Below are 55,174 nucleotides of genomic sequence, written 5' to 3'. Positions count from 1 at the left end.
GGGTAATTTCTTTTCTATCACATCTTCGAATGATTTAGCATGGGCATGTACTCTTGTAGATATAGTTTACTAGTTTAGGCATGCAAATTTCAACTGAACACATTTGTAGGTATAGTTGATACATGCAGAGTGAGTTGAAGGGAATTTTGTGGTTCAGCTTAATTACTCTGTACATAGAGGTGGTAAATGGATAGTTCAAATTGAGTTTTGTGCAAGTTGTATTATATTGTGCTTAGTTTTTTTTTCTTCTTCAGTGCAACGTATGATCTACATTTTGTTCTATTTCTAGTATTATACTCGTACTTGATATTCACCTTAAACTATTTATTTTCTTTACTTATACATTGGGATTTTTTTATTTTTTTGAAACGTTATATATTGGGATTTAGTTAATACATTACCTCCGTTTTTTTAGTTGACACGTTTGACTTTAACAACATATTTCCCTTTAACCGTATTTTGTGATATATATGTAATGAAAAATAGTCATGTGGAATTTTGTTAGATTTATCATGATATATATTTTGAAAATATTAACTTTTTATAATTTTTGTTTATTGGTTGAATTTGTGCATTGGAAAACGTGTCAACTAAAAAGAAACGGAGGAAGTACATTTCACTATTTATTTTAAGATATCGACTTATTATAATATTTTAACACAATGAGAATTAAAGGATTATGTATTATATAATTGTGGCATTATGATTTATGAAACATAAAATCCTATACGTAACATTTTTTCAAGACCAACTTTAAATAATGGATGAAAGGTAATGTGAGTATTTATAAGAAAGGAAAGTAAAAGCCTATGAGCACCCTTAGGGCATTCGATATAAGAACTAAAAGTGAAAAGTTTAAACTACTCAATATTAAATACATATCGATGCGTGATATTATCCTATGTTTGAACTTGATGTTAGTCCTAGTAGTATTAAGTAATTAACTAATTATCTAACACTTTTGGACACTTATTAACAAGATCCTTTATTGATTTTATGTAAACACATCATGTGGTTGATCCCATATTAAAATTTGTGTTTAAGCAAATTAAAATATAAGATTAAGAGTGCCTTGATTGAGTAGATTAACAATAAACAAAGTCCGTTTTAAAAGACCAGTAATATGGGTCTAGTTCAATTAGTCTAAGGTGCACCCTTAGATAGGTGCAACAACGTAAAAAAAAAATCAACACTACGCTCTACAAAATGAACATTTAGTAAAAAAAATATGAACATGAAAAAAATGAGCATTAAATAATAAAAAATGATCACGTATAAAAAAAATGAACAATTTGATACTTATAATGCTTATGTTTCATACTCATATTATTTTTTATTTCTTCAAATTTTTATGGTCATAATTAAATGCATTATATTCATAACACTATTTTATATGTTCATATATAATTTCAAATATTCATAATGTAAATATGTGTTCTTTATGAAATGTTAATTAAATCGGTTTATGCATATGTTGTTTTTCTTGAATGTTTATGTTAATATTTTTTTAAGTATATGTTCACCTGTTAAAAGCTTATATTCACTTTAAAACCAATGCTTTTGTTCATATTTTGAAAACGTTATGTTCACTTTCTGATTTGCATAAGTTCATATTTTTTATGCTTATGTTCACTTTCTGAAAAGCTAATGTTCACATTTAAGGGAACCTATGCATATGTCTATATTTTGCATGATTATGTTCATTGATAAAAAAAATGCACAAAATAAGATAAAATTCAATTCATTAGAATTAAACAAATCATATACTACATCCGTTAACATTTAGTTGCAACTTTGGAATATTTTTTGTCTCTCAAATAATACCCCAAAATTGCAACTCAATGTTAACGGAGGTAGTATAACCTAATCAATTGAAGTTAATCACAAAGTCACCACATAAGAAATCGAAAATCACAAATTTTTATGCCTATGTTCACTTTCTGAAAAGCTAATGTTCATATTTTTTATGCCTGTTCATTTTCTGAAAAGCTAATATTCATATTGTGCTGTTGTTACACCTATTTCTAGGTGCATAAGTGCACACCTAAGAATATGCAGGTCTAGTTCAATCCCAACATTCATAGCGGCCATACATAGTAGCAAATTAGCTATCCTAAAAACAATTCCTTCGCCAAGGACAATGAAATAAATACATCAACACAATCAGAATTTTTGATAATAAGACTAAAGAAACATCGCAATTGTAATATATAAGAGCTTACAATTGCATATATGAAACAAAAATGAAAAGATTGTTTGGAAACTACACCACAATCTAAAAGAAAGTGCAACGAACAATCTACAATAAAAGCTGATAAGAGAACATTTAACTGATCCTTTTTTTTTTGAAGAAAACATTTAACTGATTCTCTTCTAGCTTTTATAGCACAAAATTTCCGCAACAATAATTTATATGCTCCCCAGTACAATTGCTTTTCGGGAAGATATTAAGGGATCCGAGCCATATCTCTTATGGGAGCTTCTTGTTATAATGACGCAGTTGGATCAAGACATCACTGTTACCCCAAAAAAAAGATGTAAATAAATTATCAGTACAAAAACAAATTACTTAATTATGAACGAAAGTTAACAAGGCCACCCAAGTTTAACAACTTACTTCTGCCTCAGCAGGTTTCGTTTCCTCTGTCTTGGTGTTTTCTTCACCTACAGAACAACAGTAAAGTATCATATTGGTTGTCATGCACAAATTGTACCCATTCAATTATATATACGTATATTGCCAAGGTGTGCCCTTACTCCACCCTCTAGTATTGTAGGCAACTAGCCATATCGCTTAAAAACATGTACTTGTTAAGTGTCAAGCAAGAATTCTAATCTATGTGACTAGATGCAAAGGGATTTACACTTGGCCTTCCCCACTTAAGGGTCACGAGTTCTTGGAGAACTACGTTACTTATAACAGCTGAGTTTTGGATGTTAAAAAGGCAAGTATGAAAGACTAAACGTTTACTAATAAAACATTATACCTCCTTCTTCAGGTATATCAGAAGTCCATAGAGTGAGATTGTCTCTCAATAGCTGCATGATTAGGGTGCTATCCTTGTATGACTCCTCACTCAATGTGTCCAATTCTGCAATGGCTTCATCGAAGGCTTGCTTGGCCAAATGGCACGCCCTGCAATACCATACAGTAAAATGGTGAATATAAGCATAATGTATTCAGCAAGTAAGAAACCGTAAGAATATAAAATTTAAGGTAATCACCTTTCTGGAGAGTTCATAATTTCATAGTAGAAGACAGAGAAGTTCAAAGCAAGACCCAGACGAATGGGATGGGTAGAAGGCAGATCTGTATTTGCTGTGGCAGAAGCCGCCTAAACAAAACATTTGCACAATAAAGCACAAAAAGTATTAATAAACTAGCAATGAGAAAAAATAACTGTTTTTTTTTTGGGGCCAAGTATGTAGATGGAGAAAAAATAACATGCCTCATAGCCCTTAAGTGACTGCTCTGCAGCATCCTTCCTTTCCTGATCGGACTTGAACTCAGCAAGATAGCGGAAGTAGTCACCTTTCCTGTAATTTTACACCATAACACAAGTAAGCAGCATTATAGGCAAATACTCCACAAAAACTACATGGTTGTTAGTTAGACAAAGGAGTAATGCCAAAGATATTTCATTTCCTAGCAAGTGCCAATAATTCTACAGCCCTCGGATAGTTCCAGTTACTCTAATTGGTAAGAAGTACAGGTGCTATCATCAGACAAAAACTGAATAAATGTTTGTTTCTCAAAAAGTGTATGTCACTAAGCAATCATTAATATGACTCCTTAAGAACATGGAATGGGTTTGGTGGAATTTGAGTTTAATATCTACAGTAACTAGAGAGCTGCCAAATTGCTACTATCAATTATGTAAACAACATAAAAAATTTCAAATATTTGTGTGAAAGTTCTCTATCCAATACATTTTACAAGACACTTCATTTAAACAAAATCCAGAACGAATTTCATTCAGTTTAGGGGCAACCAGAGTTCAAAGTGTAAGCAATTTAGCCAGTAGAGATCATCATTGAATGTGAAAACTTAAAATCATTTTGATAGGGCACTATGACTTACATCTTGTAGTAGAATACAGTGGCTTCTCCACTGCCGGAATGAGGAACCAGATGTGCATCTATGATAGCCAAGATGTCCTGGCATATTTTAGTTAGCTCATCTTCAACCTTCTGACGATAACCCTTGATGAGCTTGACATTGTTCTCATTTCCTTTTGATTCTTCCTTCTGCTCAATTGAAGACATTATACGCCAAGAAGCCCTCCGAGCACCAATGACATTCTTGTAACCCACAGAAAGGAGATTCCTTTCTTCCACAGTCAACTCAACATCTAACTTTGCTACTGATTTCATGCACTCAACCATTTCTGCACATACCAAAAGAGTCGTAGTAAGAAAATCTACTAATAACTCATGGCAGGATTCAGGAACACACACACAATTAATAAAACGATCTTGACACCATTTCTCATGTAAACCTAACATTCTGAAAAGATAAAAGCATTATATTGGCCTCAATATGTTTGAGGTGAAGACGTCTATTAAGTTGTCGATATAAAATATATTTCACAGCAAAACTAAGGTCATAGTAAGGTGTCAAGTTCAGCACAAAGGATGAAAGAGAGAAAGGAAAGAAAACCATCTATTTGTTAGAAAAAAGTTATGCCCTAGCTCATTAATCATTCTCTCTCCTCAACCTTTTCAACCAAAATACAATTCCTCTGTTTATCTAGTTCCATAGTCACCACACTGCTTACCTCCTGTTATCACAGTGTCCTTCCATCATTCCCAACACTCATTTTGTGAATGTGTCAGTGGCTTTAATACCATCATAGGGAATCTGAGCATAGACCTCCACCTTTGGTGTTTTAATTGGGTCAAAAAGAAAATACTACCAGTTCAACTATAGATTTGGGTTAGATGGAAGGATTTTGCTAAAAAAAACTCCTAGGCCAGTCTAGATAAGCCATTATGATGGTTGTAATTTAGGCAGTTATAATCTTGTAAATTTATAACTGTTACACTTTAAGGAGTGTGGAGCTGGTAAAATCCGGGAATAATTAGGATGTGGTGGAGCAACAGAACGTATGGCTCAGTCCTAAGCTTGTTTTTGGGTACGTGAGCTGTCAGGTCAGGGTAGGCTGGGTGGTAGATTTGGGCATCTAAAAGTTGCATTGAAGAGTGGCCGTCTGAATAGATGGAGATGGGTGGTCAAAAGTGGAAGAGATTAGTCGCAGTAATGACTAATGAGTCCTGAAAGAAGACGAGGTAATAGAAAATCCTTCCTAGGGGACAGGGATGTTAAATTGTTAATCAGATACATCCATTTGAAGTTGATCCCATTCAAGAAGAAAAGGGCAATGAATTTGTGAGCAATTAGAATTACAATCCCACAAATAAAATCATAGGGAATAATTCCCTTTCCATTTCTTATAGTTTCTTAACCAATTTCCCTTAAAATACTGTCTTTGTAAACAGAATCAATTAATACAAGGGGTAAAACTGCCAAGAGTTGCCCTAGCACCAAAAAATTTGAATCCCCTTTGGGGTGAGTAGAACTGAAGGAATATTTAATTCCAGCTTTCCATGAAGACAAAAAAACAATAGAAACAATTTTAATCACCTTCCTAACTTTGGCTACAATTGGAACTCATGAGACAAAACAAGGAGACCAAACAAGGTGTTAGGTGTGTGGGGGCAGTGAGGGGACTCACCCTTCACTTTCTAATAATTTTAAGGGAAGAAAAAGGGAGAAGAGCAAAGGAAATTTCTTTTAATAATTAATAAATTGTCCTAAACACATGCTGGGGCCAAAAAAAAAAAGACTTGCTTTGAGACTCAATCAAACTGGCTTGCATGATACTCTGTTCTTTTTCACCATTTTCAAAAAAGAATCTGAAAAAACTCAATTTTCACCATTTTCAAATCAATTCAAACACTACAAAATAATCTGTTCTTTTTCTTCCTGTATCCAGAGAGGGTGTTCAAAGCTTCAAACTAACGGAGATGGAAATCAAAACAAGAGGAACGATCCAAATCATCCAATGTAAACAAGAAAGATATTGACAAGCTACTGACTATTCCAATTTCCTACGATCATTGCGACAAAGGACAATAAAAACAGGCAGCAATAAATATATCCCAATGATATGTAGTCATGTAGAACAGTCAAACCAAGTTGCATGCTATTTGCGATTAGATACCAATTTTTTTTTTTAGATGAATAGAAATTAACTGGCTTGCATGATACAACACAATATAACATAAATGCAATAAATATATTAAACTACATGAGCATAATACAAGAAATATACAAATAAAACCTAACTTGACTAATAACATGGGTAATCCATGTTATTGCAGCAAGCAATGCCAAATCTATCAGGATCCATGCTATTTTCATAGACAATCCATGCTTCTCTAAGGTAATGGCTGCATATAACAATGTATATGAGTATATCCTCGAATCCAACATTCAAATGTAAAATCATATCCCCTTCAAGCACATTCTAATCGATTGATCATCTCAATTCAAATTAGGTTTTACCAAGGAAAAAAAAAAAAAAAAAAAAACTTTCATCACAAAATTACATCAGCAGGACAATAAAAACCTACTCGCATAATCACAATATACAGTTGTACAGATCAAAAGAGAAATTTTCCAGTAATTTTCTTAATTTATACGATTATCACAACAAAATTCACACAAATTACCCGCAATTCAAACGATTTAATTCCCCTATTAAATTAAGTACAAATATTCGAGAAAAACAAATATCACAAACAAATCGACAAAATAAAACACAGATCAATCATCAAACATCGCAAAAACAACGGATCTACACAAAAATAAATTCAAATATTAAAAAAAAACGAATTTTTAATAAATTAAAAAGAAATACAAAAAAAAACAAAAATGAGGGTATACCTTCATAGCGTTCAGCCTGTTCAGCAAGCTTAGCAAGATAAACCTGAGTCTCTCTTTCCTTTTCGGTCGACATTGTTGAAGAAATTCAAGAAAAAAACCCAGAAAATCGAAACGTTTCGAAACTGTGAAAAAAAGAGGAGAGAGAAATGAAGGAAGAGGGAGAGAGAAATAGGAGAATTATATGGTGTTAAAAATAATTGTAGAGGATCGAGCAAGTCAAAGGGAAGACTGAATCTCAACCGTTGGATTTCATTCTTTTCAAAGAGTAGCGCCAAAATCGGAGGATTCAGGAGAATTTGGTTGATTTATTCAATTTTTTTTCTTAAATAAGACAATTTTTTTGAGATTAAAATTGTGGTGGAGTTAAAATAGTATGGAGGATTATCTTTTTACTAAATATAGTAGGAGTATTTTATGCCTAATGTTCTTGTTAATTAAGCTTTGCGTAATTAAACAATGAGTACTACAAGTATATACCAAAAAGATAATTGGATTGAATATTCTACGAGTACTCTATAAGTATGAAATCCAGCATGTGTCATGTAAAGATTTATGGAATACGAGGTGCTAATGTCGTCTTTTTAGTTTTTTTCATATACCGTTTCTTCCTTTTTATTTCTTTCGACGGAAGTAATATTTTGGAACTCGAGAGACGTTTTAGGAATTTCCCAATATGGATATGAGCGTCGATGACATTACCTTTGTCTTAAATAGCCTGTTTTCTTCAAATTATTTTCAGTTCAGTTCTTAATTTCCCTCTCTCATAAAATATCCATTTCAGTTCAGCTTCAATAAATTCAGTTCAGTTTAGTTCAGCTCAGTTCAGTCAATCAGAACATGCCCTTACTTGTTCCATTCGGATATATGACCTTAATTATCATTAGTTATGAATAAAAATTATTATTATGTAAATATACATCAACACAAAGTTAGCACACAAGAATTCATATGATATGGTGTAGTATTTTATTCTTAATTACTCCATACTGAGTATTGAAATTTGAGGTTAAAATGGTTTCTTGTAAGAAGTTAGATATAACAACTAATTTGAGAATGAGGAAGATATGGCCATATAGGAGAACCAAGTTGTAAAATCTTCAGTTGCTTGTCCAAGGTTTATTACTTAAGTCAAGTTAATTCTAGTTGAAAAGTATATTGTCCAATTAACTTAGCTTATTTATACTTGGTTTTGACTAAAGTTTGTGTATAAATTCAAACGGTTGGTTAGGTACCACTATCAGTCTATCACCCTCAAACAATTATCCATTGGTTTGATAAATTTGAAATTTGAATGGCTTCATAATAATCTAAAACAAATTTTCATTCAAAATCATTAAAAGATAGGCATAATACTATTATATTGACATCAACCTTTTGTTTAGTCTTCATTAGTTGAATGCAACAAACATTTTAAATTACGTATGAAGCATAGCGTGTACTGTAATTATCAGAATAATTAAAGTATTAGACCAACTAATAACCGTGTGAAAACAAATGTTAAAAATAAAAAGTTAATTAGGGTCAAGAACGAGCTTGCGATTGGATTATATAGGGTTAGTGTCGTGCTTGGTTCAAGTTCAAATCACTAATTGTCTGATGTAGCTCAAATGGTCAGAGCTACCATTCAATAATCGTATCCCAAATATGGTCAGACTTTGTAAAGGTAGATGCAATGAAGCTTTGACCAGCGTCTTCTTAGATTTGGACCAAGTACTTTGCGTACTTAATGCGGAGTTTAATTAATATGTATTGAATTGCGACAATTCACCATGATAGGGGATGTAGCTCAAATGGTAGAGCGCTCGCTTTGCATGCGAGAGGCACGGGGTTCGATCCCCCGCATCTCCATTTTTTTCCTCTACAAATAATTTGCAATGAGTACATGCCTACATGGTTCATGCTTGGAATCATTTGGATACTTTTTTGCTTAGTTGATGTTTAGGGGACCATTTGCACGATAGTACAAAGTAAACTAGAAGAGGATCTAGATCAGAAGATGGGATCCATGAAGGAGCCTATCATCTAATATAATAGTCTTGTAATCGAAGGTCTAGAGCTGGTAAAGTTGAGCCCATATATCATATGAATTGAATGCTTATATTCAACTTGAAACTATGTAGATAAAAAGGGGAAATACGAATTTATGTTCTTGATGAACAAAATATCGTTTATTTAGATATCATTTTGGTAAATAAATCAATAATTTTTTATTTTTTTTTATTAAACTTGGGTCCATAAATGATGATTTATTTATGAATATGCCATGCTAATTGTTATTTTTTTGTTTGATTTATTTACAGAATTGCCACTTGATATTAAACTGGGGCTTCTTTGAAAAAAAAAACTCAAACCCTCTTAATTTGATTGATCATATCATGTTGACCGTCTTAATTTGATTGATCATATCATGTAGTTTTCCCACATTTTGGTATTAAATATAGTAAAAATTGAAATTAAACTTAACAACGATTGATAATCTTTAAAAGGTCAAAATCAACTAATTAGGGCAGCCTCAAAAATGTTCTTCTCGATGGCCCTTGGTCTATTTTGAACTAGTAGCTATAATAATACTGGCAATGTACTAAGAAAGTGCAACTCTTTTAGCTCTTTATTTGAACTAGTAGCTATTATAATACTGGCAATGGGTTTTTTTTTTTTTTAATTTTTGAAAAAAAAAGAAACGAAAAATTAAGCATTAAAGACTCTCTTTACAATGGAAATTCTTAATGTATTATAAATAAATCCCAAATGTATGAATGGCCATATCGGCATAAAACGTACTCCGTACTAAAGAACATTAGTTGATATACTAGCTAGGCCATCGGCCCTTGGATAACAGAAGTTAACAACAACCAAGTACCAATCTTTTATTTGTTTTTTTGACAAACCAAGTACCAACCTTATGTCCTACATGAAACTTGCTTGGGAACCTTTGTAAACACCCAAACCACTACATACACAGCATAAAGGTGCACAATATAAAACCTAGCCTCCTTCTCTCTTCTCTCACCTACATTCCAGCTTCCATTATTAATTTTAAAGGGAGGGAATCTATCGGATTTCACCGGTAAAAAGCCCTAATTTTTTTTCTTTCTTATGTTATAATAATGTCTCGCTCCCTCGAAAGAAAAGGGTTTATCTTGTTCGAAAAAGACAAGGTTTTTCGAATTCCATCGAAAGATAAAGTTTATTGCGCTTAATATATGGTCTTCAGTTGTGCGAGGCTGCAATTGATTATTGCTTGAATTCGGTACAAAATCAGAACAAGAATTTGTTTTTTTCATAAAATTATGAAGCGGCGATGGATCCACTCAAAATGTTGTATAAGTCAACAAATCGAGAGTGTACCGAATTGTTATATCTATGCATTTGAATTCTTAGCCCTCCCTCAATAAATTCAATTTTAAGGCCCTTTTTGGTTGGGAGGAAAAGAAAAGAAAGGAAAGCAAAAGTATAGCTTAGATTCCTATGTTTGGTTTTAAAAATTATATGGGATTTGATAGGAAATGAAGGGAAATGATCGAAAAGAAAGCTTAACTTCCTTCCCAAAATCTTTCCTTTCTTTTCCTCCCAAAATTGAAGGAATTTGGGAGGAAAGAAAGAAATTAAATCTATTAAACTTAAAATTAGTTTTTCCTTCACTTTCCTTAGCTTCATTGACTAATGTTATACCAAACAATAGATTCCTCTCAATTTTCTTCTTATACTAATATCAAAGCAATTAATCATTGGATAATATAGTTTCTTTCCTTTCCCTTCTATTCCTTTCTTTTCCCTTTCTTTCCTTTACTAATATCGAACCAAATAAAGCCTAACTATAAATTGTAGATAAACTTATAAGAAGTACTTCGTATACTATATATTATGACCTTACCACTATTGGAACGGGTTTATTCATCGAACTACCATGTGGGAAGTTGATATCTTTGATTGTGTAGATTTCTAATACTGGACAAGAGATCATACCGGCCCTAAACAAGCTCCCTAATCTGTTATTCAGAACAAGATAGAGACTAAATCTTCAATTAGTACGTACCATTTTTTAGAAAACTTATTTATTCAACACAAAGTTTTATATGCGGATGGCCGCACTGTGCGGCCAGCCACATTTTTTTATATTTTCTCTCTCTCTCCTCTACCTTCCTCCATTTTCTCTTCCTAACTTTCTCTCTCTAACCATCAATTGCTAAGCTAGGTCTTACGCCGCCGTCAGGTTCGTCGTCTCCGTCCAGATCTTCTCGAAGTTCCAAGCCAGATCGTCGTCACCGTCTTCGTTTCGTCGTCGTCGAAGCTCCTCGAAACTTCAAACCAACCCAAACATTCGTCGTCGTCTTCATATTTGCCGGTGAAATCAGCCAAAGACCTCCACCTCCGTCGTTGTCCTGTTAATTGATTGCTGGTGGAGTCGAGCAATTGCAAAATCTTAGTTAATTGCTCTTATCTACTGTAAATTCATTCATTCTACTGTATTTCGTTTTGTTGAAGAATTTTGATGCTCATTCTTCCAGAATTTTCATTTTTTCGCTGCTTTTCGTATTAGATGTTTGAATTTGAGTCCTAGAGGAAAGTGGCGTGTTAGGGGCTCGATGTATTTGGCGATGGCGTAGGGGCTCGATCCTCCCTTTTCATTCAGACCAACGATTGCTTCCTTTATCATCTGCAACATTTCTTATATTTATGCAAATTTTATTTAAATTGATACATGAAAGTTTCGTTATTTTGGTTTGATTTGGATGAAATTGTGGTCCCTGTTTTGTTGTTCTGGATGTTTACTTCAAGGGTTACTAGGTCGGGGTTACTTAAGCAGTTACTAAGGGTTACTAGGTCGATTAGGGGTTACTTGGGGTTACTAGGTTAGGGGTTACTAGGTCGGTTAAGGGTTACTTGGGGTTACTAGGTTAGGGGTTACTAAGTCGGTTAGGGGTTACTTGGGGTTACTAGGTTAGGGGTTATTTGGGGTTACTAGGTTAGGGGTTACTAGGTCGGGGGTTACTTGGGGTTACCAGGTCAATCAGGGGTTACTTGGTCAGGGGTTACTTTGTCTGGGGAGTTACTAGAGGGGTTACTTAAATGGGGTTACTTGAGGGGTTACTAGAAGGGTTACTGATATGACACCTTGCCGTACCGTGCGGCCAGCCGCACCAGAAACGCGCTGTTTATTCTAAACTTTTTTGTTTTTGATAGATACTACATACAAGTGCATAATTGATTGATTGCTTATCTCGTACAAACTCTTTGATTTCAACCAAAATCAATATACTCCACGGATAGTTTTCATATTGCTACAATAAAATTGTGGCTGTTGTACAAACAAATCACAACCGTTTATTTACATTGACTAATGTGAACCGTTGATATAGGGTCTGTTCACTCCAGTTTAATTTCAGTTCAGTTCAGTTCTGCTTAGCTCACTTCAGTTCAATTTAGTTTAGTTCTGTTTAGTTTTGCTCCAATAAGTTCAGTTCAGTAAATGTAAACATGCTCATATTTTATTTTATTTTATTTATTTTATTTTTTTAATATGACCAAAAAAAGATTTAAAAAACTACTCCGTACCACGTTCTTATCCGTTTCTTCATTATTTAGTTTATATTTTTTTTCCCTTTACTTCTTTTCAATCTTTGCTTGTGATACATGCATATTGATTATATTATATATAATGAGTCGCTTTTTTTGACGAATATAATGATTCACTATTGGCTCCAAGACCAACCATTATTGTCTTCTTAACTGTCATTTTTCTTGAATCCACCCTTTGCTTTACTCCGTATGTCATTAGCTTTTTATGGATTGAATTTCAGAATAAATAGTTGGGAGTTTGGAAATTGATTTCAGATAAAAACAGTTAGATATTGGCAATTTGGCATGCAGTTGCCAAGTTCCATTTGTTTCAAGTTAAAATTATATGCTATTGTGGAGCCACTGGTCTGTTTTTCTATGTGCTTTTTGCACATAGTGCTATATGACATTAGATCATATTAATTTTTGCCTCTAAATCTGGCATTCGAACAGATTTGCTTGAATTTTTTGCAATATGCATCCAATTTAAAACGAAGAAAAAAGATTAAAGATGGAGAAGTAAAGGAAAAAAAATACCGAGAAAGAAGAAACAAATATATAAAATTGATAAGAACGCGATAGTTTTTTTTTTTTTTTAATTTTGTTTGTTCAAATTTTTTTAAAAATAAAATAAAAAATAAACTATATCAACGGTTTACATTAGTCAATAAAAATAAACGATTATGATTTGATTTAATACAGTTCAATGAACTTTCAAAAGTGATCCTCCACGTAATTACTTACGAAGTACAAGATAAGTAATTGTGTTTTCCATCCTTTAATATTTAATAACTTGACAAAAGTCACAGGCTCATGTCTATCACGAAACATAAAAAATGACATCTTCCCATTCGTCTTCTTTTATAGATTACATAAATTAGAATCAATTAATGACAACTGAAAACTGATTATTGTATGGAAATTTTATCAACAACTGTCATTTGAACATTCACTTTTGAGAACAATTACTTATAAAGGTTTTTTTTTCTTTTTTTTTTTTGAATTTTTTTGAAAAAACTACTACGCACAAAAACACAAAAAGTTTACGTAACATTATCACTTTTGGTTTTTCGACAATAACTTCGGTTGGTGAGAATTTATTTATACAATTTCAATCAATAACGTTATAGACAATAGTGGAATTCAGTGCACGAACACAATTATAGGTAAAATATCTTTAATTTCTCAATTGAATATCAAAATAGGGTTATGTCAAAAAGTTGGATTTAGGGTTTTACAAAAGGAAAAACTGCCACCATTAATCCCAACGTTGCCTCTTCCCCCAATATTAATCCCAATTCGTTTATTCCCTATCACTCCCAACTTTATACCATATTGATTTTTAATCATCCCCATATGACCTGCAACCGGTTAATCTGATTAACAGTTGTGAATTAGATTTTTTTGCACACGTGTCAATATGTAATAGGTTGAAAAAAAAGAGAAAATAAAAAAAGAGAAAATGTAAAAAAAAAAAAATTAAATTTCCTAAAACTAATCCAGCACCTGCCCCACCTCCACCACCACTGACGCACATCCTCCCCACATGCATCCCAGCGCAGCCAGGCACCACACGCACTCCCTTCCTAGCCCACCACTATCGGAAAACCCATCACAGCTCTAAACTACCGTTTCCCCACCAAGAGAACAACCCCCTCCCCAAAATCGACCACCAAAAATGGCCACAAATGGCCAAAATCGGCCGATGTTGGGATTGAGTGGTTGATTTCAACCCTAAACCGGTCGATTTTGTGGCTGATTGTCGCCGGTTTGCCAATGGTTACAGGGCGTAATTCAACGGGGAAAGGAGCGGAATTCGGAGGGGAAAGGAAGATGTAGGCGAAATCGGCGGTGGAACTGGGGATTTCTCCCTGTTAGCGTCGCTGCTGGAGGTGGCAGGGCTGCCACGTGCTGCTGGGTTGGGTTTTTTTTTTTTTTTTTTGTTAATTTTTTAATTTTGTTTTTTTTTTTTAAATTTTGTTGACGACTTATCACGTGTGGACACGTGTCTAGGTAACCTACTACATCAAGTTACATGATCGGTTGGGGCAACAAAAATTTATAGGGTATAAAGTTGGGAGTGATAAGGAATACGGAGTAAACGAAAGTTGGGATTAATATTGGCGGACGAGGCAAAGTTGGGATTTTTTGTGACAATTTTTCCTCTACGAAATTCTGATATTTAAAATTTTGTACTACCCAATCTAAGATTAATGGAGAGACATTAGCTGTTCATATCGGTTTTTTGGACAAATTTTTTTATAAATTAGGTCTGTTGTGGTAGTATTTCAATTTTTTTTTTTTTAATTGTTAGTTGTTCTCAAAAGTGGTCATTTAAATGGTAGTTGCTAACAAAATTTCCTTATTTATATACGTGATTATTCTTTGATGACATAAATATTTTTTTATGGGTTTTTCTAAGTTATGCCCCCAAACTTCTTTGGTTTCTAAGCTGTGCCCATGCTTTTTCCAACGTCTAAGCAGTGCCCTCAATCTACTAATTTTTATTAACAATAACCTTTCTTTTTTATTTTCTGATTTTAAATTTTTTTAAAGTGTTAAACAAATTAGAACGGGACACGTGTCAAATTAATAACACCGCGACACCATTGTTGATAAAAAAAAACTTTCGTTAATGAATATGGCTGTCAAAGGGTATTGTTGATAGAATATCGTGAGATAGAGAGCACAACTTATAACTTTGAAAAAGCATGGGTACAGCTTATAAATCGAAGAACTTAGGGGGCATAGCTTAGAAAAACCCTATTTATTTTCAATGTTTTTTTTTGGATGACTTTTGAATTATTTTCAAAATTGAAACTTACAAGTATTTCCTAAATCCTATATTCCTAGTATTAAATTTTGAACGTTGACTAATCTCCTTAATCTCTAGCATGATATTGTTTACATGATTTTTAAACACGGCCTTTCGATATCGCATGCAGTCCTAATTGAATAATAAATAAAAACATCATGCATTATCAATTCTATCGATATTTTCCTCTATACAAATTTCTATATATAGAATAACAAACCATTAAAATTGAAGCACCAAATTAAACCAAGTAAAAACAACATGAAAGTCCTAAACATATTTCTATTTTTATTCTTTGTTTCCCAAGTAAATTCTGCTTCAAGTTCACCCATACACAACTTCCTTGCATGCCTTCAATCTAACTCGAGTACATCGAATAATTCGATCTCAAAAGTCATCTACACTAGTACAAACTCTTCGTTCTTAAATGTTCTTTATAGCTACATACGAGATAGTAGTTTTAACACGTCTACTACTCCAAAACCTCTAGCAATAGTCACGGCCTTGGACGTGTCCCATGTCCAAGCAACCGTGACATGTGCTAGAACAAGTAAGATTGAAATCAGGATTAGAAGTGGAGGGCATGATTACGAAGGCCTCTCATACGTCTCAAATAATCCCTTTGTAATCCTTGACATGTTCAATCTTCGATCCATCGATATTGACATACCAAGTGAGACTGCTACTGTTGAAGCCGGAGCAACTCTTGGTGAACTTTACTATAACATTGCTCGAAAGAGTAAGGTCCATGCTTTCCCTGCAGGAGTGTGCTTTACTGTTGGCGCCGGAGGCCACTTTAGTGGGGGTGGCTATGGGAACTTGCTAAGGCAATATGGCTTGTCCATCGATAACATTATTGATGCACAAGTTGTCGATGCAAATGGTAGGATCCTTAACCGCGAAACTATGGGTGAAGATCTTTTTTGGGCTATAAGGGGTGGTGGAGGTGCTAGTTTTTGTGTCATAGTATCATGGAAAATCAAACTAGTACGCGTTCCAGAGATTGTAACGGTTTTTAATGTACAAAAGACCTTAGAACAAAGTGCTACGGATATAGTCTTGCAATGGCAACGAGTGGCTTCTACCATCGATAGGAAGCTCTTCATAAGAGTTCAACCACAAGTAATGCAACAAGGAAGCAAAAAGACGGTCCAAGTTTCATTCATTGGTTTATACCTAGGACGTGCCAACAAGCTTCTTCCTTTGATGGACACGAGCTTTTCGAGTTTGGGCTTAAAAAAACAGGATTGCTCTGAAATGCCATGGATAGAAACAACTTTATTTTGGAATGGTAATCCAACAGGTACTCCACTTGAGGTGTTACTAGACAGGACACCTACACCGCCCCATTCCTTTAGTAAACACAAGTCCGATTATGTGAAAACGCCTATTCCAAGGGCAGGGCTAGAGACTATATGGAAAAAGATGATCGAGGTGGAGTCTAATAACATTATGCTGCTACAATGGAATCCTTATGGTGGGAGGATGAGCGAGATCCCTGAGGATGCAGCGGCCTTCCCACATCGAGCAGGGAACCTTTTTAAGATGCAATACATCACAATATGGCAAGATGATAGTGTTGAGGCTCTAAATAAGAATATCGAACTTACTAGAGATCTTCATGCTACATTCACCCCTTTTGTGTCTAAGAATCCAAGAGAAGCATTCTTAAATTATAGGGACATTGATGTTGGCACTAACAAGGATGGGAGCTTAGTTTTTGCTAAGGACTATTTTAAGGACAATGTGAAGAGATTGTTGCAAGTTAAGGCCAAGGTTGATCCGAGCAATTTCTTCAGGTCTGAACAAAGTATACCAGTATTTCCTAAGACACTATCAAATTGATCGATGATTCGATGCTCATGAAAGGGTGCTCCAATGTATATGGATTGGACAAATTGTTGGATTACATTGTTTGATTTTCTAAGTATTGTATTGTATCAATAATTAGTGTGCTTTTGTACAAAACTTATACCAATAAAATCGAATAAATGGTGTGTATAAGGCCAATTACAAATTGTAGCATGGTTCCTATGCAGGTCATATCTCATATGTATTGATTAAGTCATAAATCGAGGTATTACTGCAAAAGATATGTCTTATTTCAATTGATAACATAACAGTAAACCCATCACTAAAATATGAATTTTTGACTTACAGATGGAGATGCTATACTATATGATTCGAGTTTTGACATCTCACGACTTCGTATTATGGGCTGATATAATGATATCCTTGTGCCTTTTGTGGCTAATAGAGGTGACAACATGTCGTTTAGATTGCGTATATTTAGGTGACAAATCCTTTTGTTTGACTCATATTGTGTCTATTGTCGATTCATTCATAAATCACTTTGCGGCACAAAAATTTTGGGCTGGGCCAATGCCCCAGCTTCCCCGGACTACAATACATCTCAAGTGATACCATAAATTGCACAATACTACTGGAATGGCTAATAGATATACGTAGTATATGAATACAAGAAAATGACAGTAGCTCTCAAAAAATCGGACTTAAGGACACAGTTTGGGTTGCTGAAGCAGCAGGGTAATTGACTCATATTATGCCTATATTTACAGCATGGAGTGCCATGTACCTTTAATACAAACACAGACTGATAAACCACAACACTTGTATGGTTGGCGACCGACGAGGATGTGAACTGATAATCCTTTCTGATTCTACGTATATAAATATAATGTGCTGTAAAACAAATACAAATATAAGGGTAACAAAAGGCTGAGAGATATCATGTCCGCTTGACAAACATTTCAAAGCATTGTGAGACCATTTCGAATAAGATAGGATAACTGTAAATCTGTGGTTTTTATAATTCAGCTTGACTTCTCTGAGCAATTAAGACTAGGATGATTAGATGATTAGAAAGATATAGCTTCACTCTTCCAATCATACTGACATCACCTGTTACATATCGGCTGCTATGCTCTCTTCAGATAGACAATAATTCACCGTTACAACGATCAATACCAAAAAAATATAATCAATGAGAAATATAAGATACAGGAACGGAAACAAAAACTTGTGGGACGAGGGAGTAAAAAAATAAAAAAAGAATGAATTGCTACAAATGCCAGGCCAAAAAAATTTTGCAGCTTTTTTTTTTCTGCAATGAATATATTCTCCTAATCTACAACTTCAACCTGCCCATAGTCAAGGATGAAGACAACCAAATTCGTCTAATACTCAATAGCCCAAGCAGCTTCTGTACTATATTCATGTGAATTCTGCTCTGCAATAAGCAAAGAGTAGATCCGTGCGTCAGTTATGCTGCTGAAGAATATTGCTATATACTCCGTAGCTCGAAAAAAAAGATCTTATAGTTTCTGAGAAGACATGTAGTAAATAAGAAAGAAAATGAACATAGAATTGATTTCTTCATCTGTACACATATGATAAATGAGTAATTAACTGTAGCACATTTACTAATAACATCCTTTTCCAGCAAATCAGTCACAGCTTAGCACAAAGCCAGAAAAATTAACAGTTGTCACCAGTATCAATAGTTATACGTTGCAACTTTGGCATATCAGCAATCAGTATAAGTATATAAGAGTTGTAATGCCATACTAAATAGTGAATACTTGAACATCAGGAATGTTTTTATAGAACTCATCTAAAAATAATGCCGAGAAATTAATAAGCACAAGTTTAAAATGGCTAAAAAAAATCTCTTAAACCAGTAGAGTCCATGCACTTGCATTGTAAATTAAATCATTGCACAAAGCATAAACAGTTCAGATAAATTACCAGAGTTGACAACATAGAGGCCCCTTGCAGTGGAAATCTGGATGATAAAGCGATTATTTTCTCAAGAATGGCTTCTGGCATACAAGAAGCCTTTGATCACTTCCATTTTGTGGATCGATCACCCTGGCCTCCCAGCGAATCTGGGTGGCATGTGTCCGTGCCATTTCTATGGCTCCAACATTATCAGAAAGAATAACCCAAGCCTAGTAAAGAAATACAAGGTTTTTGTCAAACTTCATGCCATGTGTGTAGCAAAACTCATAAGCAACAACACAATGTACAAACATCAGCTCATACAAACTACTGCATAGATATGACTACACGTGAACAGAAATAACAGAGAAAATGTATTAACAATTCCTAAAACTCTGTTTCCCACCCATACCTCAACAACAGGAGAAGGGAAATTGAGAAACCTCTCCATCCTCACTTACCCCACTCTTCATAGTGTATAAAAGTATATATACAAACAAATAGAAAAGAATGTAACAAATTCATTTCCAGATAAACAAAGCAATAACAGAAAGGCATACCTCTGGCCGTAAAATTCTATCCATTTCCAGAAACAAGTCCATCATACTACATTTCTCTGAGCTGAGGAGAGTAAGAAGCCCACTGCCATGCAGCATGTCATAGGTTCGAGGATAAGTTGGGAAAGGCTCACACCTAGAAAAATCGATTAACATGATGAGCACCCAAATTAAAAATAAATTACTATGTTAATGTCATCTGTTGCAATATAATACTAAACAAACAGCCACATTCTACTCCAATGAAGCAGGCTCATATACATATACTTCAACATAAGAGCTAATATCCTTTCACAAGGGAATTCAAAAACTTTACAAAACAAAAGTAAAGCAAACATTAACAAATTTCTTTCATACTGAGATAGGTAACGTATAACCCCAAAACTTTCATCCAATCACAGCTTCAAAAATCAAGCAACCTTTAGTCAGATATGAAAACTAATACTCTGTTATTTATACATTCTCCAATAGTTGTTTTCAAAGTAGCTTTTTCAAGGTCATAGATGGAGCCCATTTTATTTTTGCACTAGTATTAGTAGTATACACACAAACTGTATACATGTAGAGTCTTCTTAAATTAATTTCAATGTGTAATTCCCAGAACACCAAAATAGAAAACTGTTCCTATATGTAGCTACATGTATTAAAGGTCAAAGGTGAGTGTTGAAAACAATGAAAAGCAACTGAAACATCTATTAGATAGCAAAGGGAGTTGGGCACTTGGAGTTGAACATAATTAATTACAAGACTCTACTCTCCAGAGGGATACACTACTTCCATTTTGTATATACAGCAGACAACACTATGTTATTCAAGGTCCAATATTGACCATTTACTACTCAGCATATATTCATATAACTTACAGAAACTACTACAGAGTACGTACTTAGACTTGTATTTAAAGTACAATCATAACAACATATTTTGAGATCAGTCAATGGTCAAAGTCTGACCCGTAAATAGTTTTGATAATGATAAATTGGTCCACAAGGTGTTAAGAGATTATGATTGTAGACATAAAGCCTTACCAGTCATGCAGAACACCAGCAAAGCCTTGATCAAGTATAAGGGGGAGTGTATTGCGACTCCCTATGGGAACTACGTTCATGACCCATGCTGATTTCTTCCCATCCAAAAGTGCAGCGTTGAAACCCCCATAAAAAGCGTTCATGTCCATTACGTTGCGTACCATGTTATATGGAGGTAATGGATCTTCATCACCAGGGCGTTTTGGATGGTCTGAGAATATCAAGGGGGTAAGCAACGACCAATAGTTTCTAAGGGCCGACTTCCAATATTCCCTCTCTTCATAAAACTCTCCATATTGAACACCTGCAGGAGGGGGGAGGGGGGGTCAGCAAAACAGTATTTCAGTATGCCTGATCACTAACATGTTTCAACTTAGGGCAAGAATCTAATTAAAGCAATACTTTCCATGTACTTGTAGTTCTTCCAAGGTCAACCGAGAACCATTGGACCTGTTACGAATGGGAGCCCATCTTTTACTGCGTGCTCCACTGATGCATTTGACAAGGGGGCGGTAATATGATTGACTTTCATGATCATCCTGGCAAAGAGGCAGCCCCTGTTTCCTATAGATCCAAGAAAAGAAGAATGAGCAATTTTTTAGTATGGTGTCAACGAAACCATGAAATCATCACAACATGAGCATAGTGGTGTGAAATTAACGTGATCTGACGTAAACAACTTAATAATAAATCCACATCAACCAAAAGTAAACATTAATAAGTTTCAATTTAGCTTCTCCTTACCTAGCTTCATAACAATGTGCATCAGCAGTTTTCTGCCAGATTAAAGTATCATCTTGCTGGTCCAGAAGACTCCAGCAAATCCTTTGAGTGAAATCTTCAACTGGAGTCAACATATTGCCTTTCTTTGTTGCTAACAAGCTTCCTTGTGGTTTGGTTGTAGGAGAGGTTAAAACAAAGTAACCTCCAGGCTTGAGCAACCGGTCCACTTCTATAATGAACATTCCATCTGTTCACAACCATTGTTAGGATGGAAAAATGAACAATAGTTGTGCAAAGACAATCAAATTCAAGCTTTCCAACAATAATCTTATCATCAGATAACAGTCTACCTTACAGTATTCACTCTTAAGTCACCATGGGATTGGCACTGATTAAAATTTCCACCAGGCTAAAATTACATCAATCAAACATGGAATACACAATTGGGCTTCCATACCCTTATAATAGTAATGACAAAGAAGCTAAACCAGAAAAATATTAATCTAAATCAGTTTGAGATGTTATAATAGGTGTCATTATTTTGCCCAAAGTAAAAACCATTATCATAGCAAGTTCCACATTTCCGCCATCCATCAAATAGACATACCATTATTAGCCACTGCTATCTTAGTTACCAATCTTAAGGTCCTCAGAATTGACTTCTACAATTCTCAACACTAAACTTCTTGCCATCACAACAGATCTGTAATGGGAAGCCTCATCCAGTTTGATAAATCCACATGACTAAAAAAATATTTGAAGCAGATAGCAGGTTGTATCCTAATCTACGAGACCAACTGATACAGCTTATAGTGAAATTTCTAATAAAAAATCTCATATCTTCTGAATTGAGGTCAGTGAGATAATTAATATATCAATCAATCAAAGCCTTAATCTCATAAGTGGGGTCGGTGAGACAATATAAAAAAAAAAACAGGAACGTCAAAACCCATCCATTAATAACAGTGAACTTTCCCTATCTACAGCTACTACACAGGCAAAACCATTTTTCACAACTTCAATCTGAATATTTTTATATACTCCTGAGTGTAAGGTGCACCCAAGGGTATTTGACTATTTTCTGCTCATTTAATAATTTTTTGCTCATTTAATGATAGATCGTACAGATAAACTGATACAAAATAATCAGACATCTGTTATGCTTTTGAAAATAAATACGTAGTATTTGGTATAGTCCTGTTTAAAAATCTTTAGTACATAAACTTTTGAAATTAGACAATCATACAAAGCAGAAAGAAAATGCCTCAAAAAGGCATATCAGCCTCTCGCCCCCACACCCAAACAAAAACGGGAAAAATCGGTTTTGAATTAATTTTCCAAAAAGAGTTATTATTTTCTTTAAATTTCAGCAACCAGTTACATCAAAAATAGAACATACCATCAAGGTTATGTTTCTCCATTCTCCCACAGAAAATAAAAGTATATTCTTTTCCAGTTGAGGAATGCAATTCTGTTGGCTATAAAAGAAAGAAAATATATATTTGGTATAGTCCTGTTATGTTTTTATTCCCATATGACTATGGCATAGAAAAGAAGCCAAATTAACAGTCCAAAAATACAGAGAAAAAGTTCAAATCCAAGCAGTAATCAATTGAACAACGTCATTCATTACCTTTTCCATCCCAATCAATACCGCATTGAGCACAGTGAACCATGTCAAATGACAATGATGGATATGGAAGTTGCCTAGAGCTGAAATTGCCAAGCATTGCTGGAAGACCTCTCTCAAGGGCCAACTGAACTTGACTTCCAGTCACTTCATATGCAGCAATACAAATAGGCATCAATTTTAAAGAAACTAAATGGGCCCCAAAGCTTCCAAAGCCACAGCCAATATCAAGCACAGTTTGCACCTGTAATTGAGAAGAGAGAAAAACTTATAAGGTGCCTGAAAGAAGTTAGTCCCTTCAATTCAAAAGGCTGTTGCAAATAAAAACATGTCATTTCAAGCACATCTCATCAGAAGTAATTCAGTGGAAGGCTTACACCAGCTTGAAGGAAGTCTGAGTCACTACCAAGCCCTATAGACTCTGCAAGTTGGCGAGCATAATCTTTCACGCCATCAAAGATCAACCCATCATCATTGTGAAAAGCAATTTGGTTTTCTTCCAGTAACATCATCCTAGTGAATTAAGTTGAGAAATATAAGTTCACTACAAACTAGTGAGCCAATCCACTTATACCTAACACAATGTAGCACTATAAAGATAAATTCATACCTTTTAGTCATGCTTCCAGAAGAAAGGAAATCATCTTTGGTGATCTTCACATTTCCACTCCAAATCACATCTCGGCCAGCAGGCCATCGCAAGGGAATCTTATACTCCTTCGGAGGCCTAACCAAGCACCGGTCTTCATTCCGAAACAGCTCACAATGTCTATCAAACTCCTCACCATCCTTAAACCCGGCCTTCAAATTCGCGCTCAAATTGTAACAAGGTACATAATTCTCCTTCTCCTTCCCACAAAGGGAAAGCTCCTTTTGCCTAGGATTACTCCCCGACGCAAGAAACCTCAAATCAAAATAATCAACTACTGCTTGCTCCTTCAACTTCCTATAATTGGTGTAAACATTGGGAAATCGAGGAGGTCCTATCGAATCGTATTCTCTCAATGACGATGATGAAGAGCCTATAATAACAACTAATGCAAGAATACTAATAAGGCACAAAAGGAACCAATTATGTCGAATTCTATGACCAAAAATGAGCGACAATTTATTAAACCAAGAGCTTCTCATGTCCAATTTCTACCTCTTCCCCTTCAAAAATTCATCTGAAAACACCAACAATTCCCCAGAAAACTAAACTAAAATTCCTAATTATACTCAAATTATCCCAAATCTCCCAGAATTTCGAAAAGCATAACCTCTCAAATCAAACACCAACAATTCCACCTACAATGAATAAAAAATTCCACAAACACAGATCTCAATCAAAATTACGCAATTAATCATACAATAATCAAACTCGTAGAAATCAATTAATCTCCAAAACAACATTAAATTCCACATTTAAAAAATCAAAATCTAACCTGAAAATCAGCGGAATTCCAGATCACAGTCTTCCTTCTTCTTCACTTAATCACTCAAACAAACATTACAACCTCAAACACCGCCTAGGGTTCACGAAAATGTGATCTCCAACTTTTAGGATCGAACAAATGAATCCTCCAAAAAATCGAAAAAAGTGATCAAATGCTACGAAAAAACTCAATGTACGAAAAAAATATCAGAGACAAAAATACAAGAAAGAAGGAAAAATGGAGGAGAGAGAAAGCTTAGGGATTCAACAATGGCGGACGAAGAGAGAGAAAGAGAGGAGAGAGAAAGAGTAAAAATCGGATTAATCAGTTTTTTTGGTTGGAAATATGATTATGTTGGGGTGTGTGAGTGTGTGAGTGAGTGAGTGTGCGTGTTTCAGATCTAGGAGAGAGACGAGGGAATAATAATAAGCTACTAGCAAAATCGTATCACATTAATTGTTTTTATTTTTCTTTTGAGTTTTAATTGTTTATGTGATTAGAGCCAAAATTATGGGATTAAATATTGATTAATGAATGATTAGGGATTATATAAATGAAAAGCATAGAATTTGTTGGATATTTGTGATGTTGATTATGATTTTTCATTAAAATGTTTGTTAGTGTGGTGTAGGTTATTATTATTGGTGTGTTGTCAATGTCAAATCAATTATTTTTGGCTATTTTTTGCAATTTTAATTGTTGGAAAATAACATATTTGACGGATGTTAATGGTTATAAGATATACAATGATTTGGTAATAAAGATCCTAAGTTAATGAGTTAAGGGTTTGTTTTGTTCACCTTTAAAATAATAAGTTTCAAAAGAATCTGAGCTAATTAGGTCTAATCAAGGTTGATCAGGTTGACAAGCCTAATCAGGTATACATATAACTTAAAAACTAGTCTAATAAGTGGAGTAGTTTTTACTACAAGTATTTCATAATTCATAATATTTGAGCCACAAGTATAATCAAACAACAGGGCCCAAAATCATGATTTAAAGACTACTCATTCCGTCCCTAAATTACATTCCTACTTCTCTCTATTATGTGAGGAATAAATGTTAGAAATAAGAATGTAATTTAGGGACAAAGGGAGTATTTCTTAATTATGTTTATGAATTAAGTACACGTACTAAGCCAACATGAAAAAGTAAATTACTAGAATAACTACTATATTCCTTTTAATTAGCTCCAAAACAATCAACATTTACAAACATTTTATAAAATACTAAAATTATCAAATTATTAAACAAGTCTAGTAAACGAGGCAACACCCGATAACAAAATAGTACGTGTAGTACTCTATACCAAGCAAGCAAGGGCATTGTATATAACTAAAAGAAGAACACATAGTTTGGAATGTGATGTAACTATGTAAGGAGTTAGAAGTGGTCCGGGAGCTAGCTAGGAAGAAATCTAAGAAGGCTTGTACTAGTATTATTATTGCCTGCATTCAATCATAGTTAATTAACAACTGGAAAAATGATACTATTAAAATGAGAAATGTGCTAGCGCCAAATATGGAGAATATGTAATTTACGGAATACGAAATCTACGACTCCATACTTCATACTCCTACTTGTAGACTTGTAGTGCAGTAGTAGTAGGTGAAGTAAGAAACAAGATATTCTAATTATTATTAATAATAATAATAATAATAATAATAATAATAATAACCATAAATGGTGTATTATTAGACGTTGGACCATTTGCTGGGAATCACTATCACATTCACAGTGTGTAAATGGTACACCACAACGGAAGAATTCTTGTGGGACCCATTTTCTTTTATTTGTTTTTCATGTATTATTAATTGTGTATTTTTTTTTGGTGCAAAATTAATTGTGTATTTTAACAAAATACAATATACTTTTATCAAGATCTTCATGTTGTCAAGTGTGGGAAATAAATTTCAATAATTTACATGATACTTTATAATTTTATACTTGTACTTTATTATTATTCGTACTAAACTTTGATTAAGAAATTGGAATCGTACGTGAAATTGTGATTCATGAAACACATGATAATTTTGTAATATGGCGATATGTATTAAAAATTAAAGAAAGACGTCATTTATATCTGTTTAGTGATTTTACAAGTTGTCAAGTATAATTTAATCACGATAATTTACTTTACATTTCCCTTCCCCCCCCCCGAAAACGTTACACCTTTTGTTAATCTATAGACTGGTGTACATTAGTACACATTATGCTTGGATTATTGTCCATTGTGGTATGCTCATAGCCATGGAAGATGGAACCACTCTTCCATGCACCATCCATAATGAGGACTAGCTTGGTAGGCCAATCTTCAACAAGCTAGCTAAACTATTTTCTTGGATATGAATTCCCTTTTTATAAAGTTAAAAGCCAAAGCAATTTGTTAAAGTATCTACATCAAAACCTTCCAATTAGGGAGAAATTTCAAACTTATAAAAAGCATACTTTGTCTTTTTAATTTTCAAGATTGATATTATTGGATCATTATACTTTAAAGGAGAATTTCAATTTAACTAGCATATCTTGTCTTATTATTATTCTTGTCCTTTTTTTTTTTTTTTTTTGGTTATTTGTTTACTTGTCCAATTTTCGAAGGCATTTTCGTGGTATTCCTTTACTTCCAAAAGCAAGCTCGTACAGAGCATTTGAACAATACAAAACGTCCACACACCCACACAATTGGCACACATACGCTCAAGCTCGCGCACGCGGGAGTGAATGCAATCGTCATGTAACTCAAGTTAAAATATGATGGAAATTATAAGAACTACTGCAGTTTATGCCAACGCTATCTACCCAAAAAGGAGTAATTATAAAGCAGCGAGGCTTAAATCATTACTCCAACAAGAACACAAGTACAGCTTAAAATAGACAAAAAGGTAGAATCAGGATTGCGAAAGCTCAAAGATTCTTAATGTTGCAGGCAAATTCGTGCTTATTCTGAGCTGTTCTTATAACTGCAACCATGTGAATACTCTCGTTGGGGCCGGCACGTACTGTGAATTGCTGTAAAGCTGAGAAGCATTGCCTAATACTGGAGTTTTTGTAACGTTGGCGAACAAATATTACAGTATTTTTTTGGCAATAAATATGTTTCATAGAGATAACATAAATATGCTGAACAAAATTGTCAAGGGAACAAAATAATGTAGCAATGTTACAACAAGGTATAGTCTGACTTTACCTATATTTGGCTTCTCCAGAGCACCAAGTAAACTGATTCATAACGAGTGCACCACAAGAAGCTCGGAATGTAGCATAAGGATCGTTTCCCACGTATGTTTGTATACTAGGTTCCCAATTCACGGTTTAAATAATCCACAAACATCCTCTTTGCACTTTCTGCATCAGCAGGAGGGGGCCGACCACTTAAGCTAGTTTGCCCCGTCAATTTTATAAAAGTTCTACGAAGTCTACGTAATTCAGGTAATCCAACTACACTTTGAATGTTAATGGTTGGCAATCCCTGACCAATGGTAATTCCATTAAGGGGTCCTCCAAGTGCCTGAGATTGTGCTGCTACGATGGCATTCATTATCTCTAGTGTTGCTCGGTCCATCTCATATAGGGAATTTGCCTCTGAAGTTCGTCCACTTTGCGTAGCAATTGTAGGCTGCAAAATTTTGACATCCCTAGTTTTTGAGTCTACCTTTTTTGTTAAGTATGAGACAGCATCCACAATGGCAGGCGATGATTTCTCTATCTGATCTTTGGATGGCTGTAGCTCGAACAAAGGAGAATCCCATCTATTTTTACTTTCTGGTTTCTCAAACCTTCTCACTAGATCTTCAAAGACATTCTCATCATATGCTGCTTCACCTTTTTCTTTGCGATCTTCATTCCATTTTCGACAATCAGTTTCTTCCACATCAGAGTATAAAACACAATATCTTACTCCTGCTGCACGTGCCAAACACCATAATTCGTATCGGTAACCTTTTATGCTATTCAAGGAGTCTACTATAATAATATTGTCTTTAGACACAGATCTATCAACTTCAGACCTCAATACCCCCCTTATATTCTTCTCAGCAGTCATATTGGCGTAACCTTGGTTGCGATCTAAGTGAAAGAAAGTTTCATCGATAATCCTGACATTTAGTGTGGACTCCGAGTTTCTAAGAGCTTCAGCTAGGCATGTTGCAGCAGTTGATTTTCCACTGCATGGCTGCCCACAGATCACCACCAAAGCCATTTTTCAGAAAATGGGGTGAAAATGGGGTTAGATTTCTGTTAACAGCCACTGAAGATGGTCATCCAATCACAACTCTCAGCTGCAGTGTAAAGAGGAAATATCAGCAAGACAAGCAGACAATATAAGGAATTCTAATTAATACAATCGACCCTAGAGTCATGGTAACATTAATGAGCAAACTTTAAGAAAAATCTTTCAGTTTCTTGTCATAGGGCTACAAATTAGTCCAAACCTACCAGATTGGGACCCAGATAATGAAAATTCTGGACTGAGGAAACTAGTAAAGGATCAAAATGAGCTGGTAACATTAAAGTTCGTATCTTGAACTTTCAGTTAAATCACTGGATACAACTTATCAACTTCTCTTTAAGCAAAAGCTGTATGTATAAAAGGGCTGTGTATTGATGTAGCTCAGCTAGTTAGAGCGAAGGATTGAAAATCCTTGTGTCAGTGGTTCGAGTGCACTTAGTGCAGGGGTCTAAAATGGATGAGCAATTTGGTTCAAGTATTGATCGATTGGGTATATCTATTATCTATATGCCTTTCAAAGCAGCTAAAAAGATCCAGGAGAAAAAAGAAAAAAAAAAGAAAAAAAAGAAAAAAAAAAAAAAAACTTGTAACCAACACAAACAAGTTTGGTTACCTCACAACAACACTTGAATTTTTAACAGGCTCGAGCTTAAACAATACTTACTCAGCAACAACATTACATCAACAGTTCACAAATTTCATCAAGGTAAAATACCAAATTACAACATTGAAAAAGCCATGCCTGAGATGGACAATACGACTGATTCAAATATAACATAGCTTAAAAGATCTAAGATGGCCTGGTAATCAACTATGTCTAATTGCTTAAGGCAACACTATTTTTGAGATTGTTTCTAAGCATATCATAGGAATATAGAATAGGAAAATCATATACAAGCAGAAGCTAAAAGTCTAGGTGATTAACAAAATAGGGGGGGGGAATAATTCCCAGCTAACTTATGGCATGCTACAAACAAGAAAAACAGAAGGAAATGCGTTCCATTAAAGCACCATATACTTTCTTAAACTATACACCGTAATCAATATAGAAAGAGCTTAAAATTTTTTATTTCATTTATGATCATGCAGCGGATGTTTTGTATAGCATGATTTTAACAAAACTATTGCCCGGCTGCAATAGCTTCAGCAACCACTAAAGATTGAACAGAAAATTCTCCATGTTTTTAAAACAGCTCTTGGTACCAAACCCTAATACCCTGAACTATTGGAAATTGATCTGATTGAATAATTGATCCGATTATAATTTTAAGTATAAGTTACAAACACAGATAGAAATCCAATCCAGAAAATTAACATGTATAAATGTAATTTCCTTCACTCCTTTATGGAAGCAATACTAAACACTATAATATTGCATTGTAATGCAACAAAAAGCGACCAACATGAAAAATAATTCATTATTTGTGAATTCAATTAACATTTTAGAGGTTAAAAATTTCAAATGAAAAATTCAGTTTTGCAGACAAATTTAGAAAAAAATTCAACTATCAAATCAGTGACTCTTTCTACATCAGCCCAAATTTAGAAATTTCATCAAATGTTCAAAACCAACGACTTTATTGACATCCAAACCCTAATCAATTACTTTTTGATTACTCGAGTTTTGCAGCTATCTCTCTTAGAAATAGGCTCCTATGTTTTTCAAACAAAACTTGTGCAGCCAAAAACTAACATCCAATTTTAGCACTCAACACTACCGGCAGCCGGCTCCCAATTTCGGTTCCCTCCACATATTATCGATTCTATGAACTCTTTTAGGCCTTGTATAGTTGTATTATTACCAATTTGCAGAGCCAGCAGTGTGTTAAATTGTTGATGGCACTGGTTTATCAAAAGTAAGTTATCAAACACACAACTTTCATTCCCCACAAACTAACAAACACACGAGTTCAATATTAGCACTCAACACTGCTGGCACCCGGCTCCCAATTTCGGTTCCCTCGACGTATTATCGGTTCTAAGAACCCTTCTAGGCCTGCATCATTACCAATTTGTAGTGCTAGCAGGTTTTAAATTGTTGATGGCATAAATTCATCATAGGTGAGTTGTCAAACACACAAGTTTGATTTCCCACAAATTAACAGACACACAATTTTAAAATTTGATTGAAGCTACTAAATGGGCATTTCAAATTGCAGATTCAAAGAACAAATACTAATTCCAATTCAAAAATAAACAAATAAAAAATCAGATTCAAACTAGATGATGAAGCTCAGATCATAAAACTAAACCCAATTCAATAAAAATCAAAACCCAACTAAATTCACAGTCAAAACCTCAATATAATTCAATGAGAAAAATTCGACCCCATAAAAATTGGTACTTTGAACGAGAAAATTGTAGCATCAATGTCAAAATTATATTTCCAATTGAGAGAATTTAAATGGAAATTGAAGACTAATATAAACAAATTAAATGTTGTTGCTAACCTTTGGAGAAGAAACCAAGTTCCAACGCAGCAGAATAATGAAGAATAGAGAAGACGCTGCTAAATTGATCCAAGTTTTGTGGATGTTCTGTATAGTTGTGCCTGTAAATCTGTAATAGCAGTGAAGAAAACTAGGGTTTTGTAAATTAGGTTTTGGTCAATTGTGAATTTTTGAGCTGAGAGCCTGAGAGTATGGCGTTACAATGAAGCAGATACCACGATCATCTCCTCTCTTTTTTTTTCTACATTTACAAGATTTATGAACGTCTTATTCTGTTTTATTGAATTGAGCTGAAGTACACTAAACTTATTAGAGCTGAACTGAATATATGAGAGAAGAAAATTAAGATAAGAACTGAAGTGAATTGAACTTATTGGAGCTGAACTGAACTAAACCGAACTGAACTGAACTGAACTGAAAATAAGCTGAAGAGAACCGGCCTTAATTTTCCGCTTTGTATGTGTTTCCCCCTTTTGACAAATCCACACTATAACCCCAAAATACATTTATGGCCTATTCTGATTGACTGAACTGAACTGAACTGAACTGAATATTTTATGAGAGAGGGAAATTAAGATAAGATGATCTGAACTAAACAGAACAGAACTGAACTTATTGGAGCTGACTTGAACTGAACTGAAAAGAACTGGCCGTTTGTTTCTATACGGTAACCTTGTCATTATCCTGCCGTTAACAAATTCCGTTAGTGGGGCCCACTCACCACTTAAAAATATTTTTTTTTTATCAATTTGTGTGTTGGCAATTGTTCCGTTAAAGGTTTCGGGGGCTATTTTGGCATTTAAAAGTCCAAATTGAGCTCAAATTTGGGAAAAAAATTGCGTAAACGCCTTATTTTGTGTGTAAACCAATGTCTTGATTTGTGTGTTACGTATTTAATACGCAAAACAAGGCATTAACTTTTTTTTATACATATTTTCTTTAATCGAATATTCTCACCAATATTACTATTGTTATTAGTCAGTACATGCCTACTACATAATTTAAATTAGAATATATATAAAAGGGAGTTTTTTCCCGAGTTTTTAGAGAGCAACATAGGATTTAATATAAATTTTAGTGATAGTCAATTAAATAAGAGATTATTAATTATTTTTTAGAATTAAATAATTTAAATGCCACATAAGCAAAATTAGGGAATGAGATTTTTAAGTTTAAATTAATTAAATATAAAATCGTACGATTTTACGATCCCAACCCACCTAAATGATGTAAATCATCGGAGAATCGCTATGTTGTAGAATCACTCATATAATTGGTAGAATCGGTTAAAATCGGTGGAATCGGTATTGATTTTATGATTATGTACCGATTCTAATGATTCCACTCTTGCAAAAAAGTCTGATTTTCCGAAACCCATAACTTTTAATTGCGAAATTTGAATTGGGCTTACAATATATCGTTGGAAAGTTCTTAATGTCTTATTTCTAATACAATTGGTCTCATACCATATCATTTATATATTTTAAGTTATAGCCTAAAGAGTGTAAAGGTGTCATAGTTAAGCCTAACTTTAGTTAATTACTTATATATTATTCAATCTAAATCATAATAAAACTTATGGAACATTAATATAAATCACTTTTAAGATTTTGTCCAACCATTTAAATTTTGTGGGCATAAGAATGTACTCATGAGTCTTTTGCACTCAAATTTGGGCATATAAAAAACACTCATGATCGAGTTTGTTGTGGTTGTGGTTGTCATTCTTTAGCTATCTCGTTAAGTGAACTAACTTGACACTTAGTTTTCTATTATCATTGTACTTCCTCCGTTCTTTTTTACTTGACCCGCTTTGACTTTTACACTATTCATCACCCCTCCTTTGACCGTCTTTTGTGAATAATATGCAAGGAAAAACATATGTTTTTGAATTCATCTCAATAAGTTCAATCATAGTATGTAAATTATATGTTTTTTCCTTATGGAGAATTAAAGTTATTGATCATTAAAGTTTTGCATTGACAAGCGTAATAAAAGAAACAGGTCAAGTAAAAAAAACAGAGGAAGTATATTTTATTAGGGGAAACAACTTTATGAGTTAACAACGATATTTTTTTTCATAATTTAACAACAATTGTCTCGTACTCTCGTGGTTTATAATGTATACCAATAATCTAACTTTATAGTTTATAGTGTATTGTTTGAGTTATGCACGTGCGAAATTACTTCAAAAACTAATTATGTTTGTTTTGACGATATTATAGTATCAACAATACATATTATTATCATTCTCGTTGCTTGAAAATTTTGTATGTAGTCAATAGTTACATTTTGGAGCCCAATTTTACAATTTTATAGAATCATACGATTTTACAATTCGATTTACCGTTTCGATTCTACCCCACTCACCTATTCAAGATAGAATCCCGATTATGATAACTATAACTATGTATAAAATATTATTTTTTGATATTAGGAATTTTATCTTAATATAAAACAAATTTAGGACATATTAAAAAAAAAAAATGTTTTAAAAAATTTAAACAAACCTGGTTTCATTTAGTACACTCTATATTAAATAATAAAATAATAAGATTCCTAATGAAGTTTTTTTTTTTTTTTTTTTTTTTTTTTTTTTAATCATAGATTCCTGATGAAGTTAAGAGTAATAGAAATCGACTAATGATTAATGTAAAACCATGTACTTGCTACTACGTCACCTGTTCACATTAATATACACAGGTGCCTCATCCTGCAAAGCAGAAATCATAGGATCATTCAGACTAACATTTCTTCAAAAGTGTAAATTATGCTGATCCAACCCTCATATCTTTTGGAGTCTGGACCAACATATGTAGCTCACTCCTAGTTGAGACAAAAATACAATTAACTCAATTCTTGGCTAACTCCTCTATGATCTCCAATACCTCACGTCGCATATTGATCTCCACAGAATCATCAACAGGCTTCTCTATTACTGATATCACGTCGCTCTTCTTGTTTCCATGTGAACACCATTGACATATTGCCCTAGCAATGGCCAAGACATAGAGACCACAATCATATCCATTTGATTGCTGAGGGGTCTTACACTCTACGAAAACAGCAGGTGTGGTAACAGCAACTGATTCAGGTTTTGCGACTCCAACAGGTTTTGATACAGACTGCACACTTTTCTTCTTATTCCTCTGCTTCTTTGATGAAGACGATGAGGTTTGTGGCTTTGCAACTTCACCGCCTGGCCCCATGAATTCTATAACAGCATCATACAGCTTCATGGCATGAAAATTATTCACTCCCTCCATACTATCGTAATGCAGAAATGAATTTTTTGTCCTGTCATACACTAGGATGCTCCAATGACTTCCACCATAATCATCATTGTCATTTATGGCGAAAAGGACCAGTCTCTTGCTTGATAGCTTGCAAGACTCAGCGAACTCTTCAACAAACTTATCATCCTCGCAATTTGCAAGAAAGACAGATATAGAAGGTTTAACAAGCAGGATATCATCAAGTTTGCTGCTAGAGAACAGATAGCTAAAGTAGAATGCAATGATTTGGTCATTCAGGAAGCAAGGTCCTCGTAAAGTGTCAAGATCTGAATCTCGCAAAACAACATCCATGTACTTCAACACCTCTACGTCTCCCATGTCTGTAAGAAAAATTTGCAGAAAACAGAAAGAAACCAAATCAACTTCCACACTTAAAAGTTAAAACATGTGTTCAAATCACTTCCTAAATGAAATTCTCTTGCGTTTCAGGCGTTTCATTATTAAGCTGCCAAAACCACCACCACCAACCACCCCCCCCCCCCCCCCCCCCCCAAAAAAAAAAAAAAAAAACCCCACCAAATCCTTACCAAAAGACGTGAAAGAAAAAAAAAAGAAAAGAAAAGAAAAGAAAAAAAGCACCCTTCTGATATCCTTTGACAAGTGCCAGCATTACTTAACGAAGATCCCATCCATGATAGTTTTGAAGTTAATCTTCTCTATCTCAAATTATTAGCAGCAGTAGCAATTGTTGGAAGGAAGAAACAATTATGTGGTTTTAAGCCAGTTTTTTGACAAAGATGTTGAGAAAATACAACAATATTACAGTAGAACAGCACATGTAGCATAAATGTCCATATTAACACCCCAGCTGACATTAAAAAGACTCAATTTTGCATTTTGGTTTATCCTGCTGAATAGTTGGTCAAATTTTATTTACACAAAGCTCTTTGTTTTGTTTATTTCCCTTTCAAACAACTAGTCTGAAGGCCTTTTATAAGGAAATTTGTATAAAGACTGAGATGGAAGAGTTTGTTCAAAAAGCCTTCTGTAAAAACTGCAATACAGGTAAGAAAAGTACCTTATCAAGAGACACCACTTGTGGCTCAGATATGCATAGGGTCCTTACACTAGCATCATGAAGTTCCCCAGTCGATAAAGATTTGTTTTCTTCCAATAAGGTTTCCAAATGAGAGGCATGCTGAAATGATAAGCGAGAAAACATCACAAACCTATGCCATCACTATGAAATAGCCTACCAAGGGATGGAAAATCAGACACATGTAACTAACTGTAGCATCATAAGCATGGCAATCCAATATCTTAGACAAGTCAACTTGACAACGAACTGAATGGATGATATTAGCAAGAGAATTAATCTTATGGATTTTTTTATTTTAATAAAATTTGTATTATGTTACTATGATCGTGTTGTTTTTAACTTTTTATTGTTATGGTGTGCTATTTAGTATAAAACCTAATATTATTCTTTATATGATTTAATGTTATTGCGCTTAAAAATAGTGATATATATTTCCTTTGTTATTTTGTTTAAATATGGTGTTACTTTAGATTATATATACCTTCTGTTATTTTGCTCACATATAATGTTATTTTTGCTTACATCTTGTGTTATTTTATATATATATATATATATATATATATATATATATATATAAATCAGTTAGTTATATTGTGTGAACATCAATTTTTTTAAAAAAAAAAATTGTGTTATTTTAATTAAAGCTTGTATTATTTTGTTTAAAACCTAAGTTATTTTAATTTGTCAAATTTTTGTTTGCTTTATTTTACTGTTTCACCTCTTCTTTCAGATTTCTTCATCACGATCTAGCTATCTCGTGTTTACAGTTTTTTTTTTTTTTTCCAGAATTTCAACATAATTTTCAATTAGCCATCATTAATTATATTGAAATATGATTTTTAAGTTTCTTGCTCCGTTTTCCTCTAATTTCTATCGCACTCACTCTCCTTTTTCCCCTTTTCTATTTTTTGAATTTTAATAAAATTAATCCGGAGTACCATGCTCACGGTACTCCGGGAGCATAATAGAAATTGCGTTAATCAGGAAGTAAGAGAATTTGAGATTATATGAATTATGAAACCAAAAAAAGGAAGTTTTAAAGGGAATTAAACTCTTGATTAGTTCTTTTCAAAAAAAGGAAAAAAAAAAAAACAAAACAACTCTTGATGAGTTAATTATAGTCATGACTTATGAGGCAAGGTCAAGAAACCACTAAGCTACACTATTATGCCATATTTACTAGGGCTGTCAAACGGGTTGTGTCGTGTCGCGTTCGTGTCCATATCGATGTTAAACGGGTTGAAAAACCCTTGACCCAAACCTAACCCATTTATTAAACGGGTTGAAAACCCTAGACCCAAACCTAACCCGCTTATTAAACGGGTTACCCGTGTAACCTTTTACCCATATAGTATGTAATAAACTATAATATTCAATATAAAAATTAAAAACACATACATCATTAATTCATAAATGATACTACAAAAGTTTAAAGTTAGTAATTATAGCAAAAATACTACAAGAATTTAAAGTTGTTTGCATTAGCATCACAACCATACATAAAAATTGTCCCAAATTAACAGCCAAATTTTATAAAGTGGAACCAATTGGCAATAGTAGGAGTTACTCCTCTATCTTATAAAGTGGAACCACCTCTCCTCTTTCTAGCGATTAAATACCCAGTTTAGAAGAGACTCACAACCCAGGCTCTGATACCATGTTAAATTTCGAAACAATGTGAAATGGGCCTGGGCAACCCGAACAAGGAGGAGAGTTTGGGCCACAAACAAGGCTTTGGAGCTTCCATACTAAAACCAATTGGCAATAGTAGGAGTTACTCCTCTATCTTATAAAGTGGAACCACCTCTCCTCTTTCGCCAATGTGGGACACTCATAAGTGGGCTACAATGGGATTCAACATATTAGAATAATTCTAATTATATATGGAGTAATAAAGTGGAATGATTCATGATCTCTACCCATGCATGACTTTGACTTTGGAAAGTGGCATGTATCTTGGAACCTTTCTCTACTACAGCAAGCACCATAATGTTGATAAACTATTGAATTATATATATGTGCATGTGTAACTGTGTTTATGGAGAGTAAAGAAACAAAAAATGGCAATTGTAGTAGATGATTCAATCAAGAAACCAGCAATCCCATTCAATTGGGAAATCCGACCCGGAGTTTCCAAGTTCCAACCACATCAAAGCTCCGAACCACCATCATTGTTACTATCATCTTCATCACCTAGACTCGTCTCCTCTTCTTCTTCACCATCACAAGAACTCCAAACGCGAAGTGTTCAGTCCATGAGCCTTTCTTCCAATAGCAAGAAATTTCCTTCATCTTCTTTGACCCGACTTGAGTTGGTTTCGAGTCAGAATGGTTGCCTCCCCATTAAGTCGTGGTTAAGGTGGAGATGGGAAAAGAAAACCAAGGTGGCTAAACCCAAGTTGAAGTTGAAATTGGAGTTGGACCCTGAATGTGTTAAGGATTACGCATTCTACTTAGAGAAGTTGGCTCGGTGGTCTACAATGCCATCTTCTCGAAGGTTATCTTCTTCCTCTTTCTCATCACGCTTACAAAGATCATCTTCTCAATCCAGTTCTAGAGATGTCGATGAAGTTGCTCCATCTAGGCTCTTCCACAACTTGGTTGGGTTTTTAAGAAGGCAAAAAATGATAGGGATGGAAGGAAATGGAAGAGAAAACAAAGATGTTAACATTTCTATTTATGTGGTTAAAAGTTAAAACCTAGGAATGTAAGGGAAATCACCCTCTTTCTTGTTGTTATATGGTTGACTAAAAGAAAGAAAAAAAAAATAACTTTGTGCAATACAAGTAATACAGGATTGTTCTTCATGATCAGAAGCTATGGAGTCATGATTTTATTTAACATTTAATGTCTCATCTCATAAAACCGTCCTATATTAGAATTTGTCTAGTGATGAAGGCCAACAAAGCTTTCTTGATCACCATTCATGCTTTGTGATCGATTCAAACAAATTAACTAATCATGCAATAAAGAAATCAAATTAGATTCATTGCTCACCTTAATTTACACATTAGGTGCCTCATCCAGCCAATCAAGAATCTTAAGAACATTCAGACTTCAGAGTTAAGGATGTATTTTTATCATCATATACTCTGTACTCATATTGCATAGCTGTACACATACCTCGGTAAGCAACAATGTCAAATACAGCTTTACCCAGCTCCTCTCGAAGCAAGAAGGTAAACGAGAAAAAGAAAAGCAAGGTTCACATTAAGCCGTGACCTTTGTACTTTTGCTTGACGCAAGATGCCTTTCACAGAGCAAGATTTACCAGCCAAACTAACGTTTTTTTTTCTTTTCTAAACATTACTTAAAAAGATAAAAGTGTGTTCACCACAACTTTGTTAATCTTTGAAGAAGCTGATTAATACAACTATACAAGGCCACTGTTAGATAAGGATACTAGTGATTTTCTTTTTAATTACAAGTAGGTATGGATTGCATGACCAAATGATCCATTTCCAAAATTTTGGTCCAAGAGTTCTTCAAAAGCAGACTTGAAAAGGTCAAAAATTCGTCAGCAACAATTATTTCCGATAGATAACTAATGTACAACTCTGTTTTCCATGGTATTCAAAGCTACAGTACAACTGTATTGCAAAGGTTCATAGCAATACTCAAGGCTACAGCAACAAAATGAAGGCAGAGAACTACAAAGTCAAGCAAGTATGAGCTCATATTGTAAAAGTATTTATAGTCAACCTACTTAATATCAAATCACCCTCAACTGAGCAACACTTGAAACACAAATCTTAGCTGGTTACCTTGCAGGATTTAAAAGAATCAGCCAGAATTTCCTCATCTAAGCATTGACCTGAACATAAAGCAGAAAAAGGTGAGAAGAGGTTTGAGATACTGTAGATGTCTTGTATGATATGACTTTCCATTACCGATAAATACAATTTTGTTCATTCGAGGTTCTTCTTTTTTCCATGCACGGGAAGGAACAATATCATATATTTCTCTCACAGCCTGCACGGCATTCAACAGCACACAATTCTTAATGATCACCATAGAAGAAATTAAATGAGTCATTTCCAAAGAAAATAATATAGAGTTGCAACTCTTGTGTCAAGAACCTGGAATAAGAAGCCATAAACATGCATAAAATATTACCTGTAGGGTGTGGAGTTCATCAGAATCTGAAATGTTTAAAACTCCTTTGCAGCGGTAGACATCCATACCACCTTTCTTGTCCCAAAGAATCTCTTCAAGCCATATGCGAACCTTAAATGTATAATAACGAAAAGTGAATTTGGACCTAAATCTAATCCAACACTAAATCAAATGATAAAAGAAACATGCAGAACAAAAACAGATAGAGTATTCATGATTTTTTGGCATCAGATGGAAAAGCACAAGTTTTACACTACAGCTGTACAGACTAAATCGGAAATTTGGTTATCAATGATGATAGCTGCATTACCATCACTCTTGCAAGGTCATATAATGTAAAAAATCACGAGTTGGCAATGAAGCAAATATATATCTGAGTACTAAAATCGATGCACAGGCCTGGAGGGAGATGGGAATAGAAAATTCATCCTAATATTCTTATCTTTCCCCTTTTACTCTGTCTCGCTCATACATAGCTTAATTTTACCCTCTTGACATCAATCAAACTTCTCTAATCTAACAAAATATCAGAAGTGTTTGCCTTTATGCAGAATTCCTATTTCATAGGCTAGTAGGAACTAAGAAAGTAAGCACATCTCCATTAGTCCATTCTCCACTCAAATCTCTCTCTATAAGCTGAATCAAGCATCACAAGGTACAATGAAAATTAATTCAAAAGTCCAATCCATATGAAGCACCCAAACTAGATCACATAATATAATGTATCTTAGAAATAAGAACAAAAGGAACCAATTGGCTATATTGCAAACCCCAATAACAAATACGCCCTCCGTTTCATAATCATCACAGCACTAGGATATGCACAAAGTTTTAGGAAATTTATAGGGTGGGGACTAAAAGAGGATTTTTATAATATAAATTATAGCTAGTATAAGTGAAAAATAATTAAAAAAAATAGGTGTAAGTGGGGTTGGTAGAGGAGAAAAATAATAAAATATTTGTGAAAGCGGGGTTTGTGGGAGAGTGAAACAATATAATAATAGTGGGTGCTTTTCAATTAAGGATGTGTTGCAATTATTATGTATCGGATGTAAAAGGAAAGTGTTGAAATTATTAAGAAACGAAGGGCGTAAAATGTCATATAGCCAACATCTTAAGAAAGCCAAGTATTACTTCCTTTCTTCATTAGGTGACACTTGACAATTCATCATCTACTAGACTATCATTACTGAATAATATTCACAAATATTACAAGTAAATTTTGAATGCCAATAGGCCCAATACTAAGCAACGAGTTTTTATTATGGCAATTAAGTGAATTAACCATCAAGTGCAATTAAATAATTTTCAGAGATTGAATGTGAGAATCAAGCTTTGATGTGATTGATTATAAAGTGTAATTACAGCAAATTATTGAATATCCAAGCATTCAAGAAGCTTGATAACTAACTAACTAAAGTCTCCCTCCCCTTAATATAGATGCATAGCAGAGTATCGCCTTAATGACTATCACAGCCCACAGATTTTTATGAATTATTCGGCCACATTTTGCTAGCTTCGTACTTTTTTTTTTAAAGACTTGTAATATAAAGGGAAACATATCTTATATAATCTTCACGTAGATTCATAAAAATAAAAAAAAATTGTTTCAGGCGTTTCATTATTAAGCTGCCAAAACCACCACCACCACCCCCCCCCCCCCCAAAAAAAAAAAAAAAAGCCCACCAAATCCTTACCAAAAGACGAGAAAGAAAAAAAAAAGAAAAGAAAAGAAAAGAAAAAAGGCACCCTTCTGATATCCTTTGACAAGTGCCAGCATTACTTAACGAAGATCCCATCCATGATAGTTTTGAAGTTAATCTTCTCTATCTCAAATTATTAGCAGCAGTAGCAATTGTTGGAAGGAAGAAACAATTATGTGGTTTTAAGCCAGTTTTTTGACAAAGATGTTGAGAAAATACAACAATATTACAGTAGAACAGCACATGTAGCATAAATGTCCATATTAACACCCCAGCTGACATTAAAAAGACTCAATTTTGCATTTTGGTTTATCCTGCTGAATAGTTGGTCAAATTTTATTTACACAAAGCTCTTTGTTTTGTTTATTTCCCTTTCAAACAACTAGTCTGAAGGCCTTTTATAAGGAAATTTGTATAAAGACTGAGATGGAAGAGTTTGTTCAAAAAGCCTTCTGTAAAAACTGCAATACAGGTAAGAAAAGTACCTTATCAAGAGACACCACTTGTGGCTCAGATATGCATAGGGTCCTTACACTAGCATCATGAAGTTCCCCAGTCGATAAAGATTTGTTTTCTTCCAATAAGGTTTCCAAATGAGAGGCATGCTGAAATGATAAGCGAGAAAACATCACAAACCTATGCCATCACTATGAAATAGCCTACCAAGGGATGGAAAATCAGACACATGTAACTAACTGTAGCATCATAAGCATGGCAATCCAATATCTTAGACAAGTCAACTTGACAACGAACTGAATGGATGATATTAGCAAGAGAATTAATCTTATGTATCTCCTTCTCCAAGTCTTCCACAGTACCTTCAGGTTGTTCTTGAGCTAACAAATCAACCTTATTCAGTATAATAATATCCTGCAACAATATAAAATAAATCTTTGTGAACTTCCATCAGTTTGCAAGGTCCAGGTTACTAGAGATTAAGTGAGTACACTTTATTTCCCCACTAAGAAGCCAGAAAGCAGAGAGCATGACTGTTACGGAACACCCAACCACCCTAGAAAAATCCAGACATAAAGAAACCAATGTGGGAAGAACTACAATTACCGCAAAGGCTATCTGATAATAAGCTTCAGGGAAAGAAGATGAATCATCACGTTGCTTGAGCTGATAAGGAAGATTTTTGGCATCAACAACCTAAGGGAGAAAAGAAAGCAGATTACTTAAGATGACCATAACTCTAAACAGTAAAATCTCCTGTGACATCAAAACATTTTCAAAAATCACAAATTGGAACTTACAGTAATGATTGAATCAAGCCTGACAGGAGACTCCAGCTGATCATCCAGCCAAAGAACAGATGCGAGAGGAGCTGGGTTTGCCAAGCCTGTGGTCTCGAGTAATATATGATCAAGCCTATGAAAATCAAAAGGAGGTAAAGAAGCAATTACTCAATTCATACTACTGTATTTAAGTAGTACGACACATATAATTTATTGAACGAAAAATGGAAAGAAGAGATATGACAACAACCTCCTACCAAATCGATCAAGGTTATGCTAAGCTCTTATCTAACAAGGAAACAACTAGAACGAAACTTATGAGAGTTAAAGTAACTAACAAATGAATGATTGTCCATTCTATCCTAACATACAATTCCGTAGCTATGAAGTGTTCATGTCCTTTATCCTTTGTTGTGCATGATTCTAGACCTTGCTATTCTTCCTAGACTCCACCAACAAACACTTTCCTATACATACATAACTATCACAATCGCGCTCATCAAATCACTTACGCTAAAACGAGGAATCATTGGAACAAAATGCAAAGCAGAGCAATTCGAAAGGAACATAAACACAAATATTAACATAAATCTAGACGAATCAACAATACATGATTTACCCTGGGCACTCCAACAAATAACACACAACACTTCAAATTATACCCAATATCAAAACAATTCAATAAAACAATTCCTAACAATACCCAAACGGGTATAAGGGTATAATAATCGCATTACTAGTTCAAATTACACGATCAACGTGACAATTAATCCCGAACAAACCGAGGGACAAGTAAAGTAAATATAAGATACCTTTCCTTGCGCTGAACAAGCTGCTCCAAAGCTTGAACAAGACTATGTTTAACAGTACAACAAATACAACCATTAGCAAGCTCAACCCATTCTTCAACAAGAGCACCACCATCACCTTCATTAATCATAGCTCTTTCAACCCCTAATTCTTCCCCGAATTCATTCAATATCACTGCTATCTTCTTCCCATGTTCCGAATTTATTATATGATTCACCAACTACATTAAATTCCACAATTTTTACAATTAGTATTCACATTAACTTCAAATTCTTACTAAAAATGAAAAAAATAAATACCAGCAATAATAATTCGTTTGTCACTTACAGTGGATTTTCCGGCACCCAGGTAACCGGTGATAACGGTGACACCGACGACTGAAACGTCGTCGTTTTGGGATGAGATGGTTTCATCGATTTCAATGGCTACTGGTGGTTCTTCGTCGTCTTCCATTTTTGTTTTCAGTTCTTTCTCTCTCTTCTTTCTTCTGCTTCTTTTTCTAGTTTTGATTTTTTTCGGGTCGGGTCGGGTTTTCGGCCTGCTTTTATTAACTGTTTTATAGTACAAATAATATTGTTGTATTACCTTCACAAATGGCTCTTGTAGCTCAGTTGGTTAGAGCACCCGTTTAGTAAGCGGGAGGTCTTGAGTTTTTTTTTTTTTTTTTTTTGAAACCTTTTAATTTTTACTTAATATCCGTATAAAAGGCCAAATATAACCAAAAAAAAGTGACAGAGGAGAGTATGTAGTAGGCCTGTTCACGGATCGGATATCCGATCCGAAATGCGATTTTGGATCAGATATCCGAAGACTCGAATATCAAAAATTGATATCCAAATCCGATTTGAAAAATTCGGATATCCGATATTCGGATATTCAAATTTTTCGGATCGAATGCTTCGGATATCCACAATATTAAGTAAAATTGTTATGATTACTTTCTAAATTTCACTAATTTTACCGTTTTTTATCGCTAAGTTGTACAAAATATTTTAACAAAAATAGTAGTCCTTTTACAATTAATATTACCATCAAATATATTAAGAATATTACAATAAGTTAATGATACAGGGTTAGTTTTATATGAACAATTTAAAAATTATATATATATTTCACTATTTTAGGCTTCATATTTCGGATATCCGAAATTCTGAAAATTAATATCCAAATCCGCATCCGATATCCGCTTTTTCGGATCGGATATCCGATCCGAAATAAAAACTCGGATCGGATATCCAAAAATTCGGATCGGTTGCGGATCGGATATTCGGATTTTCGGATTCTTGGATAGTTTTGTACAGACCTAGTAGGTAGGGATCGAGAAATTTTTACTTAATATCCGTATAAAAAAACAAACATAACCGTAACAAAGTGACAGAGGAGAGTATGTAGTGATCGAGTAATGGCAATTGGCGACATGTTGTGAGATGACAAATTTACCTTGTCTTTCAGTTTTAATAATATACGGTTACTCGGTATGCAAGTACATAGATATTTATTGTTATAGTTGTGACTAAAATTTTAAATTTAAAAGTAAATGAAAGCTTTTTAATGGTGGATTTAGGAGACTCTTAGGCCCTGTTCTTTTGAGCTTCTGGGCAGAGCAGAGCAGATTTCAGCAGAGCAGAGCAAAGCAGAGCAGATTGAAGCAGAGTAGAGCCGAGCAGAGCAGAGCAGATTTCATTAATATTAATATTATTATTATTACTAATATTATTATAATTACTAATATTATTATTACTATTATTATTATTATTATTATTACTATTATTATTATTATTATTTTTACTATTATTATTATTATTATTATTATTATTATTATTATTATTATTACTACTACAATTATTATTATTACTACTGCTACTACTACTACTACTACTACTACTACTACTACTACTACTACTACTACTACTACTACTACTACTACTACTACTACTATTATAATCATTAAATTTTATTATTAAATATTAATTATAATTAATAATATTTATATTATTAAATATTAATTATATTATTATTATTAATATTATTATTATCAAATATTAATTATGTTATTATTAATATTATTATTATTAAATATTAATTATTATTATTATTAAATATTAATATTTAATAATATTATTATTATTAAATATTATATATTATAATTATTAAATATTAATTATATATTATTATTATTAAATATTAATTATATATTATTATTATTATTAAATATTAATTATATATTATTATTATTAAATATTTATTATTATTATTATTAAATATTATTTATATATTATTATTATTAAATATTAATTATATATTATTATTATTAAATATTTATTATTATTATTAAATATTATTTATATATTATTATTATTAAATATTAATTATATATTATTATTATTAAATATTTATTATTATTATTAAATATTATTTATTTATTATTATTATTAAATATTAATTATTATTATCATTAAGTATTAATTATTTATTATAATTATTATTATTATTATTAAATATACATTATTATTATAATAATTCAATATTAAGTATTAATTTTAATTAGAGCAGAGCAGGGCAGAGCAGAGCAGATTGAAGCAGAGCAAGGCAGAGCAGAGCAGATTGAAGCAGAGCAGAGCAGAGCAGAGCAAAGCAGAGCAGATTTCAGCAGAGCAAAGCAGAGCAGAGCAGCTCTAAAGAACGGGGCCTTACATAGTTCAACATTTCAACAAGTGGCATTCTTATACGATTATTATACCTAACATGTGCAATAAGCGTGACTTATCTCTTATAAATGACTCCTTTTAAAGCTACTAGCTAGGGCTAGGGGTGCTTATCGGGCGAGCCGAGCCCGAACTATGGTCAGCTCGGCTCGCGTGATCGTTTAAATTTGTTCGAACTCGAACCGAGTTCAAACCTTTAAGAGTCGAGCTTTGACCGAGCCGAGCTTTGACTAAGCGTTGACCGAGCCGAACTCAAACTGTTCACGAACAAACTTGATTTATTCTTATCCCTAGTTTACTTGTCTTCTTTATTGTTTATTATTAATTTTTTTTATTTTACAACAAGTTTATTTTTTTAAGGAAAATTTCACATTTGCTACCGGGGAAAGGACCCTAATTCACATTTTCTACCCCTTTAATTTTTAATTTTATATTACTACCACCTAAATCACCGTTTTTTAAAAATCACTACCACTTAACATTTTCCGTTACAATTTCCGTTAGTGACATCAACCACCCTCACTGCCACCCCTCCCTCCTCGGACACCCTCACTGCCACCCTGCTTGCCACCTTCGACCACCATCCACCCTTCCCCCACCCAAAACAGCCACCCCAACCCTTAAACACCAACCCCGAAACCACCCTTCCCCCACCCAAAACAGCCACCCCTACCCTTAAACACCAGCCCCGAAACCACCTTTCCCCCACCCAAAACAGCCACCCCAACCCCGAAACCACCCTTCCCCCACCCAAAACAGCCACCCCTACCCTTAAACACCAGCCCCGAGACCACCTTTCCCCCACCCAAAACAGCCACCCCAACCCCGAAACCACCCTTCCCCCACCCAAAGCAGCCACCCCTACCCTTAAACACCAGCCCCGAAACCACCCTTCCCCCACCCAAAACAGCCACCCCAAACCTTAAGCACCAACCCCGACATCACCCCAACTGGAATCGAGCCGGAAACGGCCGATTTCCCCTTCCCCCTACCTGAATCGAGCAAAAAACGATCAATTTCCCCCACCCCAACATGAATCGAGCCGGAAACGAAACCCTAAATTCAATTTGGGTGATTTTGGGGTGGTGGACGAGTGGTTTAGGGTTTGTGAAGGCCAAGAACAGTAGGGGAAGGGGAGGGGGGTCGATTCGGTGGGGGAACGGGGCTGGCAGGGGCGGATTCCGGTGGGGGGAAGGGGAAAGGGGTGGTGTTGGTTCGGGGTGGGGATCAACGGGAAATGGAAGGGGGGGTTCGTTTGGCTGCGTAGGGATGGGTGAAAGGGATGGGGGTGGGTATGCGCCGGCGCCGGCCGAAGCTTTGAGCGTCGGCCGCCGGCAGGGGGGAGGGCAGGGTGGTGGTGGTTGAGGGGAGGGGTTGCAGGTAGGGGGGAGGGTGGTTTATATATTTTTTTTATTTTTCAATTAATTTTTTATATTTTAATTAATTTTTTTATTTTTTTTAATAAACTTAACGGAAATCCTAACGGATTCCGTTAAGTGGTAGTGATTTTTAAAAAACGGTGATTTAGGTGGTAGTAATATAAAATAAAAAATTAAAGCGGTAGCAAATGTGAATTAGGGCCCTTTCCCTGGTAGCAAATGTGAAATTTTCCTTTTTTTAATAATGAAAACACTAACTTATTATTGTGTAATATCTATTGATAAATATATTTATATTTATATACACGATTTCTTTATATGAAAAAAATAATCGAGCTTGTTCACGAACTTTCGAGCCGAACTTGGCAAAACTTAGCTTGGCTCGTTAAGGTCTCGAGCCGAGCTCAAACTCGAGTCGAGCCACCACGAATCGAGCTTTGACCGAATCGAGCTCGAATAGTTCACGAATAGCTCAGTCTCATTATCACCCCTAGGTAGGGCAGCTAACGCGCGCGATGTGCGCGTCATAGCTAGCCATATCTTGAAGGTTTTTTTGGTTTGGCTTTTAAATCACAAAATTAGTTAAATTAACAATAAGAGAAATTTTTCCTAAAAAAAACAATAAGAGAAAATATGTAATCAACTATATTTAGGTGGTATAAATGTTCAAGACAACTAACATTTATGAAAGCATAAAAATACATAAATATTTTAGAGGGTATAGTTGTCTAAACACTATTCATTAAAATGGCATCTACATATTAATGAGGGTATGTATGTAAATACACATTTTGAAGGGTATAATTGGCATTACACTATTCATAAGAGTATGTTTCTACTTTTTATAAGGTAGGGATACAAGTGTAATATAAATATCATTGAAAGAGGGAAGAAAAGCAAAGTTATGTAGAAATAATTAAAAAATTATTTGGAACTTTTATATTCCTAATTCAAGTAGAAGCAATTTCAATGATATAATTTTCATAATCGTTAAACTAGTTTGTGGCTTGTACAATAACCCGAACCATGTGAAATCAAAACGTAGTTGAATGAGTTTAGATTATAAATGGATTGGAGCATATGGGCAGACATAATGACAGATGTTGTGTCAGTGCACATAATTAATTATTACTTTTTTTTTATTGTCGAAATTAACTCTGTTTAAAAAAAATCAAGTATCTTATCTATTAAAAATAACACAATAATTATAAAGATAATGGTATGAACACAGAAATAATACTTGTATATCTATATATGGAGTAGAAGTGATCATGATGGGTTCAGCCCGATTTTAGGCGGACTTTGTAAATAAAAATTCGGAACAAAGTTATTTTTATTAAACTTACCATAGAGAAGAATTTTATTACTTTTTAGTTTTATTTTTTACCCGATTTGGGAAACCATATCTAATGTATGGGTTTTAGGTTAACCATTTCTAGGAATGGCCAAAAACCTTTTGCTAGCCCGACATAGTGGACTATTTTTTATCATTCGTTTGGCCATCATCAGCCTGACATTACTAACTAAATAAATTTTACATAAGAAATAGTTCGTTCATTAAACATAAAGAATCAAATTTTGATGAATAAATCTTATGCAATAATACTCATGGAGAATCTATCACGGAAAACGAAGAGCACAATCGAATACACACAAAGGGTTATCAAGTATCTTGTTATATTAATATGTAATTATAGAATTTTTAATTATAAAATTGAATATATTTCACGATAAAAAACTACACATATATAAAATGATAAAGCTAAAGTATTTCAGAACTTATTTTTTTAATTTGATCCGAAGGTGAACTAAACATGACCTTAGTTATTGAATGCTTGATTTTTGCACCTATACAAGGCCACCCCTCAATCCTATCGTATAATGCAAATTAATATACATATATAAAAAATAGTTAGGTACATTGTTGGATACATTTTGATGTTTATAGTAACAATTTTTATAAAATTTAAGTTAATGCAAAATTAAAGATATTAATAGTTAAAGTACTTGAAGATATGGTCTTAAAAATTGCGTAAATTGAAGTAGATACAATATTATAGAATTGAGGGAATATAAAAATAACAAAACAAAAAAAAAAAAAAAAAAACAAAAAAAAAACATGATAATGAAAACAAAATGACATAAAACAAATACAAAATAAAAAAAAAATCCAACAAAAAAACAAAAACAAAAAAAATTTAGATACAACGTATAAAACGTTTGTCAATGCACAACTTTGACAATTAATATCACTAATTAGCAATAATTAAAAATTATAAAAGTTTATATTAATAAAATATAATTCCTTTAATCAAATTATATGACACGTTTGCCACTGCAAAATTCAATCAAAAATATTTAGAATTATACTATTGTAATTGAATTTTAATTAAGTACCCATACATTGAAATAAAATTTAACATGATCTGCATAATCACTATGTTTTATACTACCTTCGTTACAGGTTATGTGCAACGATTAGACATTTTCCCTCTCTGCTTTATGTCAAATCGTTGCACATAACTTGTAACGGAGGTAGTATATCCCTACCTTATAAAAAGTAGAAAATTACTCTTATGAATAGTGTAATGCCAATTATACCCTTTAAAATGTGCATTTACATATATACCCTCATTAATATGTATAAGTTTTTTTAATGAATAGTGTTTGGACAATTATACCCTCTGAAATATTTAATTAAGTACTTATTTGCTTTCATGAATTAATGTTAATTGTCTTGGATATTTATACTCATAAACATAGTTGTGTACATATTTTTTTGTCATTAATTTTGCCAATAACTAAATTTGTGATTTTAAGACCAAGCCGAAAGAGTAACTAGATATGACTAGCTATGCGCGCGCATTAGCTGCCCTAGTCTATATAAATCACAAATGTTTGTTAAAACAAAGCTTAACAGTAATAAGTCAAAAGTCTATATATACATGTCATCATATAATTTGGAACAAAGGTAATATATTGAGACTATTTAAACAAAAATTCCAAATAAATATGTTTTAATGTACCTATAAATTACAAAAGTTAGTTAAAATAAAATTTTTAAATATTAGTATCAAAAGTCAATACGTGTCAACTAAAAAAACAGATGAAGCATATAAGTTAGAGCTGAGCGAAGAGAGATGAATAAGTAAGTGAAAAGGGAGACGAAGGAGAAGGGAATTGAAAGATGAGGATATGAGAGAGAGAGAGAGAGAGCGCTATAGAGAGAGAGAGAGATGGGAGATAACTAGATAAGAGAAGGAGACAAGAGAGACGAGATTTTGACTCATCAAATATCATTAAATCTACGTACATTTAACTATTGTATTAAATTAAAATTAATTAATCTCATTTTATATGCAACTTCATGAGAGATATGTAACTCATACAACCTAAATGATAATCATAATTATATAGAGTAGAATACGAATGTTACAGTAATACTCGATACAATCTATCAACTTCTTTAAAATAATGTTTTTTCCTTTGTTTTTTTACCTTAAAATAAATAAATAAATAAAATCAACTAAAAAAGGAGAATTCTTACCCTCTTTCAGTAAATGTTATGATAGTGATCATCATCAAGTCGCTTTGGCCGAGTGGTTAAGGCGTGTGCCTGCTAAGTACATGGGGTTTCCCCGCGAGAGTTCGAATCTCTCAGGCGACGTTTTTTAAATTGACGAAGCAGATTTTCCACAATACACTCCATGCGACCATGCATTGACAGATTTTAGTTTTTACCTCAGCATTAGCTCAAAAAGATCTATGTCTAATATGCAATGATCATTAAAAAATTTATTGACTTACGTAGAAGTAATTTTATTTTATGTTTTTTTAAGGGCATTTTATGTTTGAAAGTATTTAGTCGTGTGAGAACTTATAATATTTATATGTCTCATTGTAATTCATAATATTAAATTATATATATATTTTTTACTTAAGGTCTGTTCATATTTACTTAATTTCAGTTCAGTTCAGCTCCTAATTTCCTTCTTTCATAAAATGTTCATTCCAGCTCAGTTCAGTTCAGTTCAGTTCAATTCAGCTCTAATTAGTTCACTTCAGTTCAGTTCAGCTCAATTCAGTAAATGTGAACATGCTCTAATACTTGTATAATTTGGGACATAAAGTACTCAATTTAGGCAGCGTTAATGTCAAAATGTTGCCATGCATTTTTTTATTTATTTTTTTTTTTTTTTTGAAAAGGTGTAAGCAAAATTATTGCCTTTTCTAAGAGCTAGTTATGGTTTTACCCTCAATATTACGAAATATTATTATTATTATTATTATTATTATTATTATTATTATTATTATTCACAACAACGTTCGTTTTATGATTTTATTTTCTTTACCTAAATAATAAGTCTCGATAAGATGGAGAAAGTAGATTTTGTAAACCTTTTTTTTCTTTTTTTTTGTTTGTAATGGCAAGTTATGATAGATCTTGTATTCGCGGAGTTATCAACAAGACATCAACAACAAACTCGTAAGTAATCCTTTTTTTTTTTTTTTTTTTTTGAAGGAAAGCTAGTAGTACCATTAATCAAGATTTGGACAAATTAATCCTATACTCAACGAGTTGGTTACAATTACAAACCCATGCGTGCTTTGCCTTGCATGGGTTGCCATAACTCTCAACAAAGTTGACACAACAAGAACATACACGTCGTTAGAGAATCTAACATTAAATTGACTTTCCCTCATTTATATGTGTATATAGTACAATAGTACATATACGTTTATATTATTGATGCAGATAATTGGAGTGTACAGATTACACAAGCAATAGAGTTGAATAATTTCCTTTCTTCCATACATCTCTTCAATATCTATCAAAATAATTGCTCAACTTTACATGTTTTTAATTGCTTTTGTATACAATGGTGACGTTTTTAACAACTTTAATCTAATTTACACAAATAAAACATTACACAATGGTAGAAGGATGTATTTGTACTATAAATGTAACGTTATGTATATATCCTTTATGATCTGACCCCATGCAATTATTTATTTGCTACTTTAAGGATGGAACTATCATTTTGACAAATCTTTTGGTTAGCTAATACGGAGTCAAATTACTAGTATGAGTGTATGACATTTATATAGCAAAGGTTGAGACTTGCACGTACGACTTGTTCTTTTGCACATCTTATATGTTCTTTAAACTTGGGCAACTTTGTTTCCCGAAATACCTTATTGAGACAATTATTTGTAAGCCAAAAGGAAAACTTATATTTTCTCTTTTTTTTTCTTTTATTTTTTTTTTTTTTTTATACTTGACTCACTTTGACTTTATACTATTTACATCACTTTTTTTGACCATTTTGATGAAAATGTATATGATAAAACATATTCAGTTGAAATCTTAATAAAACTGTTATAATTTTTCTAATTTTTACTTATTGAGAATAAAAGTTCGTTATTGACGACTTAATAATGTTTGTAACCACAACAAGCTAAGGTGCTACACTTTTTAGAATAAATTAGTGAGGTTGGGAATATGAAATGAATTGCAAGTAGCCTCCAAATTAAGGTAAACTACCTTTCATATAACGTCATTGACTAGGGATTACAAGAAGTTTAAACAGCTCATAACAACAAAGAAAGAATCGCAAGAGAAACTTAAACAAGGATTTTGAAGCCATTAAGGCATTAATACAATATTTAGTTCCGCCTCAAGCTCAAAAACAATCTACTCCATATCAAATGCTTTTACTTAACCTCTACCGTAGAAAACAACCATATATCATTCAATGTGCCTTAGGACCTTAGGTTAGCTATACATATAGATACAAATATATGTATGAAACTTAATGTTGTAAGAAGCTAACTTATTATTTAACATATGAAAATTCTTGTGACAATTTTATATCTTGAATCAGAGTAACCAATATCAATCGTAGCCTCGCACAACCTGATATTATTCCAAGCGGCGCAGAGAACACCTTGTCTTTCGAATGAGTTTTAAAAACCTTGTCTTTTGAAGGAGATCGAAAAAACCTTGTCTTTCGAAAGAGAAAAACCTTTCTTTCGAGGGAGACAAGTTCCTTTCAAACGGAGGAACCATTATTATAAACTAAAAACAAACAAAAGGCAGAAAAAACTTAGATTGGGACTTTCCATTAGCAAGATCCGATGGAAGCCCCTTAAAAATTAACAATGGAGGCTAGGGTTGAGGAGAGAGGACACATTTAAATATAGCCTAATAAAGTTGACAAAAGTCTACTCCCACTTGGATGTTTACTATTGAATTATTTGGATCTCTAATTCTCCCTCAAAAAGTCAAACTATGTATGGTCAATAACTATATTATTAAAGACTATAACTATCTCAATATATATTACAATAAACTCTATTGTTGTTAGAGATAGGAGATGATCATTATTATCAGAAAATATATATGTGTGATTGAGTATTTATTTTCAATATGTCCCACATTCGAAATCCCTTTCCCCGTTTCATTTATAATGTTCTTGTGATTAAAGGGGAATTGGATATGTCTTGCGAAGAAGCGAAGTATGTACAAGAGTAGCTAGAATGACAAAGCTAACAGCCATCATTAATCTTTAATTTGTTTCCATTATTCTTCGTTTCACACTGTACAGTTTGCGGCTACTATGAAGTCCATGGACAATTGGACAGGCCAATTCCCACCTATAAGTGTAATTCGTGGCCCTACTTTATTTATAAATTAATCTTTTTTTTCTCAATTATGAAGACATAACATTTCTAAACAATACACATAAGTGAAGTGTCCCAAATTAATATAAGAAAATAAAGTAATTTAACACTTTTTTTTTTCGAAACAAAAGTAATTTAACACTATAAAGAAACAAAATTGCAAATTAGAGGTTATTATAATAAGTACTTTAGGAAAAAAATTAATTAAATCGTTACAATGGCTACCATTTTTTAGTTGCCATCGAATTACTAATTGAATCTCAAGATTCTCAACAAACTTTGTCTTATGCATCAAGGATATTACTAAGCATGAAGATTTTGTTAATCAAGAAAAGATATTTACCAAAACTAGAAGGGGAAAATACCATTATCTTTGACTTGATACAATTGTTATATTAGTTGTACTGTAATAATTTTTTGATTATTAAACTCTTGATGCTCAATATTATCTTAATATCCTTAATAATTGTACTCCATGCAATGCACAAGTCCGTTGTATCAATAAGAAAGATGGTGGAATTAGATTGAGGGTAATAAAGAGAAGGGGAATTTTTTTAAAAAACAAAAAGAAAGGGTAAGGAAAAAAAAAACGGAACGCTATATTGATTTTCGTTACTTTTATTCTTTTTCTTGAATAGGATAAGTTAATAGAGTTGACATATGAATTAAACAAAGACGAACATGTTAATTAATACGGATCAGAGTACCATGTTATTTGGATGGTACATGGATTAAACAAAAGCCAATGCAAAGTTTCAAACATGCAATATTATTTGTTTGGCACATGAATCAAATAAACCTTCATATTAAAAAATCATACCCTTATGTATCCAGTATCAAACTATCAGTTGGTGTGCTACAAAGGAGTACAAACTGATGCATAATTTTAACCATTTAATATCTTGAATTAGCTAACGATTGTCCCAAGGCGTTAGATTAACATTGAAAATACTGGATACTTTAAGAAATATTTTCAATGTTAATCTTACATTATTAATATTTCTTAAAGAAAGTACTGGATACTTTAAAAGGAAATCATGCATCGATTATGCATAGGGCCCATAGATTAACATTGAAAGTAATGGATACATTATTTTCAATGTTAATCT

General features: G+C 33.5%; 4 protein-coding genes, 2 non-coding genes and 2 pseudogenes across 8 annotated transcripts; 3 read left to right on the top strand and 5 right to left on the bottom strand.

Annotated features, from left to right (window-relative positions):
- Positions 1-2,201: 2,201 nt before the first annotated feature.
- On the bottom strand, positions 2,202-7,108 carry LOC145602493 (14-3-3-like protein GF14 iota). The gene is made up of 7 exons (XM_081658688.1): positions 6,950-7,108; positions 4,082-4,388; positions 3,450-3,537; positions 3,226-3,335; positions 2,988-3,136; positions 2,618-2,664; positions 2,202-2,516 (listed from the first exon to the last, which is right to left on the bottom strand). The coding sequence occupies exons 1-7, from the start codon at positions 7,020-7,022 to the stop codon at positions 2,514-2,516; spliced, it is 777 nt and encodes a 258-aa protein (XP_081514814.1). The 5' UTR covers positions 7,023-7,108; the 3' UTR covers positions 2,202-2,513.
- Positions 7,109-8,724: 1,616 nt separating this feature from the next.
- TRNAA-UGC (transfer RNA alanine (anticodon UGC)) lies at positions 8,725-8,797 on the top strand. The gene has a single exon. It is a non-coding gene; the product is annotated as a tRNA-Ala (tRNA).
- A 6,787-nt stretch (positions 8,798-15,584) lies between these two features.
- Positions 15,585-17,182, top strand: LOC145600339 (berberine bridge enzyme-like 4 pseudogene; annotated as a pseudogene).
- A 914-nt stretch (positions 17,183-18,096) lies between these two features.
- LOC145601147 (putative methyltransferase PMT5) lies at positions 18,097-24,820 on the bottom strand. The gene is made up of 10 exons (XM_081657096.1): positions 24,427-24,820; positions 23,613-24,289; positions 23,380-23,515; positions 23,006-23,246; positions 21,394-21,619; positions 21,057-21,213; positions 20,650-20,954; positions 19,625-19,757; positions 19,092-19,294; positions 18,097-18,573 (listed from the first exon to the last, which is right to left on the bottom strand). The coding sequence occupies exons 2-9, from the start codon at positions 24,131-24,133 to the stop codon at positions 19,145-19,147; spliced, it is 1,869 nt and encodes a 622-aa protein (XP_081513222.1). The 5' UTR covers positions 24,134-24,289; positions 24,427-24,820; the 3' UTR covers positions 18,097-18,573; positions 19,092-19,144.
- A 2,418-nt stretch (positions 24,821-27,238) lies between these two features.
- LOC145601709 (protein KTI12 homolog) lies at positions 27,239-31,326 on the bottom strand. The gene is made up of 2 exons (XM_081657771.1): positions 31,096-31,326; positions 27,239-28,694 (listed from the first exon to the last, which is right to left on the bottom strand). Exon 2 carries the CDS (start codon positions 28,613-28,615, stop codon positions 27,710-27,712), a length of 906 nt encoding a protein of 301 aa, XP_081513897.1. The 5' UTR covers positions 28,616-28,694; positions 31,096-31,326; the 3' UTR covers positions 27,239-27,709.
- A 2,365-nt stretch (positions 31,327-33,691) lies between these two features.
- On the bottom strand, positions 33,692-35,711 carry LOC145602951 (NEDD8-specific protease 1 pseudogene; annotated as a pseudogene). The gene is made up of 3 exons (XR_014104650.1): positions 35,621-35,711; positions 35,410-35,529; positions 33,692-34,711 (listed from the first exon to the last, which is right to left on the bottom strand). The product of XR_014104650.1 is annotated as an NEDD8-specific protease 1 pseudogene (transcript).
- Positions 35,712-38,818: 3,107 nt separating this feature from the next.
- LOC145602214 (Cobalamin biosynthesis CobW-like protein) lies at positions 38,819-43,842 on the bottom strand. 2 transcript variants are annotated; one of them, XM_081658385.1, is made up of 9 exons: positions 43,625-43,842; positions 43,300-43,517; positions 42,506-42,620; positions 42,312-42,401; positions 41,946-42,119; positions 41,735-41,854; positions 39,547-39,657; positions 39,321-39,402; positions 38,819-39,244 (listed from the first exon to the last, which is right to left on the bottom strand). In XM_081658385.1, the coding sequence occupies exons 1-9, from the start codon at positions 43,748-43,750 to the stop codon at positions 39,183-39,185; spliced, it is 1,098 nt and encodes a 365-aa protein (XP_081514511.1). In that variant the 5' UTR covers positions 43,751-43,842; the 3' UTR covers positions 38,819-39,182. The 2 variants fall into 2 exon arrangements, with proteins under 2 accessions (XP_081514511.1, XP_081514512.1); XM_081658386.1 differs by lacking the exon at positions 41,946-42,119.
- A 7,124-nt stretch (positions 43,843-50,966) lies between these two features.
- On the top strand, positions 50,967-51,048 carry TRNAS-GCU (transfer RNA serine (anticodon GCU)). The gene has a single exon. It is a non-coding gene; the product is annotated as a tRNA-Ser (tRNA).
- Positions 51,049-55,174: the final 4,126 nt, after the last annotated feature.

The sequence above is a fragment of the Chenopodium album genome, chromosome 21 (assembly GCF_948465745.1).
Source record: "Chenopodium album chromosome 21, dcCheAlbu1.1, whole genome shotgun sequence".
NCBI lineage: Eukaryota > Viridiplantae > Streptophyta > Magnoliopsida > Caryophyllales > Amaranthaceae > Chenopodium > Chenopodium album.
This window is presented reverse-complemented; position numbering and strand designations above follow the sequence as displayed.

What these genes read in the sequence shown, in the direction of transcription:
- LOC145601147 (XM_081657096.1), bottom strand. Translation starts at nt 24,133, where the DNA reads ATGAGAAGCTCTTGGTTTAATAAATTGTCGCTCATTTTTGGTCATAGA. An exon ending in CAGACTTCCTTCAAGCTGGT is followed by an intron (nt 23,247 to 23,379) that starts GTAAGCCTTCCA and finishes TCTCAATTACAG; the next exon opens with GTGCAAACTGTGCTTGATAT. An exon ending in GCACATTGTTATGAAGCTAG is followed by an intron (nt 21,214 to 21,393) that starts GTAAGGAGAAGC and finishes TTGGATCTATAG; the next exon opens with GAAACAGGGGCTGCCTCTTT.
- LOC145602214 (XM_081658385.1), bottom strand. Translation starts at nt 43,750, where the DNA reads ATGGAAGACGACGAAGAACCACCAGTAGCCATTGAAATCGATGAAACC. An exon ending in CTTGTTCAGCGCAAGGAAAG is followed by an intron (nt 42,621 to 43,299) that starts GTATCTTATATT and finishes TGATTTTCATAG; the next exon opens with GCTTGATCATATATTACTCG. An exon ending in ATGAACTCCACACCCTACAG is followed by an intron (nt 39,403 to 39,546) that starts GTAATATTTTAT and finishes AATGCCGTGCAG; the next exon opens with GCTGTGAGAGAAATATATGA.
- LOC145601709 (XM_081657771.1), bottom strand. Translation starts at nt 28,615, where the DNA reads ATGGCTTTGGTGGTGATCTGTGGGCAGCCATGCAGTGGAAAATCAACT.
- LOC145602493 (XM_081658688.1), bottom strand. Translation starts at nt 7,022, where the DNA reads ATGTCGACCGAAAAGGAAAGAGAGACTCAGGTTTATCTTGCTAAGCTT. An exon ending in ACAGGCTGAACGCTATGAAG is followed by an intron (nt 4,389 to 6,949) that starts GTATACCCTCAT and finishes TGGTATGTGCAG; the next exon opens with AAATGGTTGAGTGCATGAAA. An exon ending in ATTATGAACTCTCCAGAAAG is followed by an intron (nt 3,137 to 3,225) that starts GTGATTACCTTA and finishes ATGGTATTGCAG; the next exon opens with GGCGTGCCATTTGGCCAAGC.